Source organism: Trachurus japonicus, chromosome 9, assembly GCF_045865225.1.
Source record: "Trachurus japonicus isolate A0001 chromosome 9, Traja_1.0".
Lineage (NCBI taxonomy): Eukaryota > Metazoa > Chordata > Actinopteri > Carangiformes > Carangidae > Trachurus > Trachurus japonicus.
The window spans coordinates 32,342,165-32,414,253 of NC_140915.1; the positions used below are offsets into that span (position 1 = coordinate 32,342,165).

Sequence of the window (72,089 nt, forward strand, 5' to 3'; positions counted from 1 at the left end):
GTCTCACCTGCAGCTGGCTGAATAACCGAACTAACAAAATGATCCCCATGACTGATAGAAAGCACTGTCTCCACTGACTCTTGTATCAAGAGAACTCTTTTAAAAATGAGAAACATCTCAAAGTGGATTTGATGTCTATATAGGCCAGAAATAACTAAGGCTTAATCTACAGGTCCCATGCAAAACTTAATTATCGTCACCATCATTGCAGACGTAGAGATAAAGAGACTGTTCTTGTAGCTGTTAGTTTTCTGTGTTAAACACCTGGGGAAGCAACACAACAAGTTAAACTCATGCTTTATTGTTGAACATACTGTAGTGCTCCCTCTGTTAGAAGCTTGATGGGGTTGCTGGACTGTAAAAAATGTCCCCAAAACCAAAAGAGGGGCAGGGCAGAGCTGCTAACATTATCCTACACTGATGTATGGATTTAGCTGTGAACGGTGCAGTAGGGAAATATCTCACAATGATTGCACTGATTATGAGGGAGGGATTTTTTGTCTAATGTAATGTAACCTATAAAATGTGGTTAAGTAATGAAATGTTCCTTGGCTTTGGGAGTTAGCTACATGCTTCTTTTTTTTAAAGTAACAATCTACAGGAAAAACAACTGGCACCCACACACCTACAATGCATTAGTGAGCAATCATGTACTAGGCAGGTGCAGGAAGCAGCTTGTCTTTCTGCAGTTGATTTGTTGCAGAAAATACCGTGAGTGAAGAACAGCAAAGAGCTGCAGTGGCAACAATGCAGAATTTAACTGGACAACAGCAGCTAGCAAAGACAACAACATCAGTAGAACTTTTATTTGTGTGATGTTTTCACCAATGACATTTGAGAACCAGACGACATTGCTCTCCCTTAAGTTTTGAAACAGGGTCAGCAGTGTTTTGCAAAATGTTCCACTTTCAAAGCTGTAGCGTAGATGGGAGGCCAAAATGTAGCAAAAGAGATGCATGAGTTACTGATGTACATTCAGCTAGTTAGCCTGGCATGCTAACATTTGCAGATTACTCAGACAAACATTGTTTCATTAATCTTTCACAGTTTTGTTCTTGTTTTATGATTTTAGACAGGCTAAATCAAGGACATTGGCCTCCTACCGCTACATCAAGAATAACTGTCACAGCTCCTTGCACATGTTTCAATATGTGGCTTGAGAAGCCTGATGTCGGTTTATAGCTGTCAGACATTGACTGGACAATTGCTATTCAGGGGACTTGTTTAACCAACAGTGAGTTGGTCAGCTGACAGTTCCAATTATGTCTCATTTACTTTCATAATTTCCATTCACTGTATTTGTGTGTTAATGGCACAGAACTCCTGTTAATCAATAATCAGGTCCTGTACTGTTTTGGGCACAATTTTGATTTCCTGGAATGAAGGCCATGAGCAGAGAATAATTATGTCAGATAACAGTCACACACAGTCACAGGAAGAGAGAAAGCAAGTGAAATTTACCATGAGGGTGCTGATCAATATAGGGCAAAAGATCTGACGCATATCATTATTATACAGTCTTGCCTCCAGCGCTGTGCTCTTAAGTCTCTTCAGCCACCTACACAGCTGTCTAAATACAGCAGACAGTTGTTTGGGTTGATACCTCTGATCTTGATGAATGATACTGTTATCGGTCATTTACCACAGTTTATTTACCATATACTATAATATAACATCTTGTAAAAAGCACACACATGTAAATATATGAGTGTACATTCAGATAATTGGTCGCAGAACACATTTGAAAAACAAAAACCATTAACTACAAGGGTGATGTAGATGGCTGATGAAAAGTAAATATCCAAAAGGTTCCAGTGCATGATCTGTACTTTATGTTCATTTTTCATCTTTTCATTTCTCAGCTTGATTAAATTAATTATAACGTGATCCACATCACAAATCATTAAAGAAATTAAAAGTCACCATGTAAATTATACATACTGCCGGCAAGATGTGTAGGCTGTACATTTTATTTGACAATTACTGTCCGTTATTTTCTGTCTCGTGTCTCTCGTCTTGGGTAATTTTATTTGAGTGGCTCGACATGAAAAATGCTACAGGGACTTGAGTTAGGGAGAGACTTCTGACTGACAGAGTGAGCAGAAAAAGCAGCAGAAAACGTTTTAGCTCGGCTGATCTTCCATTTGTTCTGCTCCTCATTTGCTTATCATGCTGTTTTCCCTGCTCTGTTTATAGCATTTTTGCATTTGATTACTTTACCTGACACAGCTGGGGGGTGCACAGATTAGGGGAAGTTGAGGAAAAATGTTTAATAAGATTAATAAATCATTAAATTATTATCCATAATGCTTCTCAAAAGGCAGAGCAGAACGTGGAAAGTCATGCTGCTGTTCAGCCTCCTTCCTAATTGAGGACATTGAGGGTCAGGTGGGTCAGAAGCTCACTAATCAATACTGCTGCACCCCTTTATTTCCACTGAGAAATATTTTCATTTTCATTACCCTGGTTCCAGGGTGCTCTGCAGTAGATTAATTGTCTCCTTTGCTTCTTTACCAGTCCCAGCTCCCTCCCACACAGCCTTGCGTTTCATTTGAGTGGTCCACTGATTCTGTGCAGTGGACATACAGTATTTTGGACACAGAGCCTCACAGTGTGCACAGCTCACTGGTGGAAGGAGTGGGTCTGAGGGCAAGGCAGCACAGGCTTGGAGGAAAGGGCAGCCACTTGGTACCCGGCTGGCCTCCGACCCCCCAGCGCCTGAGCCTGGGGCTCCGTGCCCACGTCGAGGTGCAGTGACAGGTGGGCATGACAGTAATCCAGAACCGACTGCTCACACCTGTACAACGTCAGAGCGCTCAGCTGCCGTGGTACCTTGACAGAGACAGAGAGCAGAAAAGGGAAGAGGAGAGAAAGGGGGAGCCAGATGTAAGTCTTGTGAGTCTACCAGAGAACCCTCCATTTCAACATTGCATCTGCTCTCAGAGTATTTGGAATTGGCTTAATTTACTTCATGCAGTTGTGGCACAGCACTGTCATTAATGCAGCCTTGGCCGGTGATACAGTGCGCGCCCTAAGACCTGAAATCTGTGGTGCTCAAACACCCACTTTCAGCTGGAGTGATTTATATGCAAGATGAAAGCCTTAAGCAAGAGTGCACACATATTTTCTGCCCTCTTTTAAATGGAGTCAAGGCTCCATTTAGAAGAGAGTGCTTATTACATTACAAGCACTTTGCTGATTCGAAGACCCCTCTTAGTTTTACGTGCTAGTGTGGTCTGAATTATGTCAATTAAATGGGATAAAGCTGCATCACTGCCCCCATGATATTGATATTAATATCCTAATGTCTATTAATGCTTTCACACAAAATATGAATGCACTCATGCATCTTGAAATGCAGAGAGCAACGTAACGCAGTGCACAGAAACATTCATATACATCAGATTGCAACACAGGACACATGCAGCGCGCATGCAGTTGGCAACAGTCGACTTTCTCTAAGCTCAAACTCAGTTCCACATAGAGGTACAGTGCTGTTGTATTTATCTATTGTAAAATATGTTGTGTGGATTATTTTATTGGATCACAAAAGGATTTGCTTAAAGCTGATTTGATGCAGAAACGGCCTTCAGATGGGTTTTTCCCTTCATCTGCTTAGGTCAAGTTTCACAGCGCTGTCACCATTCAGACCCTTAAATTTAAAAATCGCACATTTCAAAAGGTTATGTTTTCTTTGCGGAAACAACCCAGATGTGTTTGTTCCCAGCTTCAACAAGAACATTAGTTGAAGACACTCTACTGTATATTGTTACTATTGTCTAATTCAACAGCTGAACTTTGCACACACACTTCAGACGACCTAATAAAAAATTCATGAACAACAATGCTCAGAATGCACAATGAGATAAATAGGAGGATGGTCGGGGGTGTCTGGATCTGGGAGTTCTCTGTTCAAAGTATCAAGGGGAAAGGCTACGCTGTGGACTTGTTTTCTCCAATTATTGCAATAGAGAAGTCAAACATGCAAATGGGGAAGTCAATATAAATTTGGTTGGTTGACTAGTTGAACCAATAGCTCTCCCTGCCTCTTTGTATGGCAGCGGTTCATTGTCTCCTCAGCATCTCTTGCCTCCTCTAACAACCACATGGCCAGTTTGTACCAGCTGTAATACTGTACAAAGGTGCCATAAAATAACCTGAGCTACAGTTACTGAAAAAATAAAAGCCTTTTTTGCCTGATGGTGTTATAAAAGTTAGTGGTTCTCTGCAGATCTTTATACAAAAATAAATGCACCTGTAGAGAGGTGTAGTGCTATTATTGTATAGGTCTTCTCACAATAAACAGTATGAATAGTTTAGATGGCATAGAAAGAGTCAAAATAGAACAACTCTTATGGCCTCTTGAATGGTTATGAGTTATCATAACTGTTATGGTTTTTGTTTTAAAAATGTAAGTGCAAAGCCTTGAGAATGATTGCTTGTTTTTCGTGTCAGGTTGTATCTGTAATGCTTCAAACATACACTGTATCCTGCTTACCATCACTGCAGATTGATTTAACCTTCTCAAAGAACCTGACAAAAGTCAGTCACATCAAACACATCAGCATCAAGGTTTCTGCCTCTGTTTGCACTTTACTGGAATAGGCCTTTTCTAGACTGAGAGAGGGAAAAGATACTTTATGCAAAACACATTAACCACAACATTCACCAGTGTCATGGCAGAGGTTTCAAATGGTGCCAGTGTTCAACTCATTTCTCTTCTGGCCCAGGAGGTACAGTGTGATGCAATGTGTGTTGTAATGCCTTGGCTTGGACTGAGTGCTGTAACATTGTGACATCTCCAACCAAGAAGGGAATGCGCTGAAAACCCGTTTCCAAAATAGCATGCATGCAAATGTTTTTGGTTCATTTGACACAGATTTGTATGCTACCATAAAGATACACACAAATATACACATATCATTGCCCCCAGCGAGTTCTGTGGGGAAGTCAGTTGAAAAAACAACTACACTGTAGCCTATCCCTTTTCTGTTTTTATTGCCTCCTCCTCAAACACTTAAATCAGTTGCAGCCTTTTCCTGCATTTTGCTTAACTGTCACCTACTGTAGCTCACATAAAACCAGTGTGCGAAATACCCATCAATATTCGGGGGGGTCCCTAACTCGCGATTGTTGCGCAATACCGTTATTTTTTTTTCTTTTTATAAAGTAGGACTATAACATTACAATAAGCCAAGAAAACTAGCCTAAAAAAGGAGAGGCAAAGTTGTGCATTACAATGCAGAAAGTAATTGACGATAAATAGACGATAATTCAAATAAATAAAAGACAATAATTGGCACCACACTGGCGCACTTGAACAATGAATAAAGGTATAGGAGACTGGCGCGCGATCAGGGCAATGCAGAAACGAATAGACAATAAATAAAATACAACAATTAAAATGAATGAAAGACACCAAACTCGTGCACTCGAATAACAACCAACTGTATAAATCTGGAGATCGGAGACTGACGTGCAATTATGTGCACGACGAGATCCTCAGCCTGCAACTATGACCGATCATGTACCTTATCTAACCATCCATCTAGCAAATATGTTTAAACACAGCATTGAACACATCCCCAAATCACATTCGTATAACGGGCCATCATAAAAATTGAAAAAGCACAGACAAATAGCTCACAACAGGCGCCTGGCTAAACAACACCACTGGGGGTTCAGGCCATAGTATGCTGAAGCAGGCTAGCCTCTTACCTTAAAGCAGAAGTAAGTGATATATTTGTGTTAATATAAGTCTTAAATAGTTATATCTTCCGACAGCAATCACTTACATAGAGTGTTTGGACTGAAACACGGGTCTGTCAGTCCCTCTGCTCTGCTCTGAGCCGAAGAGAAAACATTTATCGTATCCTACAGTTTTTATCCAATGAGGATAGAGAACGGCATGCAGGGCTGTGTGTGCAGCCAAGGAACGCCTTGAATGTGGCGACGTAGGGACGAGGACTGTTATGGTGCGTTCAAGGAAACTCGTATTTTTCCGACCGTGAAGTGGTACCAGTTCGATCTGGTACGAGTTCACCGGTCGGAAGTTACGAGTGGCCGTTATAGTGACTTTCACCGGTAAAACAGGTCGGAAAAACATGAGTGGGTTGCCTGAAACGCTACAAAGTCGACCACAATAAAATTATTGTATTATATTATATTATTTATTTTTTTGACAAGATTGAGACCCCCCTTAGATTTTGCTTTTGAGTCTTTCAGGGGGTCTCAAGGGGTTAATCGGGGGGGTCCGACCCCCCCGTATTTCGCACTATGCATAAAATGCACTCTCAGCCTGCAGTTCACTAAGTTACACTCACATTTTTTATTCACATAGAGCCGCTTACCATGAAATAAACTATAATTTCTATTTCACAGGGTCTTTAATTTTTGCAAGGGCCTCACTGGTATTTTTTTTCACTGACAGCTACAGAGTGCTGTATCTGTAGCTCTCAAAATGTTGTAAAGTAGAACTGAAACAGAAACACTTGAGCCCAGATGACTTGCTCCAGATCAGCCCTCTAAAGCCACACTTCACAAATACTATACAATTCATTGTATGAATTCATGGTGTGGTTGCTCCACAGACACCATGGAGTTAAACAGAGACAAAAAGATCGGTGAATGTGTAACTGTTGAGCACTTGTTGAGAATGGGCTTCAGTAAAGCAGTGAGCAAAGTGGGATGTGAAACAGCAGGTGATGGTCACACTTAAGGAAAGGACTGGTAAATGCTAAATGGACTGCATTTATAGCACTTTCCCAGTCTTATAGAGCACTCAAAGTGCTTTACATTGCAAACCCCATTCACCCATTCACCCACCCATTCATATAGCACTTATTCTATACTGTACTTACACACACTCATAATACACTGGGGCAATATGGGGCTCAATATCTCACCCAAGGACTGGTTGACATTTGGACCCAATCTTAGAGTCTGTGTGACTGTAGAACTGAGCTTTGAGCTAAATGCTGACATAAGCAAGGAAATCTGCTCACAGTGAAAATGTTTGGCAGAATATAAAATATATTTCCTATTTCTCCACCTTGGTGCAACTCTTTGTTAATTAGCATGTACTACAGTCGGGGCTTCCACCACTACTTTGCCACAGCTTTCATGACTGAGGAGTGGGGGTGACTAAAGGTATGGCTGTCCAGTATCAATGATTGTCTTGTATAAGGTGATATAATTACATCTAGAATTCAGTCATATATTAACAGTCTCATCTAGTGTAGTCATTATAAAAACAGCTGTCCTGTAAAGGTCACATTTGAAATTCCTACAACATCCTAATGTCTTTTAATTAGCCCAATGATTAAACTCCTCCAATGTTTTGTGCAAGATGTCAGCCAGTGTTTCTCACTCCCTCTCAGCAGGATAAGAGCATCCGCACGTTTATTAAAACAGGAAGTGTCAAAACAAGATACATTAACTTAATGTTAGATGTTGTTTTACCTTTTTACAGTCACATCACAGGTCAATAAATAACTGTGCTGCCATTTAAGCATGTAAGCATTTTTAAATGGCACTTACTCACGCTGAGCATGTAAAATAGAAGGGGAAAAAATCAGCAATTGTGAAGCAGTAAAGTTAAACAGGATCCGTTTCATGTCTTAGCATAGAAGAAGAGAATAAAAGCCTTTTTGGCCACCCAGAAAGAGAGAGCATTCAGGTTTAATCAGGAATATTGGGGAAACGCTGGCTGTTATGATTGGAGCTCTTAGAGAGGTGAGTCATTGGCTAGCATAGCTTGGATGGCCGCCAACAGAGCTGCTTAAGGCTGAACGCTGCATACAGTTGGATTTTGCCCGAGGCATGATCACCATCTTTCCTCAAGTGTAATGGCTCAGGAAGTCCTTTCCAATCTAGTTGTGCACTACATACCCAGATAAATGTAAAATGAATTCAAATGTCTTGATTACAATAGCTATCTAAGAATAGTCTTGTTTCCTCTTGACAAGTGTAAGTCGTTATTCAGTGAGTCTCTGGCCACTGGCCAAGGTAATAAAACAAGCATCTGGCATCAACCCGATCTTGTCTTCACTTTATATATTAACTGTTTAAATTATTGCCCAAACTATTTACCCTGAGGTGAAATCAAAGGGATGAAATCACAGACATTTACTGGTGGATACTACACCACTATTTCATCGGTTATTCTCTGTTGTATGTTAATGTTGTGCAATACATCCATATTCTGGTTAATACGTCCTATTTCAGATTCATGAGGTTCTTTTTTCCCTCTGCATCTTCCTCTAAGCTGAAATGACACAGTGTTTATCACTAAAAACATATGGAGTATAATGTGTTAAGAGATGATTTTTCTCACTTGGTCCGGAAACAGTTTGGGCTTCAAGTGGCTTGATTTTTATTATTTCTCTTGAGTTATTTTATTTCATTTCAGTTTAGTTGTTTGTGTGTTGATAACACAGAAATTGAAGTGGCTATCACTGTGATAAAAAAAAAAAAAAGACGAAAAGGAAAATAAAAAGTATAAATGACAAAAACATAAAACACAGGGGGAAACTGCATAAAATACGAGCAGTGGAAACCAGATTAGAGTGGGCCTGGTGCAGAGACGGAGATCGCAGTGATCTTGTGGTTTTCATACTTTTCACTTTCCAGTCTCCCTCCTGCAAAACATCATCACTGAAATCCTCACCTCAGGGTATACGACCAATTATTCTCTACCAGTTCTAGTGAAGATTTCAAGACCACAGTGTGTGGTGTAAACTGTGTCTGTCATTATGTGATACCAATATTTCACAGAATTCACAAATCCTGGCAACTGCTCAGATAGTCACAGAAAAAAAACAACAGTAAATAGACTGTTTTGTTTCCTTTTTTTAACTATCTTCTATCAACAAACAAAATTTATTGTGTGAATGAAAAGTGTTTTAGAGGTGGCAGATTTTGCTCCCTTGTTAGACAGAGTCAGGCTAGCTGTTTCCAGTGTTAAGTTACAAGCTAACTGGCTGCTGGCTGTAGGTCACTATTTATAATGTCATCCATTCAATTAAAAAAAAAAGTTTTGAGTTTGAGAGTGAACGCTTGGTTCTATGTGATGCTTTAATATCAGAAATGTTCACTGTTACAAAACCACTTTTCGTGCAAATGCAGCATTTTATAACAAAAAGGCAGTTGTTCAATAAAGCACTCCACTAACCCACTCTAAAGCACTACTACTGCAGATACAGAGAGGAGGACAATGATATAAACTCCTGTGACACAGCACACAGCAATTAATTCTAATTCCCAAGCTATTAGCTTTGGATTGCTAATAAAAACATTCACATAGGTGGCCCCCCTTTTGCACTGCTCTGAATGTAGGTCAAGCTGCAGCTAAATGATTCCCAATTAGGTGATAGGCAGCTGCACCATGCCAGCATGCCTTAGACTGGCACGGGAGGCATGAGCTCTCATTGGCATATTAACAACATCCTCGGCCCGAGCCGTGCTGCTGCTCTCTGTCAGCTGGATAATTCACTCAGTGGTCAACGCTGCGGCGGGAGAGCACAGACAAGCCTCTATTATCATCGCTGTCTATTAGGCTACACACCCATGGATGCTGAATGGCATGCTAATGGCCACAAGACCCCCTTCCCTGATTGTTGCTTAGCATGGATAAATTGAAAAATGATTTCAGGGTGAGTGACATAGACATGAAGCTGATAATAAGTGGTCGGTAAAGTTAATTAAGCAACACATACTGTGGGTGCCCATACACATTAAGACTGTGTATTGTACATGTTCATTGTTATTGTTATAAATGTGCTCGAAAAGCTGGAGGATGGATTTTCTCTCGCACAATGAAACACAATATTTAATAAATCAGACAACAAATATTGTAGACAGTGGACCATTAGCACCCTCCCAGTGAGGATTAAGAAGTAATCAGGAGAGAAAAAAACTGACATTCATTTTGAAAGGCATAGGAAAGTTTTACATTGTAATATTGCATGTGCTAGAATTCCAGAAAGATCATCTTTTGCTGACTTTAATATTCACCATGTAATTACATTTCTATTTGAAAAGCGTTTCGCATTTGTCAAAATAACCATAATCCTTCAGATGTGGGGATTTATCTCCTCCTAATGCTGCTCATCCTATTTTCTGCTCATCAATGTTGGCAGCGCATGCTGAGATTTACTGTTATTTCCTGGATGGACAATTTATGAGTCACTATATAGTCCTTTCTGATGTATGTTGATATAAGTAACCTGAATATAGAAGGCAAGAAATATAGATTTATAGATTAATCCATATTGAATGAGAGGCATACAGTAAAAAGACGTGTGTGCTACAGTATTTCGTTCAGTCTTGCTAACCAACTGTTTTTCTCTGTCGTTGTGCACTCCCACACACATTCCTGAGTGCACACACACACACATACAGTACATGCCGCTTGTCAAAACAACCATTATATACCTCAGTCCAGGAAAAAAAAAAGTGCTGCTTCCGAGGTTGGAACCCTGATGGTCTCATTCAGTAGTCTAATGGTCTTTCATTTTTATTTAAACGCCACAGGTAATTCATGTAACAAACATTTTTTTAGTCTATAACTTCCGTCGCACTGGTGACTAAATATAGCCTGCCTTAGTGCAATCCCACTAATCATTATAACAGGAAAAACACATCTACAGCATGGGCTTTTTGCATTCAGACAGGGAAGAAATCAAATTCAGATGTTGGACTAACTAAACATGGATTTTTTTTATTTATGTATGTATGACAGCTACAACATTCTAATTTTAACTCTGGTCTCATAGACCAGAAAATATAAGTTTCTTATTATGGCCTTGGACTGTCTATACGAAAGTATTTTTGAGCTTCCAAAAAAAAAAAAATCCAGAGCAACCAAGACTGCACTGTAGACATTACCATAATATTCTGGTGCTGTCCACAGGTGACACTCATAAAATGTCACAGCTAGTCAGGCTGAACAAACTCCTGACTGTCAACTCAACAGACAGCAATGAGCTACCTCTGGGCAGTTAAAATAAAACTTAAAACTTACCTTGCCTTAAAACTGATATAATAAATATTTGTTATATTCACTGTGAACCCACAGATTATAATATAATAATTAATGCTCTCTGTTTTCAGCATCTTTCAGTTAGCTGTTTTGTGCCTTGTGAAGTTATAGGTACACTCTCACAGCTCCCGTCACATAATTTGCCATCACAACAGGCAGCTGTGAAAAAAAAGGAAAAAAAAAAAAAAAGCAGAGGTCAGATATTTGCCACAGGAGCTGTTAGCACAGTGAGTGTTACACTTACATTTGCCAGGTGGGCAGGAAAACAACTCCAAATAATTGCTAATGTTGCTCTGTGTCTGCTTGATGTGTAAATCAGCAACCGTTTGCTAACAAGTCAAGGTTGTATCAATGTTGTGTTCAGAGCTTGTATCTACTTGTTTCACTACTAAACCCAAGTGGCTAAAAAAACACCTCTAGTAGGTTTGATAAAAATACATTCTCTTAACCTGTTACGTAATTACCTTTTGGGTCACAGAGGGATGCATTCTATCCCGGCATGCTGTAAGGCCGGGATAGGTAAACCATCCATCAAACTACAAGCATGCTTTAGAGAAATAACAAAGATATTTCAAAAGAAAGACAGATCACTATCCATACACAGTTTACAGATATTTTTCAGACTCAGCAAAAGAAAAAGGTCTTGTCAAGATCAGCATAGTCACTTACACTAAGAGAAAGACTTAAAGGAATTCAGTGCACCAAGGCCAAAGCCATTTCATTCTCTAATGGATGTCTGGAGTTTATCAGCCCTGCTTTGTCCAGATGAGATACCGGACTAATGTTGCAAATCACGGATAATTTAGTAAGTTCAAAAAAGATATGAAACACTAGACTGACAGGCATGTATTTAATGGATAAGGGAATAATGTAATCACCTTGGTTCAGATTGAATGCTCATTGACTATGCAGATGATTGCTTCAGAAAAGGGAGCAATATTTTGTGTGGTAGGAGGATTTTATACACACAGTCTCTGGAGTTGGGGTTCTCCTCTGTGAAACATCTTAAATCTATATGAATATGTTAAAAAGCATGTACTCCAGAAATTTACTCACAGCTTATACGGGCAGTCTAATTAAGTGATTGAATTCATAAATAAGCAGATCACAGCTTAAACTGAGAGTTACATGAAAAGGATGAGTGAAAGTTTGGGGCAGGGGTTAATTTGGGGATTACAGGGTTGTGTACGCAGAGATAGGGTTAAAGTTTAGGATTAAAAATTGATGGGATAAACCTAAACTCAGTTTTGAGGGTTACGTCAATCAGATTCAAGACAGACACTGCTGTAATCTACTGGCTGTGACTGTCACATTCTGTTTGTCTCCAGTCGTGTCTTTCAGTCTCAGTTTTAATTGTGAGAAATACAAACACAAGCAGTCAAGCTAACAAGCTACCTGCTAATTAAAGAAAACTGACAAAAACCTGAACTGTGCATACAGCAGGTAATTAGTCGTGAGTAAACTGTTCCTCAGCTACAGCTCCAGTGTGCTCGTTTTAGAGAAAGAGGAGCATACAAACAATTCTTGTTTTATGAAATCCTAGATATGCTAGACATCAGAGGACAGGTGTCTTCCACATTTGGGTTTACCATATGCCTGCCTTAGTGCAGTGTTCACACTGTGCTCTTGGGCAGCGGCTGATTGCTTGTCCTATGTTAATCCACCTTGCAGCTTTTTGAGTGAATCATTGAAACAACACCTTGCAGTGTGTATGGAGGTAGCTACACCACTTTGCTCCAGTAGTGTCTGGGTGATGAAACTGCCATCGCAGTCGTGCTCTGCGTTCCACAAACGGACCGAACACACTGTGTTGTGTGTGTGTGGCAGTTGTGTGGCTGAACTGGCTTGTATGCATGCATGCATGCTTTCACACTGACCGCACGTCTGCTGCATCACTGCAGCCAGCTCTATCTTTCTACACATGTGTGCCTCAATATTAACAGTCCGCAGTCATTATTGACACATTCAGTTTCACATGTAAAAGATGGTAGGCTACCTTCCAGCAGAACATCATGTTGACTCCCAGATAGTTTCTGATTTACAGTTATATCTCTTGAATCATTTATTCAACCTCTCCAGAGATATCTGGTCACTTTTGTGACCTTCAGAGCTAAACATTGTTAATTTATCAGTATCTTCTGGCACTGCCCCAGTGCTAAATTGGCTGTGTAAAACCTTCACAGCTTGATCCAGGATCTCTGAATAACACTGGAGCCTGTTGTTCCACTGAAACAGGACTCACAGTAAATGGTCTTGTGAACTCTGTGTATTCAGACTCCACCATTGTGCCCCTCTTGCTTTTATTCAGTTCAGCTTTTGACACCACACATCGCTGTATACTAAACTCAGTCTTGGCACTCATCTACTTAACATCTGACTGATCTCACAGATCACAGGATGTCCCCAGAAATAAAACTATATTGCTATACCATGATATGAAACATAAGGTACCCCAGGGCTCTGTTCTTGGTCCTCTCCTTTTCTCTCTTCATATTTCACCTCTTGGTCAAATTATTCACACTCATGGAATTAATTTCCACTCTTCTTTTGACTGATACTCAGTATGTGCCTCTAAGGGCTGACAGTTTCTCAGATTGTGAATTTAGAGGTCTGTCAGATTGTCTGAGGTCTGTTTGTGAAAAACTGTCTTGAAATGTACTGCTCCTAAATTCAGTTAAAACTGAGATGCTGGTCACGGACTCAGCTTGACACAGACACCATTTTGTTCAATAACAGTAACTCTCTACAAGTGTGTGATAGCTCATAGTCTGACAGCCAGCTGTCACCTAAATAACACAACTGAAATTTAGTCTTTCCTGTCCATGACAAGTGATATTTGAAATTGTACCTCATGCAATCGTTTAATTAAGAAGTTTTCAATTGGTTGAGAGTGCTGCAGCTAGACCTTTAATAACTGACTTGCTCCTTCATACCCGTCCTTAAACCTTATTTTGCATCTTTTATTCTCACTCCCCAGAATTAAAGCCCCCTGTCTCCTTCCCCTTTCCCTGGACCAACCTGCCTGCTGACATCACACTGTCTGACTCGGTTAAACTAATCACACCTTAACCTTCAGTTAGCTCCCCGTTCTTTCACAACTTCAGGATTTGTACCTGTTGCAATTCTACTCCCATTGGCTCAGCCCCAGTCTCAATAAATCAGTTAAACCCAGTGTACATAGTATAGTCCATGTTGTCCTGCCAATGAGATTACTGTGAACTTTCTAAAACCACTGCATCATTCCAACTGTTTCTTTACTCCCACAAGAACACACGCGCCCAGGCTGTGTACGTCTCTCCCTCTCTCTCGTAGTATTTTGCTTTCTCTCCCCTCTCTCCTCCTGTTGCTCTCTGCAGGTCTTTCAGTTGTAGAATTTGGATCTGTGGCTCTAAAACCACCCACCATCCTCACAGTCCTGCTCAACACCCACTGTTGCAATTATTATTAGTACTAGTGGTATTATTTCTATCTTTATTATCATTATCATCACTACATCTTTGCATTGTAGTCCTTCACCTGACTATCACTCTCTCTTAACCCAAACCAGTCAAGGCAGACCACCATCCATTCTATCTGTTCTGCTCAAAGTTTCAGACTCTTGGAAGAAAGTTTATTTGTTTAATGTCTGTAATCAGTTTCACAAAGACTATAGTCTGTGACTTGTTGTGATTTGGCTTTACTATATTATACGTAAAAACTCACTTGACTATAACTAAACAGCGATAAGGAGCAACAGCAGACATTCATTAGAGGAAAAACCTGCACTAACTGCATTAATTGATTTTTCTGGCCACTTGGGGAGCTAACTGCTCTGCTGTGTTCACTTGATACTTTCCCACTTTGTCTATTTGCTGGATAATGCTATGCACGTAGCACGTAGCACGTAGCGTATCAGAGCTTTTGTGCTGAAGAATGCCTACAGGATCTATTAACAATCTCATATGTCCATTGTCAGCGAAGCAAAACCACAACACTGAGGTGAAAGATGCTATAAATAGTAGAGGGGAGCAGCAGGATATGGTGATAATTATCTGCTCATGCATCAATATGAGTGATCACACTACTACAGTAGTAGCCATTGATTCATGTATAAATATTAACCTTTTACAGCTTTAAATTAGATACAATTTGCAATATAATATGTATAAAGTTATTCTAAGGTACTCTTGCAATGTGAAATTAAGTCTTCATATAGCGTTAAATAGGCAAGACACCTGATTAGATACTGTTTGTCAGATTATGGTTACTTTAGTAATAACTGTAGCGAAAGGGTAACAACTTTTGGGACACACTTGATAAACCATAAAGACTGAAGTTCTCAAGCATGAAAGATCTTGGGTCTAATCCAAAGCAACCACCTGAAAGGACCTCAGAGTGAATTCAACACAATATTAGCCACAGAACTAACTAACTAACTATTGTTGTCACTGTCACATTTGTTCTTGACAGAAAAGAAAGTGAAGCATTCAGACAGAGCTGCATTTTAGTATTAAAAGTGAAAAAAACAAAAACATTCTGCATTACAGAGGAGTTAACAGATAAAGTTTATACACTGTGTTAAACCATCTCATATAAATGTCACAGATTAGAAACCAGGATGTTGATGTGCCATTGCTCCATCCACCGTAGTACAGGCTTTTCACTCCTGTCCAGTTTCCATGGTGATAACTGTGGAGAATGGGCTGTACGTCCAACTCTTGACGCTGTGGAAGATTGCGTGTGTGCATCCGTGTATGCTGCATGATATTTTATGTGCTCTGTCATTATGTGAATATATTAAATCTTTAAGGAGACTGACCAGAGAGCAAATAGAAACAAAGACACACACACACACACATTTTGCTCTAGATATGATTTCTGTCCTCACAATAGGCTTAAGAACCAACATATCTAATAGCACGCAATTGATTGCACAAAATATTCATGACAATGAACTACATGAAAATACTAGCAGATTTAGTTCATCCCTGTTCTGTTTGTCTGTTTCCCTCAAAAGAGGCCTGGAGAACAGCCATCTGATTAAGTGCTACAGTCTGAATAAGCCTCTGAACTTGAACAGACTTGCCCAATATTGATGTGGCTGAAAATGTGAGAGGACAAGAGATGAACTGCAGCCAGCTGTTGGCCTCTTGTGATATTTCCACAGAGGAATCATGTGCACAAGGAGGATTGGGGTGATATTAAGAGCCAAAGCTCGGCAAAGCTTCATCTGTGGTGATGAGATGTGAATATTGCAGAAGGCTAATATACAACTTGAGGGAAATGGCGTGAGGCCAGTGCTGTGGTACAATAGCTGCTGCATGGAACCATACATTATCTTGCCATTCGTCTCCCTGTCAAACAAGGGGGATGATGTTGATGAAACTGTTGCCCCACTTTTTGTAGTCTCAAACTGTCATGTCCATGGAACTGATCTGCAAGATTAATAGTTTTTGTTATAACTTGGTTTCTCTGGTGGTTCTTATGCTGCTTCCCTGCAGGCCCAGTAAACCGAAGGACGCTTCAGCCCCGCTGTCCTTGAGTGTAGTTGCGCCCCTATAGCGATGACTAACTTTGCTTCACCATTGTATTGTGAGCAGGACCATCACATACTGTGTCTAGACTCTCATTAAACTGTCTTCCCCTGCTCAATGTGTGAGGTCATGTGCAATGGGCTAGAGAGACAAAAACATTTTTCAAAAGCTGCCTGCGTTGAGCTTTGACTTGCTCTATGCCATCAGAAACACTTTGTGCAATTTTGTTCAACTCATGCATTTCTGGTCTGACTTTTATCTTACAGGTACTGTAGCAGTTGTGCTGTTTTCAGAACTGCTCATCATTATCTATGATACACACAGTACCAACCAACAACATCTGTTGTTGTTCACAGCAGCATATGAAAATGAACCTCCATGCAGGTTTCTGCAGAGCAGGTTTAAATGCTTCCTCCGCTGTCACTACTGTATCTTGGCAGTGCTAGACTCCACCTAACTACAAATATACATTTACATACATTACTGTACAGTAAATATACATTTAAATGGCTGAGCTCACACAGTTGCCACAAAGGGGCAACATAACTATAACTATATATACCAAAAGGTTTTTTGTACTTGCCTGTTTATAATCTGCTGGAAAGTTTTCCATCTTAACATGGGAGTCTTTGAGTATTGACTTCATTTTGTAGGGAGCTCACTGCCTAGTGCCCATTCAAGGAAATGTAATATTTGGCACTTTTCTGTTGGCTTCCTTTTCGCTTTTTTTGCTTGGCCCTAGTGCAAGATTTTTTTATGGCCCCCTCTAACCTTGACAAGCGTGAATGATCATGTAAATACAGAGATGCACACCCACACAGACCAACTGAATTCTGGAGGTCACACTTGTCTTCTCCACAGACATCAAATCCAGGGACATCAAATTAGATAAACTTAGAAGAACTACAGACAAAATCCAGAAATGTAACAAACACCTAAACACAAATTGGATGAGCAGCAACATTACAGACCTAGACCTAACCCTTTATTAACATTCAATATTTGCTCAGACAAGAAACTAACCATTTATATTTCGAACAAACTGTCAGTTTATCTAGATAATGTCTGTTTGGACATTTGCTCTGGTGTTTACAGAGATGTCAGGACCCCCTGCTGGTTGAGACCAGAGGTCAGCTGAGCAGCTCGCGCTCTGATTCCTGAGATGAGCGGCTGGTCAGTGTCGTCCCAGGGGAGCGGTCTTATCTCTGCCAGCCCTGAGGTAATTCACAACTGGCTCTTACTTTGAGAAATATAATTCCCTTTGAGGGATGAAATTCAGTCTTAAAGTTGAATTATAATATCTGTTAAAGCCTCTTTTTCTGAAGCTGAGTATGTAATAGATACATGCTTTTGTGACAGTTAAATATGAGCACTGCCTCTGTGGACTTCTTCTGGGGTACTTTTATATGTAGATGTTTGTATGATTTGATTAAAATACAGAAAGAGCGTCCTGGAGCATTCCTGGTGTGGAATTTTTTTGTTGCACGTCTTTCTAATTTGTTGCATTTCTGTATTTGGAGCCTGTTTCCCTTATGTTTGTGCTTTGTGCCCTCTCACACAGGTCTCCCACACTGTTAGCATTCAGGTGATTACTTGTCAATCAAACAGATGCACCTTTTCCCCTCTATAAAGTTAAAGTTGATGGAATTGTAGGTTCTGTGGGTGGTTATGTTTTCCTTGTTTGTTTGCAGCTTGTCTTAACTACTGAACATTTATTAGAAACAAACTGCTGGCAACATAAAATGCATCATTCCCTGTATGCCAGAAGATATCTTATGGGAAAGACCTCACAGGCCGTGGGTGTTTAAAGCAGGAGTATATCTGCCTTCCTGCAGTAACAACACTTTGAATCACTGCTGTGCTACAATGTGTCAGCCAGTGATGTGCAGTGGCAAAACACATTTATTCATAAGAAATTGTGACTGATTTTTTACTTAAAAGAATAATGGTGCTGCCAAGCAACAAGGAGTCAAATTAAAATGTGCAGTTCTGCAAAAATGAGCTTTTGTGGCAGGATGTTGCCAACAGGTCGACAGGTACTGTTCCATTCAGAGAACCGGGGCTGGAAGAACAACATCACACTCCAGCTGAGACGGCCTGTCTGCTTCATGCCTCTCCTCTCTTTCCTCTGTCTAACTAGCACCTCTGCAGCCACATCAGTTTGATGGTCCACTTTATTAAGATGAATGAATCTTATCCGCGTGACGCCTTCCTTCATTTGGCTGCATTACATTCCCCGTGTGCGCGGCGTGCTGTAGGTGCTCAGCTGTCACCTTGGTAGCCTGACAGGAACTCCCTGGAGGTCACCTTGGGGATCGAAGTTCACAGTCCCAGTGCAAACGTTTTGTTGCCCTGACAAAACTGCTGCAGCATGACTCAGTTACATTGTCTGTCTGCTGAACATGGTGCAATGTACCCGACAGAATGTACTGTAATAAATCACATGAAGAAAAAAAAAAAAGCGTGAGAGAATGAAGGGACCAGGGGAGTGGAGGTCAGCAACCTTAATGTTTTCTGAGCCACATAGATTTAAATTCACTGATATGGTGAAGGGTAAGAAGGCATGAAAGATGTTTGTCTGTCTGTATCCTGCAGTGATAGAAGACAAGTCCCTGGTTTGGGGGCAAAAGCACAACCCTGCATCTGTTCTTTCTGTCCTGCAGGACTGGAGACAGTAAATGTAATTGATGATAAGATCTAGTGGTTCAGTTTGGTCTCAGTTTTGATTATTTAGCACAGCTCACAAGGGGAAGTAAACAACAAGCAGATTAAGGGTTGACTATTAATCTACTACGCTCGGCAATCACATTAACTCAGAAACTTACAGCACTGTTCTGGTATGAAATCCTTATTTTTAGTCATGCTAGTGTTCGTGACGGGAGGGAGTTGGTCCAACCTTAAGCCTAACCGAGCCTTTAGGTCCAAAGCTGAGTTAAAGCTGCTCTGATCTTGGCAGTGGGTCAACACTAACAGTGGACAAATTAAAAGGATTTTCTCACAGTGATGAATCTGAAGAGAAATATCATTAAATCCCAGAGTTCCCCTCGGACCTTTTCAGCTCACTGATGTGGTTTTACAGTCTGAAACCTTAGGCCACACTCACACGGTTACATTTTCAGAATAAAAACCCCCCATCTCTCTCCATTTTAGCTCTCTATCAAAAATAATCTTTGTCCATACAGCCACGTCTAAAAAATAACCTAAATATGTCTGCCGTGTAAACAAGAGCCAGATTGTCTGCTCTGCAATTGGTCGTTACAAGACACTATAATGAAGTGAAGATAGGTGTAGAATTTAATAAGGCCATATTTTCCATGTTCATCGTGTCTTTTTTTTTTTTTTTTTTTGCACAGCCCTAAAATGTTCATGCTAAAACAGGTTCAGCAGCTTTTCCAAAACTCTCATTCTCTGGGACTCAAGAACTAAATGGTAACAAAGAAAATTGGAGACTGGCTATTATCAGAAACATAACTCCAAGTGAATTCTGTTTCATGTCTGATTGATGTGTCACATTATTTTAACTCCATTATGATGATAATGTGAATGTTGTTTCTTCTTCTGCTGCCCATAGTGGCCACAAAAATCTATTCATGCAGCTTTAAACTCTGAAATGAATTATACTGTATCTGTTTCCCAACAATGTTTTTGCTGAGCCCATGTTGAGAAACCCTTTTTTTTTTTTTGTATTTTTATATTCAAATGCCCTCAAGTTTTTAATGACTGATATCGAGGCAGAGCTGAATTCATAAACTTATCCAACCAGCTCATGGCTCATAGTTTGCAGAGGGACGTCTATGATGTAGAAAGTGTGATCTCAGTTGTTAAAATGTATGTTTCCTAAGACCATGGTTGAGCTCTGATTTATTCTTTCTCCCCTGTCCTCTCCCTCCGGCTCTACTAAAGTGGATGAGGGAGGTGTGGGTGGAGGCCTCAGTCCTCAGTCTACATCTACCCACCCATTTGGTGTTGGAAAACATACGACTGTCCTAACGTCTGTTTCTTTGTGAACTTTACAGATCACGTCGTCCTTGTGGTCTAAGAGGGACAAAATATTTGCATGTGTCATCCAATGCTTTTGTTTCTGGGTGTGTAACAAGCATTAACCTCCCACAGGGCCACTAGTGTGACTAAAGACTTTGATAAGCCACGGTCTGAATTCTGTGTGCATACTCTATTAATTACAGGATTACAACGCCTGCTCCAGTCTGTGGTAGCAAAGATCATGGAGTGCTGAAAGGAACATAACATCGACGAGAGGCTGTAATCTAAAGGAATACAACTGAACAATACAACCAGCTGTTTATTGTAGCTATAAATAACTATAAGGTGTTCTTTTAAATAGCAATTAAAACATCACTGTGCTATCTTTCAAGCAACAAGAGACCCAACAGCCTAATAACTCAGATCATGGAGCAGAGTATAGATCCTGCTTAAAAATAACTGTCTGTTTTTCCTTTGCCAAACTTGGTGCTGTCTTTCTTTCCCTGTCTTTACCCACTGTCAAACACAGCTGACATTAGTATTCTGATAAAGCCTTCTTCAAGCAGTGTTCAGTGCCAGCCACTTAATTTGTCATTTATTGCTCCATGACAACTGAAGTAATTGAACCTCTTGCCCATGGATGAGATCTGCCAGCCTTTTGGCCATTTTCTCTCATTGTGGGAGAGATGGAGCTACAGGGCCTTGGTGCAAATAAGGGCACAGATCTCATTTTTTGGGGCAATGAGATGGTTAGTATGTACCCAGGCCACAAGGGCCTGCAGGATGTTTATTGCTACACCTCAGAACTCCAGCAAAGACTAACTGGACTACGGATAAAAAGAGGAAATTAGAGAGTATAAATAGCTTTGAAAAAGGAGGAGCAATGACACAAAAGATGAAAAAAGACCTCGTGATTTTTTGTCATAAAATGTTTTGTTGATACGAATTATTCTAGAAAATCATATAAGAGAAAATTAGTATCCAAAGTGATTATGTTGCTACGGGGTCATTTGTGTGTTTCATCATCCAGCCGGAAATGAAAGCAATTGTGTATCAGATTAAGTCACAAAGAAGATAAAGGAGAAATGAATCAGCTGATTTATCTGCAAAGGAGTGATCATTTTGGTCCTTCTTTTTGTTTTGTGTGTTTTGTGTGTTCGTTCTCTAGAAACACTGACTACTCTGAAATGTTATGAAAATTCAAAGAGAGAGAGAGACACCTATTGATTTCAGTGACCCCCGCCTTTCGTTACAGCGCTTCCATTGAGACAAACCCTGCACCCTTAATTATTCTGTCATCTTCCCTTCGCACTGTTGACTGTGACAGTAACTATATTAACTATAGTGTACACTGTTGACTCCATTTATGTTGCCATGCACCTTGAGCAATCAAATTATATCTGGATAGGGATTAACACTGAAGAAAGCAGATGGAGAAACACTCAAGACACATTAGGAACAGATTGAAATCCAATTGACTAAATTAGTAGAGGAGGTGGTTTGAGACACTCTTAAACCAGATGTTTTACTGTGCAAGTTCAAATTCATGTCTCACAGTCACACATGCTAATCAAAAAACTCCCTACAGGCCTCAGAAGAGGCCCTGAGCCCACTGCTGTCTCAGTGATCAAATAAAATTACAGCAGATTTCAGGAAACATTCAGAAAAACTAAACCCTCCAGGTGGATGGGGCTTAAAACGTCAATCAGTGATTGTTGTGTTGTGACATCACAAAGTCACAGAATTCCTGACAGCTTGTTTTAAGACTGTGTTTCTTATCATAAGCTATAAGCATCAGTTCAGCTTTCAGTTTTCTTTATTTTCTGTAACTGCATGCAGCCATGAAACCTTAAAGGGACTTGGGGCAGGATCAAGAAATAAGACTAATTTTTATTTATTTATTTTTATTTAACCATTATTTACCCAGGCGAGCAAATTAAGAACAAATTCTTATTTTCAAGTGCAGCCTGAAGGGGAAGGGGGAGGGGAGTGCTAAAAGTGAAAACAAGGTTATATAAAATACACTTCATGACGGCCATTGTGGCCGTTAGGGTAACTGCAGCCATCAGCCAAGCCAGTGCAGGAGCACGCATTAACTCTTCACAGCAGTGCAGCTGATGCTGTGACACTGTGGCTGTATTCAAAACGGCATAGCCTACTATGCTGCTAGTACTTAGCCTACTGATTTGGCCAAAATGTAGTATGTAGTTTACGGTATGCAAATAAAGGCACAAGTATGCAAAAAATTCCAGGATGTCGTACTGATTCAGAAAATATATCCAGTGTACATCTAACCCATGGATGTATTGGATCCATGATCTGACCAGTCTATAGTGTATCCCACAATGCAATGCACCCCTGACCTCCAACCCTTACCAAAGACGGTTTAGAGTAGTGAAGTAGCCTATCTTTGCCCTGTACCGTAACCATGTTATGCAACTAAGTAAAATAAAATAAAATTTAATGTACTGTAGACTGATCGGTTCATTGTAAAACATTAATTCATTGATGTAAATGTGGTGATTTCTGTAGTAGGCCTACAGAGCCCCGAGGCAGCTAACACACACATGAAGTTTCACTTTTCATTCAAACAAACTAATGCGACTGCCACAATTGTTGGATTTCATCAATGAGACCAGTATTTATCTCCCAAAAATAATTTAAACGGCTGGCGGTCAACCTCTAAAAACCTGCGGATAAGTTACTCTGCTGGTTTTTGCCCCTGGGTTGATCGGCCTATCAGCTCAGGAGAACGGCTGCTGCCTCCGGGATGAGCTGCTGCACCCGCTCGAGGACGTGCATTCGGCATCATTTGACGACACGTCCACAGGACTCATTTGCAGCACATTATGCAGCACACAGCCTGTTCAAGGCAATGGAGAGATACATGGGTGGGCTCATTCTTTTTGGTTTTGAACACTTCATCACCCATTAGCATTAAAAACTTAAAGAGGAACTAAGCAGGATTTCTCCCGTGGCTATGCTACATTTTTACTTTCATTAAAAAGCTCCGGAATAATTGTGATAGTTAACTACATGACTTGTGACTTGTTACAACCTTGTAACATCAGTGTAGTTACTCAGCCGCCGCCCCGGTGTCCCAGCTCTCGTCTCTGCACACCATGACACACAACGCGCTCCGTAACCCGTAATCTTAAAACTACACTAATCTAAGAGGGAACTAAAACTATGCCATAATTTCCTTGCTTTCACCTGTAATTTTTACCCCCCCCCCCCCTCAGTCAGTCAGAGAAATATTTCCAATGCTGAAATGTAATGGTGAGAAAGTATAATTTCCCAAAAGGTTTGGATCAGTGGAGCTATTAGCACATACAGTATATGAGAGAACAAATAATGTACATTGCTGTAGGATGCACCATCAGCGATGAGATGCATTCTTCCTTACACTAACAAGTAATCGGATGTCCATCAAGTGCTCAGAGAGCAGGGCTGTGAAGGGGGTCCAATAATTTCCCCTGTTAGCCATTGCTTTCATCATTGATGATGTGCTGTGTGGAAAACTGCTGTATGAATAAAGTTAGTCTGTGTTTGACTGTGTCCTTTTTCAAACCAAAAGTGGTGTTTGGGAAAAGGTCATGGGGTCAACAAAGTGAATTTGTATCCTCCTGGTGGGAGCATGTGGGTGTGAATACAGTAAGAGGTGATGTGTGTTTGTGTGGGCTTTTGGAGTCTGTATCATCAAAAATGTTGTAGTGTGTCATTTTTAAATACCACTCAAAGCCAGTCAGCATGAGTCTGAGAGTGCCAACAACACTGTGGTGTTTAACTCACTTAAATCATATCCTGAATGTAAAGTGTGTGTCAGCGATTAAATGAATAACAGAACAGAATTGGTTGTATAATGGGGTTAGCTCATATTGACAAGATACAGTGTATGCTGAGAACTGTGAATACGTTTCTTTTAAAATAGAATAGAATCAAAAATAGATCACCCTCAGATCCCTCTACTTACATTCATATTTCAGATTTCTACGTGTTATTTTTCTCACAATGTGCCATCATAGTGACTGTCAAGGACTATAAAAATTCAAATATTTTCCTCCAGTCTGATATTTTTTCCTTAACAAATAATGCAAGAAACTTCAAAACTTCAATCCAGAGTCGGCATGAGTCATCACAGGCTTTATTCATTTGGCATATATCTACATCCTTGATATCAATCATTTCAGAAAGACTAATTAGCCCTCTGGTCTTGGCTCTCACAGAGCTAATGTATAAATCACCAAAGGTGAAAATGACAAAAGATGTGAACTGACTCATCTTTTGTCAAGTCACAAGAGCAAAGTTTAAGATCTGTCTCATCATGTCTGGTCAAGTTTTGAAAGCATGGGATGCACAGGGACACAAGGACACAAAGTGTAGCTTGTTATCTTAGAAACATAAAGCACAGATGCTAATTTGCTTTTTTGTCTTGCTATTTGTTCTGGGTCTAAAGAGGGGCAGTAAAGTTCAGTCAGTCAGGTCACCACTTGGGTTCCCACTGAAATGTCTCAACAGAAATGGGATGAACGGCTGGTCATGGTCCCCAGAGGATAGAGTCAGATGATTTTACTGATACCCTGAGTTTTCATCCAGCTTCATACTTTGGTTTATTGCCATATACTGTACCTGCAAAACTAATGATATCACCATCAACCTTATGTTTTACAGTACTATATCCCTCCTGACTGCATGTGCCAGAAGTAGAAGTCACAATGCCATAGAATAACCTTTATGTAGAGTACGTAAAGATGAGCTCAACCTGTGTGGGGTCACATCAACAAATCTGTATACTGTAAATGTCCAGTTAATTACATCCACAAGGAAAAACCATCTCTTGAAGGTGTTGCCCGTCTCAGCTGTTGTTTCTTTGTGTAGGAGGATGTACACATGTGGGTTCAGACCAACCAAGACACGACAACAACAAGATATCACCGCTAGCTAGGAACCAGGCTCAGAAAAATCATGTTTTTTCCTCTATTTTTCATACTGCTGTCTGGATGTGTGTTACATCACTTTTCTGACCAAACTGTGTGACAAAGTGTAGGCACAACAGGAGGTGATGGACACAGTTAGTACATGGCTTCTTTCATCTTAGCCTTGTTAGAGAGACCAGATATTTTGCTTCTGTTTCTTTTTCTCTATTGCAACAATCAACACTATAATACAATATACTATTGTTATAGAACAGAGGGCTGCAAAAATATGTAGAGTTGTACATTATAATATTCCTCTACATGTTAACCCATTTAATCCCAAATTTTTCCCAGACATGAAAATATCCAAACCATGTGCCATTAGCAACTCTTTGAAATAATCAATCATTATTTTTTTTAATTTTCATGGAAAAATAGGAGAAAAAGTGTGTTTTATAGTCGGTCACAATTGTGACCGGTGGGATAATATGTATACTAATTTTACATATCCATCATAGCTATCAAATTGCTTATATTCCAGCCCAATTTTAACTGGGCTGTACTACAGAACTCTTTTTTTACTGTTACCAGTGCCAGCATACATAACAGATGCTTGTGTGCTTTATCACATGTTAGTGTGGCTATTTTACATATCAAAAACATGTAGAACGACTAAAAGCAAAAACGAAAAGACGCCTATCAACATTGCCATTGTCACTTTTGTGAAAAATTTAAGACATGCATATTGTAACTTTGTTATTGGATTTACAGTGTGTTACAGTTAGTGCAATATTGCTTTAGTGTACTTTTCATTTTACCATTGTAAATGTACATTTTTAGTGCAATATTGACTTATTGACCTAGGGGTCACTCAGAATAACCTGCATAACCTCAGTCTTACTTTTGTTCAGGTTCAAATGTAATTTCAAAAGACATAAAACCAACATGACTACAAAATACACATTTTAACAAATTTGATGCAAGCTTTTAAAATAGTTTTTTAAGAAAATCCATGAATTGCTCATCTTGCCAACCCTTATATTTGTCACTGACCCATGTATGAGACCTCCTTCCTACAACATCTCTGTAGAAGAGGTGGCTGCTTATGAGTGCATTGAGGGACCATGTAAAGGTGGGCCCCACCACTTCTTGGACCTGATTAAGATATGACACCTTATGAAGGTTGTTTGAATGTTTAGATTTTATTTTTGACCACCTGCAACCTGCACCTGCTGCTTGGTTGGAACAGAAACCTGCAGCCGCGCGGCCCTTTGTGGGAAGGTTTGCCCATAGCTGCTCATGTGGGTATAGGGATTTGCCTCTTCACCAACAGTGGGTGGAAGTGGGGTGGTGAGAGGGAAGTTATCATCCCTAATAACATTGTTTCTTACATAATCTTTTTGCCTAACTTTCATTCAACAGCCTGGCTGGCAATTGGCCAGTCTCGCCCTTATAGTCCATATCACAGTCACTGGGGACAACATCTATTTCACTTTGAGAGATAGGTTAACTGAAATGCTTTAGGGTCTGTAAGGTCCAACATATACTGTGTTTGATTCAAATTTAAATAATAATAATAAAAAAAGAAAGTTTTTAAAAAGTAGAAAGTTAGCTACTTACACTGTGTTATCCCACCGGTCACTATTGTTGCCGTCAACAATTTTACTCATGCTGTGACCACACTAAACACAGTTGAGTGATTGTAGATGCATATATCAATACTAGACACCTTAAAGATGATGTGTGCCAAAAATCTTTCTCTTATCTTTATGTCAACCTTCTTTACTGACCTTCTTTGTTGAGGCTTTGATGCAGCCATCTTCCTCGGATGGTGCAACCAGGAAGTAATCAGCTCTGATCATGTGACAATTTACACTAAACATGTGAAACTGCACATATGTGATCAGAAGGGTTTCTTGCTTCAGTATTTTTTGGAAATATGTTAATACTCCATTTACTAACATTTTTAGGGCCTTTCAACTGGAAATATTTTTTACGGTCACTTTTGTGACCGATGGGATTAAATGGGTTAAGTACTTTATGATGCTCATAAAATCATTCCTTTTGTCTGTACCCATTTGACTGGACAATGCCACACTCGAGATAATATTCTGATGCAATTTGCCCACATCACATTTATATTTGTTACTACAAATGCATTATCATTGCACTCACCTTCCTTTACTTTATGTAAATGTGCTCGACTCAGACAGTAATACCTTGCCACAATGACAGCAAACACCTGTTTTCATTGCGCTGGATTGTAAATCCTCCCCATGTCTAATGGTTGGAGCTAGTCCCAGTGTGCACTGGGCTGAAAGGAGGAAACACTGTGGACAGGCCTCTAGTCAACTGCAAACACACAAGGTGTACACACAAGTTTGTGCAGCTATCCTTGTTAGGACATTGCACTGACTTCTATTCATTGACAGTCTGACCCAAAGCTTGACCCTATAACCAATTCATGCCAGATCCAAACCTCAATCCACACCCAACCCCTTACTCCCAACCTTAACCTGGACCTCAGAAGATGTTTTGCCTCATTAGGACTGGGCTTTGGTCCACATGAGGACTACTCGACCTGACAAGGTCATGTTTATACCAGATAAGGTCCCAAAGAGGTAACAACACCCCCCACACACACGCACACCACACACACACACGGATGATTCACCTACAGTATGAGCAATTTGGAGTCATCAGTGTACCTGGCTTGGTTTCAGTGTTGGTGTGGGTGTGTTGTGTATGAGATTCATGTACACTGTGTGTAGTGTAGGTATAGTGTCTAATATCGGCCAGACATTCCCATATGTGTGTAGGCAGGTGTGTCCTGACAAGTTCATCACTGAAAACAAGAAACACTATTTGTTAATATTCATTATGACAGCTATTTACATAATGAGGAACACCACTTGTACTGTACTGCTGTTAAAGAGCTGAACGTTAAAGGTTCAGAGAGAGAGTGAGTTGTTTATTTTACTGCAATGTTGTTATGTGGACAGATGAGACGCTGAGTCAAATGCAGGTACGGACACAGTAATCCCCTCAAACACAAATGCTTTTAATGCCTATAAGCTGATGAGAAGCCTTTAGCACCAAAGTGGAAATACAACAACATTAACATTCAAATATCACAGTGTAAATACATGTTGATATGATTACATGTGTTGCAACTGTATTGAGAACATTATAAAATGAAAATGACATTTTTCTACCATCTGTCATTGATGATGCAAAAATAATGAGGGGTCATATAAGTTTATGAAATCTGTTCAATACAGAGTAAACTACTGAGTGTGTATTATATGAGTAGACAGACAAAGAGATAAGTCTGTCCAACTGTGCCCGTTTGCTGCTGAGACTTGGTGTAGGACACAATTTTAAAGAGGGTTTAAAGCAGGATGTCCACACTGGATTATAGCTCTCTTTTTTATTAAACTATAGGCAAAGTTGAATCCTATCACATCTGTATGAGACAAACGTGACCAATCACAATAATAAAGAGCAAGATATACATTATACCGTATGGAAAACAAAACAATTACATTTTCCTTAGATAAATATCTATGTACAATTCCCTAGAACTATATTTGTAATCAATTCAAAATACATGATCAGTGTTGTCCCACAAGATATACTGTATAAAAAAACTTTTTTTAATGATCTGTTGTACAAAACATTGTCCTGAAAAAGTGAAGTGCAGCATGACAATAAATAAAAAATGAGTCAACAAGGGTTCATTTCACAGCCATTGATTATTTCTGTGAGTTTGACAGTTTCAAATACCAAAAAAACTATTTTCAAAAGATTTAAAAATCCATATTTTTGCTGATTCATCCCTGTCTATAAAAATGATCACTGGATTGAATACCAAAAGTAAGATCATGGAGCATAAAATGAAAAAAGAAAATCTTTGCACGGTTTTATTTTTAACTTAGTTTTGTTGTGGACAAGTAAGAGGTGTAGACATGTTTGGGGCAGCTAAAGGAAAACTGTTTGTTGAGTTGATGCAGACCTAAAGGAAAAACTGTGCTGCAAAGCCCCAGTTTCACTGACTGATCAGCTGTGAGAGCCTAAAACGCCATCATTACCCACACAAACAGCCAAATGAGATTCCTTCACAGAGCGGGCAGGCTCACTTTGCATAATAGGGTGAGAAGTTCAATGATGTGAGTGGCGCTCAGTGTCCTGCCACCGTGTTGAGAGGACCAGCTGAGGCTTTTTAGGAACTTGATAACCTGCACCACTGATTTCTGTAAATAGAGTCCATGGTCGTTGGCCTCCATAAAAGCAATGATTAATGGAAGTAATTTTGAGATGTCAGGAAGTTCAACTTGAGAATTTTCTTTCCTCCAGTTTCTCAGTCAGTCTATAGTCAGTTTTTTCTTGTTTCTATGTTTGCTCAAAAGCCCAGGACTCGACTAGGTCCTGTAAGTTATGCAAAATTGGAATAATTGTCCCCAAGTGCTGGAGAGCTAAAGTCTCCAAAACAACAAAAAGACTGACAAATAATTGGTGGGGAAAAGATAGTTCAGTTTTTATCTTGTTTTGAAAATTCACCAGTGTACAGGCTGGCTGCACTGCAGTCCTGCTGGAGTTATCATAAATGTATGAGAAACACTTTTACTGTATAAGGAAAAGTGTGTAACCGGTAGTAAAATGATTATTTAACCAAGAGAGAAATGCATCTTTCAACTACATTAACAGGAACATGATGGGATGTCAGCTGGTCCTTTTTGCCAACACACACACACTTTGGGATCTGCTTTAGGGCCCTTGTCATGGGTTTCCACTATCTGTTGCATTAATTGTCACTGAATTGGAAAACGACCAGCCGCCTGACTCAGAAATTGCTGACAAACAGAACATGATGAAGGATTTAGTCTTAATTTACACAATGAAACCACCTCGTCTGCATCACACAACTGCTTTATTCATTAATGTTACAGTGTGACTGTGTGTGTGTGGGAGTGGGGTGTGTGTAACACTAAGCTGAAGATAGAAGTCAAAGCACGCGTGACTCGAGCAGCATGTGCGAGTGTGAATCTGTGTGACTTGTGGTTTGAGGTGATGCAGACTGTGCTAAATAATGATTCGTATCAGCAGCCTTGTTTTCTGCTCACTTGAGACATCTAAATGTATGAAGTTCCTTTCTTGATTACTTCAAGTGTGCCGTGGCACCGAAATGTCAAGTCAGAGCAAGAAGAGACAAGTGCTGTGTCCCTGTAACAGATGAAATGTGGTTGGAAAAAGTTTACCACTAAAAATGTGTTGGAGGCAATATAATGCTCTGCAGAGAAAATAGCCTCCATCATTAATTCCATAAAGCCAAGACATTTCAGTCTGCATTATGCTGCTGTAATGCAAAGGACTACATTTGATATTTAAATGTGGTCAATTTCGTTTGATTAGCTTCGACAGTAGACCAGAAAATCAGTCTGGATGAAAAGGAGAACAAAAAACCAAAGACTAAAAGGATGAAAATCCACAGCATTTGACGACAGTGTCTGTGAAACACAGTTAGACGATTATATATACATATAGAAAAGAGAAGACCAGCTTGACAGGTGGGTGTAAAAAAGGAGGATAAACTACCTTTGGAGCAACAGAAGCACATGACCTCACAGTACTGCCACTGCAGCGAGCTCACACCTCGGTGCTCTATGGAAATGGGGATTGACTGAGATCCAAGAGTCACCAAAAACAGCCAGGTTTCAGCGATGTCAAACATGCATGGGCTGAAAGATCAATACAAAGTCCTGATCTCCAATTGATGAAATGCCTCTCTCGCTGGCTTCAGGGATAATCTCACCCACTGATTTATCTGTGGGAGAAACGCTCGGCACAACATGTGGTATGTCCCTTTTTTTCAACCTATATGCTGCCTCAGAAAGACGTCAAATTAAACATGAAAAGCACACACGGCATATGTCGGATCAGTTGTTAAAATGAACGACAAGGACCCTGTCAAGGTAACAAGTGGTGTTATTTCATCTGTAGCGGTGCAGCTCTCCTCAGCTTCTCACACAGCACCTGTTACTGGATGAGACCTCACAGTACATGTTGCCATGAATACACTGGAGCATTTGTTTAGGTACAACCACCTGGTGTGGTGGCTTTGAACTCGCCCAGTTTAAGGAGTGACCCCACACGGCCGGGAGCTCAGTATAATATTTTCATGCTGTCTTCACTGACACAAATGAATGTTTGGTTTTCATAACACTGACTGGGATTTGTGTTAGTTTTAAAAGAAATTATGTTATGCATAAAGAGGAGATGTATGTGGGTCATGTTGAAAAACTTTAGTTTTGACAACTGAAGTGAGTAATTTGAAGTGAGTAATAGTGTTAAAAAAAAAGTGTGTTGCTGCACACATTGTTTGGGTCATGTGGACCAGACACAGGGAAAACATTAGACATTTCTGTTCTGGCACAGTTCATGTTCAAACTCGCTTTTTCTAAACAAAGAGCTTTACAGATGAAGTGATGCAGACTGACAAGTTATTCATTGATCAGACAGTTGCGGTGACTGTCATCCTGCATCATTTGAGCAGCATGGATCCAAGTAGAGAAATCAGATTCCAGTGACTGACAGCTGCACTTAAATCCTTTTTTCATGTATATTTATGTTTCTGCCGTCACACCGAGCTCACAGAGAAATAACTGATTGAGTGTTTTTAGTGCTATTAGAGTGCAAATCGACCATGTTATAAATATTGACAAATGAGGCATCATGTACAGCAATATTACACAGGAATCACTGCTGGTTGGTGCTCTCGCACATTTTAATGAACTCAGTGATGAGGGATAAAAATGTAACATCAGAATAATAATATTGGAAATGCTGTTGCACATACAGTACAGCATGGTGATTTGTCTAAATATACAGCATATACAACATGCTAATACCGACTTTTGTAGTTTAGCTACTGAGAAGTCACAACTTATATCATAAAATCCTGTGCTTGGCCCATTTGCTTTCTCACCACAAGCACCAGAGTCCACCTTGAAACAACCAGACCGAGACCGCTGAGAGTTTGAGTGCCAGCTTTCACACCAGCTCATATGAACTGCACTAAGACGGCAAACATGCCAGAGTTCAGTAGAGCCGAACCAAATGGGTTAGGTGTGACAGCAACCCTAAAGCTGCTAACTGGTGGTATGGCATCAATTCTCTAGGCTCAATTCTAGAAATGTGACATTTTCAAAATGGATGTACATGATAAGAACTTTCAGCACGTTTGAAGAGTGGTTCACAAAAACTGATAAGGGTCTCCATTGCATCTGACTGATGAAAAGTGGATGACATGCTTTAATGATGGCTTCACCTCTCAACCAACTTACCTTTAGAGGGCATAATGGCAGAAAAAATAATTTATCTTCATCGGAAGTGTCTAATTCTGCTGTAATCTTTTATGTTTCTCTTGTTATGAATTCATGCACAAAGCACTATAAGACCACACAGATTCCTCCTCTCTGACCACACAGATTCCTCCTCTCTGACCGAGACAATGTGCTGTGCTCTATTTGAAATTCTGCTGGTGGCATCTTTCTGTCTTCTCTACTCCTTCTGTCTGTCTACCTATTGCAGGTTACCTGATTTGTTGGCTTGTTTATTTTTCCACTGGATGTGGAAACAAGGTTGGAGGAGGATGTTGGGGATTAAACGTGGCACCAAAACATGGGGTAAGGTGGCTGGGGAGTGGAGAATTGAGGGGAAAGAAAGTCTGAAATCAGCTGAGGTCTGTTTAAATTCTGCTCAGTCAGAGCACATATAATCCTAACAGGATGATCTGCCCCACATACTGTATTGTGTAGAGATAGTAGGCTACTGTTTTTTCTTTCCTGTGAATGACCAAATTTGCTCACATTTTTCCCCGCATGCAGTGAAATTTTAGGTTAATATTTGCCTGATGTCGGCTAACTCAAATCTAAAAAGCGTTTTAATTTTGGAGTGCTGAAACACCCCACTGATCAGAGTGTATTACATGCCTTTTTAGATAGGGCAAGTAAAAATATTCTGCTGGAACAAAGGGCTGACCCATTTGTTTGATTTGAAAAGGATGTATTGGCACCCAGACTGAAAATGCAGAGATGAATCCCTCTTCTCCTTCCACCTGTGCACAATACATGTCGCAACAAATTATACGGCAGAAAATACTCAAACATCTCGACAGCGCTTATTGTCATTTGCACACAGAAATGATGCGTGACGCTGGCAACATTTCATTGCTTTAGTAAATAGGCTCAGATTGCTAGGAAGGCTGTAGGGTTATTCAAAAATTACAATAAGATTGAGATTAAAAGTGTGATTGATTCGGGGATTGAAGCTCTTGCCACTTGTGCTCTATAGTCACAGTAAACCCACACTATCAGCTTGGCTCAAGAGAAGGCAGTCTGTCACTCCTCCACTCTGGTCCAGAGTAAACTTTCTTTACAATTATTAGATGGATGACTGTGAGAAACAGCTATTAATGGACTTTTATGACCTTTGGATGGATTACCATGATATTTGGTGCCGACATTCCCCTCAGGATGAATTACCAATAACTGGCACTCTGCCGGTAAAAGACGATTCTTGCCGTGGTCACTGTGGCTTGACAAGAGCTTTGGCCGTCGTTGTGTTTACAAGAAACAGCGCTACATCTTCTGGGCAGATTGGAGACTGCAGTGAGTCATTATATTGGAAAGTGACGAGCTTGTCTGGGGCTAGCTGGTTAGCATGCTAACTTCAGTAGAGGAAAAGATATGACAGGGACAACAATAGCATTAATTTGCATTGCTAGAGACGTCTTTTGGTGAGTAATTAAGTTTTGTTGCTGAGCTCACAACATTTCTTCTAGACTGGTCTAAGTAAGACTTGAAGTAAAACAGGTCCTTTAATCTAGCACCATCATCAGGTTCATGTTTAAATTTACTGTAGCCTAGTTCATCATTGAATGCCTGAAATTAGTGACAAACAAATACACAAGCTGAAGCTAATTATTTTATTTGAAGTTTGCGTGTGTGTTCTTGTACTTAGCCTACTATGTTGTGAGAACCGGCAAGAGTTTTTATAGTGAGAACATTTTTGGAAAGTGAGGAAATCTTGGCCGGTCCTCACTTTTTCTAAGGGCTGTTGGTTTAAATTAGGTTTAGAGTAATGGTTAAAGTTAGGCATTTGTTTTGGATGGTTAAGGTTAGGGTAAGGGGCTAGGGAATGCATTATGTCAATGAGTGTCCTCACAAAGATAGCGTTACAAGGATGTGTGTGTCTGTGGGTTTGCATGCTAATGTGCTACACATTGAACATGGCTAACCTTTTGAAACAGAAGCTGCAGCATTTAAAACACACATCCCTTGTCCAAAGTGTTTCACACGGAGGCAGCTCACTCTCTTTCTCCTGTGTCTCCCTGTTCTCTCTGGTCATGTGACACCATTCTGTACATCAAGGCAAACTTGTCTGACAGTAAAAGGAGACAATCGCCACTGGGACATAACAAACCCATGTTGCTGCCATCCATGTGTCAGACAGTAACACAGCAACCACTTATTATAGTGATATTGAAAATCTAAATGTAATACAAATGGTGCCATTTATGATATAAAACCACCATGTCTATGCTTACACACGGAAGTTAGTATTCAGCTTGGAGTACCACTCTCTCAAAATACACTTGGCGGCTGTTGTAGACTCTTGAACCCGTCTTGTAGCAAATATTTGTTTCAATTTTACACATATCTATGAAGCTTATATAAAAGGAAGAAGTGGAGGGAGAACATTTTCAGTAATCGGTACGAGAAAAATCTTGGCTTGTGCTTATTTTGGGGAGACCCCCCCCCCACACATACACTGCCTGACAGGCAAGTTGGCAGAGATACTGCATCATTCTCAGTTTGTGCTGACTGACTCACCATTTTGTCCCATCAGACAGGCTGAGATGTTGTAGCAACATGATGAAGGGGTTTTAGTTTCTGGGGAAATCACAATACTATTCTTGAGGACTTCAACAAAACATCAAAATCCTTCCCACTGGAAAAAGATAAAATGTGACTGCACTGTCTTCATACAGATAACGGTGGAGAGACAAATTGCAGTCCACCAACTTCCTTGGACATGTGGTAATGTGTCAAGTCAACACTTCGCTCTCTTAAAAGTATCACTTTCATGTTCTTGTGCAGTGAATGAATGCAGTAGGCAGAAGTACAGCGTCTCAGTCAAATGGACTTAATTACCCTTATTAAATGGTGGGCTAAATAGACAGTTAACGTGGCTGCTGTGGCTGCTGTGACCATAAAACAGCATAAAATGTTATGTGTAATATTTTCATGTTCTATTATTCATTCTCTCTGCTGTGCCCGACTTTACATAAAGTGCTAGATAAGCTGTCAAATCCCATTAAAGCAAAATTGCCGCTGATTGAGTGAACAGAAGCTTAAACTGAGGGAATCCAGGGCATGTGATTACTGATTGATAGATATGCCATGATAATAGGACACTCGATATGGGATTCAGATTCTTGAGGAGTATTTACAGATTTCTGCAAATACTTTTTTTCAAGGGAAAAATCTGTCTATATTCCCAGAGAACTGAGATAGTTCTTTTGTTCCTCAGCTCCAACAGGCTGAAGACTTAAAGGAAAAATCCACCCTTGGATACACTTACACTGTTATGTATCATCAAACTATGATGCTCAGTGCATGCCGCGAGTAATTTAGCACTGGGCTGACATAAATTATTTTTGGGGGGTTTCCAACTTCCATCAACTCATCACATCTTCTTCAGCCTGAGTTAGTGTTTTCCTGCATTTCTCTAAATGCCCTTCGATAGCTGTCAGAGAATGAGGGCAAGCTTGTTGCATTCAGGCTGTATATTTTGGCAGACACATTACAGCAACAGCGATAGCATACAGTAAGAGTATGATAGGCAAAAAATAGTCACACCCCTCACTCAGACCACAGCATATCATGAAGCTGCAATGCATTGTGGTCTATTGAAGTTGCTGTCAGAGGAGAAATTGGTTTCTGTGCCTCTTCTACAATGCAATTCACTTTTATGATGGGCTGTTGAATGCCAGTGTAAAATTGTGAGCCAATCTTTGAGAGTGTCTGACACCAAAACTAGATGTTTACGCCTGAAGTTATGGCCAACTGGAAATGTTGCAGTGGATGAGGCATTACATCTTCAAACAGCTAGGCATGTCCCCTGATGGCAGAATGTTAAAACTGCTTGATGAAGAGGTTTCCATGATATTTGTATTAATTGCTCTGAGAGGGCTGAAAGAATTAAGACTTGCAGGTTTTTCGACTGCGCTCCTATTAAAAAAAACAATAGCATCGTCAGTGGTTTCAACAAAAGCCCCCAAGCGAGGTATGTAATTTAAGAGTGGCTGTAGGAATTATTACTATTGTCAGGGGCAAACATTAAGATCCATTAATCTGCTTAATTAGAAATTTGATACAAATGATAAAATGAGTAATGGAAACAATGGGATTTTAAAAAAAATGTCACAAAAATAGTTTGCCACGTCTTTACATGCCTCACATGTCCTTATACTGTACCTTTGATTGTGTACATCAGCTATACATCCATATGTATACATGGAATGATATCATGAAAGAAGGAATACACTGCTTTATTCATAGCATAATGCTCAGTGGACACACAGACCATGCTTTGTCAGCCTGCCTTAAAAAAACAAATATTTCTATTAAGATTTACTGTAGCATACAGTAGTACCGTAAATTCAAAAAATTTGCAAGATACTAACAGTTACATTGTCCTGCCAGTTTAGGGTATTTTGTTGTTTGATCAGGAGAAGTCTGGTTCCTCAGCCATACTAATGACATGACACTAGATTACAAGATGTCTTTTTTATTTGTCATCACATAAAATATGAATGACTGTTCCCCCAACTAGTACAGTACCAGTAGGCTACTACACATGGCACTCTTGGTTTGTTGGTCTGATCCAGGCTAAAATATCTAACCATGTGCTGTATAGACTGCAAGTACACACATTCCTGGTCACCAGTGGATGAATCAGGTCAAATTTCTGACTTTTCCAATGAAATATTTGCCTGGCCAGCTGGATTAGCACAAAATGTGGTTCAAAGATTCCTTTCAAAGTGGTGAAGCCAAATGACCCTTGACTTTCATCTTGGTGCCACCAATCAGTTGATAAGTTTGTTCTATCATGAAATAGCTCAACAATAATTGGATGAATTGGCAGAAAGCAGGGTCCAGATATATATCCTATGGCAAGGCAAGGCAAGGCAAGGCAAGGCAATTTTTGCTGCCTCCTTTTAACATTGGTAATCCATTAACTTTTTATGAAACTCAACTACAAGGTCACAGTGTCGGTTAAAGCAGAAGTAAGCGGAATGTTTGTGTTAAAGGGGACATATTATGCTCATTTCTGCTTCTTGACATGGTACCTTGATGTCTAAAAGTAATGTTAGTAACGTGCTTTGGTCAGGAAAACCAAAAGATTGAGCACAGCTGGGTTCTCTACACACCAGTTTCACAGCCCTGCTCTAAACAGTCGGTTTAGAATCTTCGCTCTGGTAGCTGAGGTAACCATGGTAACCATGGGAGCGAGGGCTTGAATATTCAAATCACCCGGCTTGTGATGTAATAAACCGGGTGAAATTAAAACGGCTAGTTAAGAGACACATTTTCTGACTATGGCAGTTTACAAAATGTTGACGTAGTTGTCAAAACTTACGTTTAAGGGGTGAGGAGGCACTCTGGATATGCAAATACACATACTAAAGCAATGAAAAAGTGAGTTTTGCATAATATGTACCCTTTAATATAAGTCTTAATTAGGGACTGTTCGTTATTTATCATCAGTGCCACCGGAGGGATTCACGGGACTTTTTTTTTTTTTTACATGACCCCCCTGTCGGAGTCAGTAAATTTTAACATGACCCTGCATTAAGCCTTATCAAAAGATACATGACCCCCCCCCATCAAGTACGTGACATCGCATCACGTAGCGCGTGACACTACATTATTTCATTTTGACAACCATGTGTGCAACACCTTCTCATCAATCCATGCCATTTATCAGCTGTTATTAAAACCCAACTCATCAATAACAGAATCGCGATTTTGGACCAGCTCACATTACACAACAAGCCATTAACAATTAATCCACACTTAAACCGAAGCAACAATAATGTGAACTGCACTCAACAACGTATTACAAGGTTTACGACATATGACGGACAACTCTGTGTGTGTGTGTGTGTGTGTGTGTGTGTGTGTGTGTGTGTGTGTGTGTGTGTGTGTAAGAAAGAGAGGGAAAGAGAGAGAGAAGTAGATAAAACCAGCTAGCTGTTAGCTACCGTAGCTCAGGCGTCGGTCTCCCGTCAGGTAAAAACTGCTGTTTATTCCTCAGATGAAGCTCATTAAGTTGTTGAGCCTCTCCGGTACAGTTATCCATCACTGCTGTTGAATTAGCCGCTAAACTGCTGGACGCTAAAACCGAGGGGGGTGTCTGTGTGTTTACAATTCACGAAAGCAACGTGAACGTACGTGCTGCTCAGACTATGTAGAGTTACGCAATGAGGCAGGCAGGCAGGCAGCGCATCCTCTGTACGGTACTGAAGTTAAACTCACTCGCCCATAAAAGACGTGCTAAGCCGCGGGCAAAATCCTTATTGACTTCTTGGCGAAGCGGTTAGCATCGTCGCCTGCCGTGCGGGAGACTCGGGTTCGAACCCCACTCAGGGCAGACCAGAGCAATATAAAATAACGTTGTGATTTGGGCCGTTGATCTCGTTGTCATCAGCGTTTGCAGCTTAGAAATGTCCCGTTTTTGTTTTGTTTTTATTTTTTGCGGGCATTGCAGTGTCCTCCAGACAAAATGTTGAATGACCCCCCCTTGCTGACCTTTTTTTTTTAGTGGACCCACCCCTCAACAAAGAATATTATGACATGACCCCCCCCCATTTTCCTCCGGTGGCCCATTCCATAAATAACGAACGGTCCCTTAGTTCTATCTTCCGACAGCAGCAGTTCTATCTTCCGACAGCAATCACTTATATACTATACTATATATACTATATATATATATACCTTTATCCAATGAGGAGAGAGAACAGCATAAAGGGGCGGTCCTCTCTGTGTGTGCAGCCAAGGGATGCGCGTGAATGTGGTGACGTAGGGACGAGGGCGGGGACTGCTAACTCCATCGGCTGACAGGAAGTTAGCCAAAACCACCGGATCGCTTACTTCTGCTTTAATTGAGCTCTTCAGTTTATGACTAAATATTTCCCAAACTAATGTTAACCACTTAAGTATCCACTTGGAGTTTAGAGCTAAGTTTAGTAATGGTACAACTGTGACTCTCCCTTTTGTTTTTGCTCAACACTGGCTTTGAGTACAGTCAGCTGTTCCCACTGTCTGGGATGTGAGATTTTCACTGTCAGAGAAGATTTCCATCACATTTCTGTAATTAAAACAAAACAGTTTTTTGGCAGATCCTCTGTTTCCTGAGCAAAATGGCCTTGAACACAACTGAGAAGTTTAATATCACATTAAATATTCATCATCGTTTGTGTGTGGCTGCAGGAGGGAAGGGCCACTGGAGATTGTGTGATGGGAAAGGATGAATTAGTTTGATTTATCTCTGTGGTCTTTTTCATTTATATCCAAATTAGTTTGGGTAAAAATAGGCCTTCTGTTTCATAATTTCCATACTTCTCTGTTTATACATTAAATCATACAGTACAGTCATAACATGTACTGACTCGCCTGATTTGTTTATAACAGACAAGTCAATTTGATGCTGGGCTTAAGTGAAGGACTAGGTTATCGTTTTATATCGAGTGCATATCAGAGTTAATGATGTTGTCAATCAATGCTGACCTCAATTTAAAACAGAGTTTTGGAGGTCGGCAAAGCCGTGACTTTCATTTCTTCGTTCTCAGCTGCAGAATGTTTTCTCAGTGATCTACCTACGACTATCACTCGTCTGGCTTTAGGCTTCTGCAAGAGTCTGTAATGAGTCAGTCACAGACACAAACAGCAGCTCATCGTATATGTTCGGTAAATAAGTACATCTAACCCAGAGTGAAATTCAATATTGTCTGTGTTGAAGCGTGGAGGAAGAACATCATATTTTCTGCCTGTGCCAAATAAAGCTATTAGTAGGCAGAGACATGAGCTATTAGTACAAAATAATATGAACAATACAATCATGAAAACATCAATTGGGTGAAGGAAGAGATGATACTATTAATTATTATGAAAAAAAATGAATTTGCCATATTCACTGTAACAAGCCACTTTAGATTACAGGCCATTATTGCACTGCTCTTGTGTTTGCTAAAGGCAATCCACCTCCTCAGCAGCGCAGACGTCACACCTCCAAGAGGAACATCTGTCAAAAGTCTGAATCATAAGCATAGCCAATTATGTTTACTTGGGGGAGATCTCACCTCAAACAGACCACAGCAGTCTGAGAGGTGCTTAACACCAGAGACTGGTCCAAGGTGTGGTTATGTCCATTTGTGCTGCTGAATCCCACTATAGATTTTAACACCACCAGACATAAAAGTCCTTAAACGTCACTGAAATCCCTGGGTAGGTCTTAGATGTGTGTGTGGAAGACAGACAAAACATCTCAGAACTGATCCACAGGAAAAGTATAAACATTAATAAATTTGTATTTCAGACAGGCTACTTTTTTTCCAAATCAGTTTTGATTTTAATGTCATGCTATGTTCAGAGTAGTTAGTATATGGTCTAGTAAATGCTAAACGAATTGATACCACAGAGGATAATGAAATATCAATTGCTGAACTTAAGAAATGGGTTGACATTTGGGGAAAATTGCTGAGAGACTCATAGGACGCTCCTGGCAGCAGCCAGTTATCTTAGCTTAGCATAAATATTGGAAACGTGGGGATGTGTCCTTCCTTATCATGACTGTGAGGATGCCAGGCCTCAAGAGTTGGCATATAACGCCCTGTACCACCATGACACATCGCTGTTGCAAATGAGATCAAACATGTTGGTGAGCTTCAGTAGTGCCATGCTTGACATTTTTCCTCCAGTTTGTTCTAAGCTAAGCTAACTAGCTGCTTCCTGTACCTACACATTTATTGTATACATGAAAGTGGTGTCAACCTCAGAAAGAGAGCAAATAAGTGTATTTCCCAAAATGTCAAACGTTTCCTTTAAACAGCTTAAATATGAATAGTAGCATTAAGTCTGGTGCTGTCAAGGGTAATTTATTTGGCTTGTATACCTCAAAAATATGAATTTCAAACTGAAGAATTTCCATAATTACATACATATCCTCAGTGCATCAAAGCACCTTGAATCAGTCTGATGTGCTTGATCATACACAGATCTATTACATGGGCTTTTTTCATGCCACAACTTACAAAATGTGAATCATGGCACTGAAATAATGATGTTGTGTAACAGCCATTTCAGCCAATTCACTTAAAAGGCTGTTTCTTCCTGCATTTTGCTGCAGTTGGTTTGAATCTTGTTGACCAGAGCTCATTTTTCACAAAATCATCAGGTATGATAAAAGCTAAGTAGTCTACTTCTGTGGGCCCATGGATCATTGCCATCCAGTCTCCCAGTTACAGTAATTTTCAATTTCACCAAACAAGAGGACAACCAAGCAAAAATGAGAATTAATGGCAAAAGACATAGCTTCTCTAAGGAATAATCAAAAACCTAAATGATGAGCCATTTGTCATACAGTATATGTGCTGCTTCTCATTGCTGTCGTGTGTTGTCCTGTACTGTCATTAAAATGTGTTTAAGTTGCTCCAGTCTGTGCTGTGCTGCAGCTCACAAAATAATGTATTCAAATGTGACACATCCTTTTAGGCGCTATCAGGCGCTCATGCAGCTATCCTTTATTTGGCAAGTGAATGACAAATACTGAAAGCTGTCAAACTCCCTTCACATGATAGAAACCTGCCTTCTGTGCATTTACGCACAGATGAAGTGCAAGCTGCCACCTCGCCGAGTGGAGGCAGTGTGTTTTGATCACTCATCATCTTTGTCTCTTATTGCTGACATTTTAAAGACAGAGCTCATACTTGAGCGCCTAAAATTTAAAACAAATATTTGTTGAATAGAATGTACCCACAGCTGCAGGATCTGTCCTCAGCAAACACTAATTAGATCCATAGGGGCCATTAGTTTTTAATGTGACCAGGAGGGGGACACTGGGTGCCACATTTCTGAGTGCAATTGCAGAGAAAAATGAAAACAACATAATGATTAAGGCTTGTGCTAAATTGTTATATTTTAAAAACTGTACTTCTCTCTGTTGTTCGCATTACACTGTATCTAATCCCGTTATTTTTCAAAATTAGTTAAGTTGAACACTGTAATTATTAGTCTAATCTTTCAGGCTTTTTTCTATCAGTCAGTTCAGTGCACCATCAGGGCCAAGTCTTCCTTTCTCTTCCCTTCATCTGCCCCCTCACAGCCTCCTTTAATTATGTGTGAGCAGGATCCCCTCACCTTGTTAATGCTTGAAGATTCTGCCCAAGCGCAAGGATCGCCTTTGGCTGAGATGGGGGGATTTTCACCTTAATATTTTCTGAACTAACTTTGCCGGGGATGATCTGTGGGTGGACGGCAACCACTGCAGCTGCTCTGTGAGCACAGTGGATGGCATACAAGACAGAGAGTTTTTTTTTCTCCTTTTTTTGAATAATGTGTCACAGGAAGACCGTGGAACTGCACAGTTCAAAGTGTTCATCAAAATTCACACTCAGTTTGCAGCACTGAAGTCAACCTGCTGTGTTGTGCTGGAGGAAATCTATAGAAACAAATTAACTCCAAGTCTGTTGGTCTGGGCATGTGCAGAAGATAACGGGCTTCAATTACAAAGCTCTTTCTTCTAATTGAAAATGCAGCTAATAGCTTGAGTGCTTGCTATCTGGGAAAGCTTGCTAAAATGTGGCAGGGGCTCACTGGGTTTTGGGCATTTACAATATGCCGCTGACTGTGGGTTTGAACCCTGGAGCAGTCTTTTTCTGGATGCACCCTCACTCTCACTTTCATCTTCCTTGACTCTCTCCACAGTGAGCCATTCAATAAAACAGAAAACCCTCTCATATGTCAGAAGATGTTGTGCTGCCTGCATTTCCTCTATTGTGATGAAAATAGACCTCAACACTATCACTAGCACATCATGCACATCTTGTATTGCAAACTCCACTGGATACTGGTGTGAGGCTAATAAACATGATACCTTATTAGACTGAGAATCAAAACAGTTTGAGTCTAAACATGCATTAAAACCTGAAAGTAGTTTTAAAACTCCCCTGTTGTACTGTCAGTTCTTGCTTTACATTACAGTGTTTGATACAAACATACACAAACACACACGCACACATACACATGTTAAAAATCCCATTACATTTTTAACAACTCAGGCTGCTCCCTTGAGCTGTAGAGGGCAAGGAATAACAAAGCAGAGAGAAGTCTCGGCTCCTTACCTCTGATGGGCTATTAGTTATTCTAGCTAGCAGAAGCCCCATTAGGTCTGCCATTTAATGCTCCCACGCCACATTCTCACATGAAAGCTACAAGATTGATAAGCCGGCCATCTCACCTCAAGCTTCCCTTGTGTTTGAGAAATGCTCTGCCACAGATAATCTGACAAAGAGCTGATTTAGCAACCGGTGTTCCTCGTGGTGTGTGACATTACTGAAAACAATGGAACATATTGACTCTCCAGTGACTTCAGGAAAGGACACAACAAGAATATAAGTGGTGCTAAGGTACAATCCTCCGACTTAAAACACACTCTACAGTGATTTATAGAGTCCATGTGGGATGTGGGAAATGAGCTGCGTGGCAGCATGAGATAAAACTTTGTCTCTGAGCTGCGCTGACGGATATAATGGAGAGGAGAGATGTCTCCTGTAGCCCACAGCATGTCTGTTGAGCCTGACAAAAGGTGCAGCAAAGATTCCAGTGACACAACATCTTTCCCAACACAACATGTCCTGTTAATCACACTTAACCATACCTCCAAATGAAAAAAAAAAAGCTGTCGCACAAAGGAAGACAGATGCAGCACTAGGGGAAAAAAAGAGTACACAGGCAAAAAGTGCCTAATTAACCATGAGCAAATTGATTAGTCTTTCTGTCTCAATCGCTGTGCCGCACACTGGTCTGGAGTCAGTCATGTGGGGGTGTCCGGTGTTAGGATGAGAATTTCAATTTGGACCCCTTGGACAGAAACTTTCAGGTGTAGCTGAATAGTTTCTCCATACTTCTGAGATTACATACAATTAGTCTAATGGTGTTTGTTGCTGCAGTAGTGCACAAAAGCCACACACAGAAATTGAGATTAAATGCATAATTTATCCACTATTTGGCTTCAGGCTTTTTTGAGTGTTCTCCAGGCTACAGTGACTTTTGAACTTTGTAAATTAAACTAAAGTGTAAAATCTTAGGTACATAACTGCTAGAGGCAGAAAAACAGAATGGGATATATGGGCAGCAGGTGTGACTGTACAGTAAATATCCATATACTGTATTTAACACACAGAAAAATATCAAACTCAAACGGCGTGTGTATTTGCTACTACAGCTGTTGTAGCAAACACACAGGATAGGAGAGGACCACCTGCACAGTGACTTGATCTAATAAATTGTCATTGCTCCGTTCAGGTCTGCAAGTCATTTGTGAATAAATAAATAACAGGCTGGCTGATAATACATAGATTCATCAATGAGCTCTTCTGTGTCAGGAATGAAAGATGAACCTACTTTGTGTATAATGCATCTTGTTGTATGTAAGTGATGCAGGGAGAGGAGCTGCCACTGCAGTTTCAGCTGATGGGAATCATATTTTAGCAATAAAACTGCATGATTCAGAACAACTGCTGGGTAATCATATGGAACTGAACAGACCCAGCATATTGCAAAACAAGTCACCATGCACTGACCTTTACTTCCTTATCCCGAAAAAACAGACAAGAGCAGAGCAGAGGGGAAAAAACAATAGTTTTCTCCACAGATTGTTAGAAAATTTACCTCTCATGCCTCGCAGTGGAAATGGATTTTTGGAGGGCAACGGTCATACCTCGCATTCCCTGGAGCCTGAGATGGTGTATGTGTAAGGTCCTGTCCCATTAACCAGCACATCCATAGTCTCTGAGTGTGAGGGCTTGTAGTCCACATAGTACTCTTGCAGCGGGGAATTAAAGGAGCGCTCTGTCTCCCGTGCCTTTTTCTGGCGTTTTTTAACCGCTGAGCGCTGCTGAAGTTGTTTGATACTACTGGGATAGCGCTTCCATGAGACATAGATAACCAGTAGAATTATAGCCACAGATAAGAGAAGGGCCACGCTACCAGCAATGATCTTGTGGAAGGACACGTACTCTGGCACGGCGATGGTGGGGGAGGCCTCAGAAGGAGTCGGCGACACTGTCACGTTCCAGATCCGCTTCTTATCCACCACAGACTGTGTGGGGAGAGGCAGCAGCTCTGGACGAAATGCAGGAGTGATGGCCGATGTTGTTGAGGGGACGGGAGCCGGTGTTGCTGTACAGATGTTGTACGTCTCCACCACATCTGTCACTTTCTCACCTTGTGCCTCCTTAGGGCCAGCACAAATCATAGTGGTCTCCTTGTTCCCCTTAAAGGCACTGAGCCAGGCCACCAGGGGACATATGTTTGGGTTACAGTACCACAAATTACCAGCCAGACTGATGGTGGTGAGCGAGATCCAAGCCTGCACCGTCTGCTGAGACACATTGCTGAGTTTGTTGGAGTCCAGATTAAGAGTCTGGAGATTAGGCAGGCATTGAAATGTACTCGGGTCCAGCATTTGCAGCTCATTTCCTGAGAGGTCCAGCTTTTGCAAGGAAGTCCACATCCACGGCAGGCCCTGGGTTAGCACTTTGATACGGTTCCACTGTAAATAGAGCGCCCTCAGGTTGGTCAGGCGGGGGAAATGAGCAAAGTTTATCTTTGAGAACTGGTTGTGCTCCAAATGAAGCTCGATGAGCTTCAGGAGTCCTGCGAAGGCGTTCCGTGTGAGGCTCCGTAGCCGGTTGTAGCCAATGTCAAGAAACTCCAGGTTGCGACAGTCGAGGAAAACTCGCATTGGGACAGTTTTTAAGGAATTTGACCTCAAGTGTAAACTCAATAGCTTCCGTAGACCCAGGAACTGATTAGGCTGGAGAACCTGCAGTTTATTGTAGGAAAGGTCAAGGTTGCGTAAATTAGGAACGTCATGGAAAGTGTTGTTTTTTAACTGTGTGATCTTGTTTGAGCTGAGGATCAGTTCTTTGAGCCTCCGTATCCCGTGAAACGCTTGGCCATCCACGGCGTTGATGTAATTATGATCGAGATAGAGCCAGACCAGTTGACTCAGCCCGGCAAACTGGTGGGCTCTGAGGTTCACCAGGCTGTTGTAACGCAGGGACAGGCCCTGTGTGCCTACTGACACATTGCTTGGCACGTCACGGAAGGCATTAGATTCACAGTATATTATTTTCCCATCACATCTACAGCTCTGGGGGCAGGGACGCTCACGGATGGAGCTCGGAGCAGCAAGCAACCAGGCCGGCACCACCACTGTGAACACAAGCCATCTGAAAAGCACGGGAAGTCCTGCAGACACAGAAAAGTGACAGATGTCAGACCCCAAAACATGGACCAACCACAACCGGTCTACACAGACTAAAACGAAGCACAGCTGGATAAAACAGAAATGAATTAAGGGGGGGAAAAATCCTTATCACCCATACTGTGCTGTCAGGCATTTGATTACAGAGTGGGATATTTGCAGCCTTCTTCATATGCATCCCTGTGTTCATGGCAAATCTACACACACACACACACACACACACACACACACACACACACACACACACACACACACACACACACACACACACACACTTACATCCATTATCACAGTCAAAGTCATGTTCTTGAGACATGGAAAAGGTGATTGAGAAGCACATGTATCAGGCTTAATCTGTCAAATAGTTAGTAAGAGGAAAGGCTCCCTTAGATCCCACAGCCTGCAGTCATCATTCATGAACCACAGGAGGGCAAAGACGCCCGGAACGTTATAGCTGTAAGTCAAGTGTAATTGGCAAACGACTAAAGACTTTGCACAGAAAGAAGGCTTTAAGTCCCTAACAGAACAGACTACATACCCATATTTGCGCGGTGTCGGCTCCTCCTCATGTTTCAGGGCTCTGTGTTGCAGGCGGTCCGCGTCCACATGTTAGACGCACTCGGCGTTTTGTCCAGATAGTTGGACAAGCACCCAGGACGCCTGTCTGCACGGAAAACACACGCACTTTGCGCCGCAGCCAGATCCGCTTTGCGCACAGCCGCCGCACACCTGTCGGAGATGAGAGTGGCTCCAGATAGTGAGCATCAGCCGCTGCCTGTAGTTTCTCACGTTACCGCACAACACGAGCTGGATAAGGCATAGTACTGACTGCCACCTCACAGAGCCCCTGGATGGACGCACTCAAGCGTGTATCCTCACGAGAACGACACTGTTGAACGCGTTTTTCAGGATGTAACATACCCCACACTGTAACACCCAAGCCGCCAATTGTTGAGTGTGGGTGAAGTGGTAGAAGAGAGGAGAGGCAGGGAAAAAACCCACCAAGTGAAGAAATTTTTGAGAAATACACTGTGGTCCGCACCCGACAAGTTGGATGTGTCTCAATTCAGATGTGGACAGTGGGAGGAAAAAGGCGCAGTCTGCTGTGGATTAGACCCGATGACCGTGGCATCAAGAATAAATCAGTTGTATAGCAACAGGAATGATGTTGGGGTTGGATTTGACTGAGCTCAATGATGCTGGTTCCAGGACTTGAGATGCCCTCTCCTGGTCACTGAGTGACTCTCCGCAGCCTTCACTAAAGTAGACTTCATTGTCCTCAGGTACAGAGGCTGCATATCAATTAAAGCAGAGGACTGGGGAGACTGTTTGCTCTGCACTTAAATATTTGTGAAGATACACAGTCGTATGCTCCTGAACAGCCCATTAGGACATTTTCAGATGAATGTCATTGCAGGAATGAACACCACAAAAATAAAATTTACTAAAGAGCTGTGAATGACTTTTATTACCTAAATTTAAATAAATGCAATTTACACACGACTAACCATAGTTAATGTTATACATCGTGTATTTTGTTGGAATATTATTTCTGACACAGTAACATCCATGATTATTGCAGTGACACAGCAGTTGGCAAATCTGATATTTCTTTAATGTACGTGTAGCCTATACAGTTGTACAGTTGCAGTTTCATCTGAAAAGTCAAATCATATTTTAAAAGTTCATTATCGGTTTTATACAGATAAGCTTTAACTTTAAACATATCTTCTTACTAGGTATTGCAGCATACAATTGAAATACAATGAGTACCTATAACTGGTTATTTCCTTCACAGATAATTAAGTATATTTGTCATTGTGGTGCAGACTTCTTATAGTTTAATGCATTAATTGATAATTTATAGCAAATGGCACTACATCAGCAGCATAACCAATTACCAGTGCCTGTCTTCTAAGTGTGAGTTGTAACTACTAGTGCCCCCCCACAAACACCAGAGGATCCCCAGTGCTTTCACTGCATCTGCGCCTACATGTAAGAACCTGTTGGCAAAATCTCTGATATGATCCTAAATTAGTGCTTCATAGGCAGGTGGGCCTGTCATGAAAAGGTCAGCTTGTTAACTCTCCTGGTTTGTGGTACAATAAAGTACAGTACAAGCAACAAAAAATATCTTCTACAGGATCCAGATGTGGGCATATTGTCCTTTTTTTATTTTCTAACATTGGAAATTAACCTGAAACGATAAAGATTGTATTCAGAAACTTTTGACAGGTGGTGTAAATTCAGCATGGACAGGACAACAACAGATGGGTTTAAAAGCGTGTATATGTTTATATGCCATTCATCTGGTTTGAAATGTCATATTTAATACTTCCAAAAAAAAGTTCAGAAAGTTTTTTCTTCTTCAGTACTGGATATATACTGACACTGCTATGTGTCATGCGTAACCTCATAATGGGACTTTGAGTCAGGGTCAAAATCATCACTTCTAATGGGTCCCTCTGCCTCTGTACTTAATGAGTAGTGTAATTACTGGTAATGGATGTTAATGAACATTTCAGATCAAATTGCAAGTAGTTTGTGAGAAAGAAATCGGTGGAAACAAAAATAAAACTGATGCATCCAGCACTCCAGTGGCATTCACTGATTTAATTCCCATTGTTAGATCAATCGGCTAACTGGAGTTGAAGGACAGGGCAGGAAGCTAGCTATCCTCTCCCTCTGCCACTCTCTATTTAATTCTCTCTCTCTCTCTCTCTCTCTCTCTCTCTGCCACACACACACACACACACACACACACACACACACACACACACACACACACACACACACACACACACACACGCTCACCAAGGTGACTGGAAGAATGACAAATACTACTCCTCAGTACACTGTACAAGCTTTCAATGTAGCATATCCTTGAGTGTGCTTTACACAGTCTGTGCCAGTATAAGTGTCTGTGACTCCAATCCAAGCATCGTTGAACATGATTTATAGTTTAATTTGTTTATTTGTTTCTTTTATCTTTTCTCAAGTGTGGCATCATGGTAAACAGCAGATAGGCCTAAACATTTTCAAAAAATTAAAAGAAAAACAAAATATATCGATTTGACTAAAATTGTTACACCTTTGCAGATGTCAGAGACAAGTTTGGTGCAGCAGATTTTCATCGGTTTGTCAGAGGCTGCACAGTACTCTTATACTATAGGTGCATATGAGACTTGTTTGCATGTAGTGTGTTCTGTTGTCAGTAGCATTGGATGATGAAGTAGACAGAGCAATAGCCCCAGAATAGAGCCTCTAGGTATACCCTATGGGGTTGTACCTCTGCCAGAACACCTGTGCTTTTGAACAGTAGCATGGAGTGTATGGATGAATGTCAAATAATCTGAATACAGTTGTAATTCATACACAAATAATTCATCAAACACTATGTGATCCCCATTTGATGAAGTCTAGTAAAAGCATTTATGAGATCAACAATCACATGTCAATTAAGAGTGTGAATAATCTCAGGCTGTTACAGTATATTGCCTAATAGCACAGCATTTAGCTGTGTCATCCATTAAATACCCACGATGGGCCTGCACACGCATATTTATGTATTTATGGTTGAAATCTGCTTAACATTTATGAGAATATACTGCACAGTTATAGTCTGTTTGGTATGAGTTTTATTCTCTTAGTCTTGTTTCTGCTAATCCACAAACAAACCACTGGTCATTTTGATTTGCATATTGTTAAATCTATGATGATATATGGTAATAAATACCCGTAGATTTGTAGATGAACAAAAAATATTGTTATCTCCCATTGTAATCCCACGGTTAAAAATCACAGCACGTAGCTGCTGTGCAATCATCCCATGCTGAGTTCTTGTAAATTCCCTATGGTCTGTTTATATTGTCGAACAAATCTGACATGACCCACTTTCACATTTCATTCAGCTTTTTGGGGTATCTGGTATAAGTGGCATATGCAAGCAATGCAGAACTGCCATGGATCAATAATTGAGTTTCACACCATATTTATACTCAACTCAACAGAGAAAGAATTTCACTGTACTAGCTGTATATGTGACAAATAAAGTACCTTTACCTTTTACCTTTACCTCTCAACACTGAAAGGAGTATCACTACTTCAACTTCTTTCAACTTCACTACCTTGAATGTTTCCTCGCTTTTTTTTACTTACTAACAACAGTGATTTGACAGCTTGTCGAAACATTTGCCAAATAAAGGGACTTGTGTTTTAGATTTTGTGATGTGCTGACTCTTTAATGATTGTCTGTGGTGCTTGATAATGCTCCCTCAGGTGTCATCGAGTAAAAATTAACCCCACAAGAGAGCAGAATGGCACTCTGTTGTCATGAAAAGCAGAGAAAACCAGGCCATAAACAACAAAGGTATAGTACCACCATATGCACTCACCTCACTTTGCAAATAACTCAGGCACCAAATTGCTTCCTATGAAACTTTAATGACTGTCTGTGACTGACTGAGGCCTGAATAATAGAGCAAGGGAAGGACCTGCTTTTTTGCAGCATAATGAATCCCACTGAAACGGGGTGTAGAAATGCATAAATAGTAAAATAATTAGGACAAAGGGAGACTTAAAAAGTGCTGAGGCAGGTTGTATTTACTCTGACCCTGATTTCTCAGTGTGTAATTTATATTACCCCTGGAATTACTCATGCAAATATCAAAACGGCAGGTAAATATTTCCGAGACTGAGGGCTGGCCTCACAGACTGTATATAAAAAGGCTTGTTCCAAAACATCTGGAACTCTATCCCCATTGCTACTACGACCCAGAGAAGAAAAGGACAAGAAAGAGAGAAAAGGCTGCATTCATTTTTCTTGTCTTTTGATACAGCAACAGCTATACATTGACTATAAAATTATATCCTTAAAATTTACCTTGATCTTAAGACAAAATTCATATTTAAATAACGTCTTAATGATGTGCATCTGCTTAGAAACCACAGCTGGACAGAAGCCAGAGCCCAGGAGGTTCTTGGCGATGATGATTCGTATTCTGTTTCATTTTCAGGCAACAGTTTTTTTTAGGATGTGTTACACACATCTCATCTCAGTCTCTGGGCCATTTCATATTCTGAAACCCAGCAGCAGAGGTGTTACAACATTCAGGATGTTAATGAGAGAAAGGTGGTTGAAAACACCATTAAACCACCATTAAGACACCATTGTTCCAAAGGTTAAACCAGTTCTCCTCAGAGTGTTTTCTTCAGTGAAAGTCGAAGACGATGATACAGTACCTAGTCTTTATATTGCTTGTCCCTTTCAAATACCACCTTCACGCATATGAAAAAAACACTTCTGCCAATAGGCCTACAGTATAGGTTTCTATTGCATTATAGAGATGATGATAATGGTCTCTAGATTTAAATCCGGACTCAAACAACCATAATACCTGATCAGTTCCTGCAAAATGAGCAGTTTCCTGAATCATATGTAAAATCTCATCTTGTGCAACTGTGTTTGTTATATTTTGCATTAGTATATTTCCTCATGCATAATGTATGGTGAGCATACCACCGTACACAGCCTGCTGGGCCAAGAGGGGTTGTTTTTCTTGTGCCTATATGTTTCAACAGCAATGGGGGAGAGGAAAGTAGCAACATGCCATGTAACATTTATTCAGCATCAGTTAAGTACAAATGATACACAGCATTTTATGGAAGTTTTGAATTTGAGATGGAAATGTGAGAAAGTAAATTGAGCCAACGGTAAGACAAGGTTCTGTACTATTGATCCTATCTTTTGTTTAACCTGGGCAGGAGAGGCTAAGAGGTAGTGTGTATCTGAAGAACTTAAACACACGTTGACTGCAGGACATGAATTTACTGCCTGTGCACATCTGAAAAAAAAAAATCGAACTAAAACCAAACTTGATGCAACCTTTTACTGATACTGCATCAGAAAATCATCAAACCTTAAGTGACGTCTGACCTTAATAGAAAGTTATCAAGCTCACATCGTATAAGATTTAGCTTCAGTGGTGCATTTATTTGCCAGGCTGTTCTGTGTAGACTTCTTGTCATTAAAATATTCAATTACTTTGGTTCCTGGACAAGATTCCTTCTACTTAACAGAGGAAGTGTAGCTGCAAAATAATAAGAAACAATAAGAGATGTAATTATTACACTGTTCGGGTTATCAAATCTAAGCCAAGAACATTAAATTCATCAGGTTTTGCAGAACATATATGTCTGCTAAGTTAACACTCCAACCTGCTTTGGTTGTGACATTTAATTTACATAAACAATCTTCCAAATGGCTTGTCTGTCAGTGTGACACAAATATTCTGTGTAAAAATTTCCCTCTTGAATTAGCAATGACATGTTTTCTCCCTCTCTTTTTTATAATTGTAATTTATTTCAGGTACACCATCACATCAAATAAACAACAAGCATGTAATATTTTTTTTTATTACTCATTCAGCTTCCTGGATGTTTATTTTTCTGTTATATGCTTTCATTTTACTGTTGATTATATTCAGAGTGCTGGCTGCTTGTTCCCATGCTGTTTGTTCTTTATGTGCAAAATAAAATTTTAATGAAGCACCTGAGATCAAGTGAGTGAAAGTCATGTATTTGCATGAGCGACGTAACACTTTGAAACCCCAGCACAAACTGGCAGTCTTACAATGTGTACTGTGAGACTGTGGGGGGAAAAAACAAACACTTTAAACTCATTTACATTATCACAGTCAGCACATAAAATACATATAACAGGAAAAAGGTTTTTGTTGATTACCTTGACACCACCCACCCCTCTTAAATCACTATCCAAAGATTACCTTACCCAGTTATAGATACTTCAAATATCCTGAAAGGCCATTCTGAGAAGAGAAGCATGGATGATAATCTGCTGTTTGCTTACCACAGTGGTTTTAGTCGGGTGACATGCCGCCACTGCACAACGGCACACACTTTGTGGAAGGTAGGAACTGCTGAGAAGGTCAGTAAAGATAGACAGTATAAATCTATCTGTCCATCTGTATGGATATAGTGATAGCAATGACAAGAGTACTGTAGGCTACAGTGCATATCTATAACACTACACAATCCAACTGTCCATAGGCTCCTGCTGTAACTTCACCAAAGGTCATTTTTTGATTTCTCCTAATGGAACAGGTTATTTGTGCAGCCTATCAAGACGTGATGTATTATCCACTCTCACTGCTCGATATTCCTTGTGTCATTGGCAGTTAGAAGATAGTAGCTGTCACCAGTCTGAGATTGATTACATTGTCATTGTCAAGTGGCAGTTTCAAGATATATCTGGCACATACAGTCATTTTCTTTATTTTCATATACAAGATAAGATCCTGCTGATAAACTGATTGCAGAGAGACACGTGATCACTGGCAGTGATCAGTGCAGCACCGAGAGCTACAGGCTTCATGTTCTGTGCTGAAACCACCACACAGTGTTCTTCTGCTTAAATGTTGCAAAGTGGCCTCTCCTGGCAGTGTCACTGTAGAACAGCACGTTTTCCCGTCCTTTAGGTGCACATTTCTTGACTAATGTGATCTCCCAAGACACGTGTGAGGCAGCACATCCTTTAAAGAGCAGATTCTGTTTGACACTCAATTGCAAAATGTGCTACTATAAGTCTGAGAGGTATTATCTTACAGTAACAGAACAGCTCATTTTCACACCTCAGATTCACCCCTTGCTGTGGTGCTCATGGAGCGGATTTCATGAATACATTTCTTCTTAATGCAATCCACAGGCATGAGAGGAAATCTGGTCTGACCTACAACATCAACACATTCCTGGCTAAATATTGACATGAATTCATTAGCGCACCTTGTCATAACCATGTGTAATCTGCAGGCCGACTTCTCTCTCATCTTTGCTGAAGTCTTGATCAAAGTCAGCAGCCCATAACGCCGAGCACTTCTCTATGCATGCACAAGAGGTTGCTGTTACCGCACGTTACAACTCAGACTCCTCAGTGCTGTGCAGTCAGATGTGCTGTTCCCCACACTGTGGTGTTCAGCGTGGCCAGCGTCTGTTGGAGGCAGAGTGTGCAAAGGGTGAAAAATGAGCATGAAATAGCCACAGAATCACAGCTTTCCCTTTCTACACCCCCCACCCCCATCCTCCTGCTGTCTGTTGACTGCTCACTTCATAAACGCCACTCATTTGACCACCAATAATCCCATTGTTTGCCAGTTCCTCAGCAGCATCCCTAGACACTGAGAGGTGTTAACTGTTTATCTACATTAACTCCCCCTGCTGCCACAGAGCTGGATGGATGCTGCATGTCAACATCACCTTCAAGCTGTTACCATAATGATCCCCTAAAACAGGCTACTGAGACACGCACCAAAAATCCTGATTACTTCCTGTTGTTTATGAGTGAATGACTGAAAGTATTAATGAATTAATTCATTAATGAGCGGATTGGGATCATGCCAACGTCTATAAAACATTCAATTTTAATAAGGGAAATATTCATCATGGCCAACAGTGTGTATCATTATGCTGTGCTTGATACCATCTTTATACATTGGCTCCTGGCGTCTCACTGGAATTTAGAGTATGAGCAAATAAACTGAAATCTTACAAAATAAAATACAAATAAATTAACAGTCAGGGCCAACACACACACACACACACACACACACACACACACACACACACACACACACACAGTAGTGCAAAAACAACCATATTCCAGACCAAATTTGTCAGCTTTTAAAATTAATAATACAGGCCTCTGAAAAAAAAAAAAAAAAACACTGAATGAATTAATGAAATATGGTCCGGATTGACATGGTCGATATATATAGTATATTTATAAGCTCTTATGTGTGCTTACAGACGCCTACGCCTCTGAGAGAGCAGAAAGGGGTGAGGGAGGGGAGGGGAGTTGGGGAGAGAGAGAGAGAGAGAGAGAGAGAGAGAGAGAGAGAGAGAGAGAGAGAGAGAGAGAGAGGCTGCGTGGACAGGAGGATTGTGCATCAGTCTATTGGCGCTCAAATGGCTTATTGTGCACAGAGCGGGCTGAACTACAGCGGCGTCTCCAACTACGACCCAAGTGTGAAGGCGTCCTGTTTGTGAGCGTCAGACGGAGATCAGGGCTGTTGGACCGCTGCGGAAAACTTGCTTTTATTTGATTTTCTCCTCAAATTGAAGACATAAGTGATGCTCAATATGCGGACCGACTCCGAGGCTGCATGAACTGCGATTTTCCTCATCTGCGAGCAGTTTAATGTGCTCTCTATCCATTTGTTTTAGAGGATTACTCCTTCCCTCAGTAAAGACGGGTAAGTCGCTTCTTCTTCACTATTTTGTGGCACAGTTTCCCCGTCTTGATGCTCTTCACAGCACATTAGACAGCAACGATCAGTTTTCCCTCTCACACATGTATTAGTTCCCAAACTGAATTTTTGCATGTCAGAAATCTGCTGTTTTATTTGGGCATTTATTTAAATTATTCCTCCACCTGACATGTTTTCATATACATCACCTTAAAAGTGGCAAACGTCAGACTGTGTCATCAAATCTTCATGAGGCAGGTCTGGTGTCTCAGACATCAGAGCTCAAACTGCTCCTCACTACATGATCTCCTGTTTGAAGAAGACATTTCTCACCTTTACTTATTTAAACATCTCTCAGCTCACATTTTTCTAAAGCCAAGTCATCTCTTTGATTGCCTGTGCCCCCACTGTACCCCCAACAGGTTCGGTGATGTTGGACTGGAGGATATCATGTCTTCTTCTGCAGGCAGCTGTTTTGCTGCTGCTCAGCAAGGGGGAGCGGATGTGCCCTGCCAGTTGCCGATGCGAAGGAAAGATTGTTTATTGCGAGTCTGGCATCTTCCAAGACATCCCAGAAAACATCACCACTGGATGCCAGGGTCTGTCTATGCGTTACAACAACTTGCTGGTTCTGTTGCCCTACCAGTTTGCTCATCTCAATCAGCTCATTTGGCTTTACTTGGACCACAACTCCATCAATGCAGTTGATGCTTTAGCCTTCCATGGTGTGCGCAGGCTGAAGGAACTGATCCTCAGCTCTAACAAGATCAACCATCTGCACAATAACACATTCAGTGCCATACCAAACCTACGGAATCTGGACTTATCCTACAATCAACTGCAATATCTGCAACCAGGACATTTTTATGGTCTGCGCAAGCTTCAAAATCTCCACCTTCGCTCTAATGGACTGAGACAAATCTTCATTCGCACCTTTCTAGAATGCCGCAGCCTGGAGTTTCTGGACCTGGGTTATAATCGTTTGCGGAGCCTCACTCGTACAACGTTCTTAGGCCTGTTCAAGTTGAAAGAGCTTCATTTAGAGCACAATCAATTTTCCAGGATTAACTTCTTTATTTTTCCGCGCCTTAACGACCTCCAAGCTCTTTATTTACAGTGGAACCGCATTCGATCCATCAGTCAAGGCGTGCCCTGGACCTGGCACAAACTGCAGAAGTTGGATCTGTCAGGGAATGAAATCCAAATGTTGGACCCAGCTGTTTTCCAGTGCATGCCAAACTTACAAATACTCAACCTTGAATCCAACAAGCTGAGTAGTGTACCTGTGGAAGCGGTGGCAGCGTGGACCTCCCTGACCACCATCAGCCTGGCCGGTAACGCCTGGGACTGCAGCCCCAGCATCTGCCCTCTCATGACGTGGCTCCGAACCTTCAGAGACTCCAAAGACATCAGCATGATATGCAGCAACCCCAAGTCTGTGCAGGGAGAACGAGTGGTGGACGTAGTGAGAAATCACTCTACATGTGTGGCCATGTCGAATGTGTTCACGACCACAGCTCTGATCCTTCTGACACCAGCCGAAGTTGTGAATGTCTCACCTCACCCCTCTCCCTCTTGGTTTACAGACCTGACTCGGAGTGAGTCCCCTGTGCAGAGATTAACCCCATCGTCAGTCCATCCTAGTTGGACAGACCGAAAGACAACAGAGTCCACAACCATGAGCTCTACAACACCCATCTCCTCTGAACCCCCAACATCATTTATCCCTGAGCCTCAGTTTGAACATATGGCTTTCCATAAAATCATTGCAGGCAGCGTAGCCCTGTTCCTGTCAGTGTCATTGATCCTCCTGGTTATTTATGTCTCGTGGAGGCACTACCCCAACACCATGAGGCAGCTGCAGCAGCACTCAGTCAACCATAAGCGCAGGAAAAAGGCCCGCAAGCAGGAGCAGGATCTTAACTCCCAGTTGCAAGAGTACTACCTGAGCTACCACTCAAACTCAGAGACTATGGACTCCTTGGTGAACGAGACCAGGCCGTGCACATGCACCATATCAGGATCCATAGAATGTGAGGTCTGAGCTGCTCACTCCACCTTTAAGAGACTAAAAGTGCAATTTTCCACGGGATTACGTGGCTTTATCTCTAATGTGATATGATGGATTCTGCAGCAGTGAAGAAAATACTTGGGGGCATAGTACAATATAATTATGTGCACAGAAAATAAGACTGGAAAGGAGGGATATATTTGGAGAGAGCTAATTATCACCCTGACTGACATGAGAACAGTGGCAGGGTCAGCCAGGTTAGCCGTGTACGACTTGACGTAACACTGGGACCTCGGCCACAGTAGAAGTCAGCTCTGTAGAGACTGACCATATTCTTAGACAACCTAGATCGCCATCAAATACAAACCAACAAAGCCACTTTTTACTTGCTAGTTGTTGTTTTTTTAAAATTATTGTTATGTAGCTTGTAAAGCGTTTAGTATATTGTATGTGTGCATCTTTGAGTGTATGTGTATGTTTGAGTGCGTTATGGCAATGACCTGATCATTTACTGACTTCTGACTGGAAGAGTTCAAGAGCTACAGAGTTGCAGATGCTGTTTGTCCAGTTAACCTGATTTGCATTTGGTACACCACTGTAGTGCAGTGATGCGAAGAAGCACTACCACAAAAAAAAGGCAAACAATCATGAAGAGAGAATCTTGTCCTGAGGCCCATTGCATGAATTCCTCTCTCTTCTTACCTAGGATTCTTCTCTCGCCCATAAAACAATTGTTTCCAATTGACAGAAAAAAAATATGCATTTTGGTTCACTGTGCTACGAACCACACAAACTAACTGTATTCAAAACTCATGAGTCTAATCTCAGGACTGATATTTTCTGAGTTGTACAAATCTGTCAGGTCCAGCAGAAGTGATGAAGTCAATTTTCATAATGAATTTTGTATTGATTATTCCTATCATTATGATTATGCATTGTTTGTGTAAAGACATAATATGGGTACTAGGCATTCTGTGTGATAATGACTGTATAATTAAAAGAAACAATTGACAATTGATGAAAAATGGTGTGTGTGATGAGAAAATCAATGACTGCTGCATCACGTGCAGAACAAGAAATCTCTCTCACTCTATGCATTGTGCTCAAGATGTTAATACATTTCATTTGATTTGCAGCTGCATGCGAGCCGGGCTGACATGTTTCCCATTATGTGTCTTGTTTTCTGGCTCTCTTCCCTTCTATCCTCTCCTGGCACTCCGGTATTGACACCAGTATTGATTGCATGTGTGTTACACACCTCAAACTCAGGGTAGGGGGCCTTGTGTCTGCTTTGAGTGGAGCCCATGTGGCCGATGCCATTCTTCACGCGTCCACTGGACAAAAAGACACTCCAGTCCTTGAAACCGAAAACAGATTAGGAATCTCTGCTTTTATATCACCATGAATTCTCTGTCATATTGGAAATATTGCTCATGTGCAGCGAAAGAAAAGCGAGAACAGAAGCAGGGACAGTGGGTGTTTCGGGTCAAGGCATATATATGCTATTAAGAAGATATCACCCACCTTGCTCTGTCTTCTCCCCTTCCCATCTCTCTTTTCTCTATGCCTCCTCTTCTTTTCTTTTTTCTCCACTCTCCTGCTGTGTTGAGAGAAAACTAACCTGTGCCAGGGGACATATGTGAATCTGTTAAGCCAGGCAGGATTAGACAGTGCTGGTGCTAGCACCTAAGAGCTTTGAAAAAGGTGTTTTTCCCTGTGCGAGACTTGTTGAAAACAATAATCCACTGCTTAGTTCACTCTTTCGCCCACCACACGTTTATAACACAGCTGTCAGTCGTCCTCTAAGGCCTCTGGCAAAGTAAATAGAGGTTACCTTCCTTCTCCTCGTTACCAGCCATAGGCATGAACATGTGAACAGATCTCGTCCGTAGTATGTCTGAAGTTTCTGTCTGGTCAAAGGTCGTTGTGATATGGATTTATGATCCCCCACAACTCATTTTTTTCAAAATGACTCAGGCTTTCTTCATCCTCCAGGCAGGCATGGAGGCATACTGCCAAAAGAATTTATATCCATATATTTAGTTTCCAGCACTCTCATGTATGATGAATTTCTTCTCAGGGCTGATAAAAAAATCTGCAAGGCCGCCCGAAAAATGTAATATGAACACAACAAATGATTTGTTGATCTGATTTTGTCAGATATTGTAATTAGTGTTTGATTTGTCATATTGTGACTGATGAAAAGCAATTTCCCATGTTTGAAATATTTTGGCGTTATGTAGCATTGAAGAGAATGCTGATTAGAGAGCTGGAGTCTGCATCTTGCAGATCATTATTTAGGATAGTTGTTAGGATGAAAAATGACGGCTTTGCACAGTATTGACTTAGAACAACAATGCACAAATAGGAGCAGAGTTCACTGGAAAGAAAACACACAAAACGCACTCACTCTCTCTCTCTCTCTCTCTCTCTCTCTCTCTCTCTCTCTCTCTCTCTCTCACACACACACACACACACACACACACACACACACACACACACACACACAGATGTTCCAAGAAATGAAAAACGCCTTTTTGAGCTAATCGGCACTTGAAGCAGATGAAAGGAAGAGATTTGGTGAAATCATGCCTGGAAACATCTAGAGGTACTGTATGCTTTCTCTGTAAACTCACTGTGTGGGGTAACTCGCTCAGCCCTCACTAGAAGGCATGAAATTTTGATTTACATCTCTCACTGGGGATCTTTTCTGGGGTAACGCGTGCAACGCTCTGCTCATCTTTGCCAAAGGTTATGCTGGCATTTTGAAAGGTAGGCATATTAAAAGCAGTGATGGCAGGAGATTTATTGTCAATGCATCAAATACATGTTTTCTTTTTTACCTCTTGGCCTGATTTCCACTTATTAGATAAGTAATCTAAAGCAAAAAGCCATAATGTTGGGGATGGTTTTCATATTTCCTGTCCTGACTGATTGATTATCTCACATAACCTGGATATATCATGTTAATTAGCTAGCTTGTGATGTGTTGGTAGGTGAATTTGGTTGCCTTTGCACAGAGCATGCTAGCTCTTTCTCTGTTTGCTGTCTTTTTGCTCAGCTAAGTTAACCAGCTCCTGGCTGTAGCTTCATATTGAATGTGGCCCACAGATAGGAGAGTGGTATTGAGCTCTTCATCTCACTCCTGGCAACAAACTTAATTTCCCAAAACGTTGAACAATTCCTTTGACCAGAGATTTCTTTTGAAATAATTATGAGCAAATCAGTTATGCTAATGCTTTCACAGTTGTCTGAATGCCTTTAGCTCCTTTCTATGTTATGAGTATATTTCATTTCACTCCCTCTTGCTTTTGTTCTTATCAGCCTACCATGCACTGGAAGGGTTTCTTCAAGGATGATCAAGCCTGAGATCTTAAAATTGGAAAAAAAATTAGCTTGACAGTTTCTTTCTTTCTTTCTTTCTTTCTTTCTTTCTTTCTTTCTTTCTTTCTTTCTTTCTTTCCCTTTTTAACAGCTACAGGAATCACATCTACTCCTGTATGAATTAAAGAATCCAACATGTAGTACCTTTAAGCTTGTCAAAATAATGAGTTCCAGGCTGTTAAATTTAAATGATTAACGTCAGCCGCAAATAGAGTCAGTGAAGTATGAAAGCATTCAAAGACAGTTGTCACAGTTTGAGTAAAAAGAAAAAAAAAGGAAAAAGAAGTTGTCCTGATCCTGTGCTCCAAAATAGGATTTCTTTGTTACTCCACCTTTTGTGCACTGTATGTCACCTGTAAAATTCATTTGAATACTAATGCTTTACAGCTTTTGTTGCGTGGCCCAGTAAGTCCTCAGAGGAGAGAGGAAAAAAATGAGTCATGTAGTGGTAGTGTTGGTCAGAAAGGCCTCTGAGTGGTGTAAAAGCAATCTGTTCTCTGAGTAACACCACTGCTCCAAAAAGAGGACACTTTAGAGTACAGAGTAGCTTGAGTGTCGCCACAAAGAGTTCTGAAATCACCTCCAAGAAAATGATTTTGTATGATAATATATTCTCTCCCTTTCATCTTTCCAATTCATTACTCACCTGAAACTTGAACATATACAGGGTGCTTAATGAGAAAGAAAAAATTTAGATTGCTCTGCACTTCGTGTAAAAGCAGTAGGGGGTAGAAATTTAAATCCGTCAGCAAATTAAGTCATTGTGGTCCTGTCCTGTCAGTACTGTATGTGTATCTCTTTGTCCATGTAAAGATTCCAGTACTCACAATAAAATTGCCTCTTTTTACTGTCAAACCTTTCAGCAGTGTTGTATGGCACAAGCAGAGCCAGAAACATCTTGTATGACAAATTACTTTTTATGACTTACGTAGTTTCTCATGCATGATAAGAGACCTCAGAGCAGCTTTGGTTTACTTAACGTCAGGAAATCATCCAAAGCATAAACCCACCAGCTTGACCTTTGAAGCTGCAGTTTTACTTCCTTTTGACAAAATGTCTGTTACATTAAGAGCCTGAAGTAATATTTATAGAACTTGTAGGGACACACTGAGAGCTGGGATGAAGTTGTCTTGTACCTAATAAATGTCCGTGTAGACTGTATGATGTAACATTAATATAGCGATTGTAGATTGTACAACAGTGTTTCATTGTTTCTTTGATTTATTTCCCCTGATTCTTCAACAGCTCTGCCTTCCACACCAGGGAAATCAACGAAAAGTCAACAACAATTAAATGTATAAGATTTATAAGAAGTGCACCTTGACATATTGTGCTTTCCTTAGTAATAAAACATCACCATAGTACCTATAATAAAGACACCGTGGTGGTATCCACTGAGGATCCACTTTGGAGGTAAAAAGGGAAAGTCGCTCAGTTGTGCGAAAAAACATTTTCACTCTGCAGTAGCCTCACACACATAATAAAACACAAACACACACACACACACACACACACACACACAAACAATATACCGCTCACTCTCCTCTCAAAGACAGTCTTCTGATTTGACAGGAGCCTGTGTGACTGACAGGCAAGCTGACTCGACACCAAAAAATAACAGTATTAAATAAAATATGTTGGATGAACACATCCAGTTTAGATTTCAAACCTAAGAGTAAATAAAACAGTAGATAAAATGATCATTTGGAAGTAGATCAAGTACTAAACTTGACTCAGAAACAACACATTTCAGGTTACAGTTTTTCTCGATTGTTTACACACATTTTCTGAAAGCATGCCTCATACTCTCAGAACTCTACACACAAATCCAAAAACACACACACAATGGGCAAAACCTCTCACTTCTCCTGCAAAATGAAACTTTACATTCAAAACAATGTTATTTCTTCTCAAAATGCTATTTTAGTCTCAAATGACACACACAAACCATCATATGACTAGACATTTATGAGAACCAGTTGAACACTGATGTGCTCAGTGTAAAACACTATGATGAATGGAAAACACTTCTACTCCATTCATCATAATGACTTAGGCTTTTTTTTTTACTGTAACTACAGACAGTACATAAATGTGTTGTAAAATTTTAGAATATTGTTTTGATACTCAGAACACTCAAATACACCTTAACAAATGAAATGCGTGAAGACGAGGTGGTCGTGTGACGATGCAGCCATGCTGATCTGACCACAAAAGAAAAAGAAAAAGAGTTGCTTGGGGTCAGCTGGTTTACAGCCGAACAATTTTGAAAGACTGAACACATAATTTTGACAAGAGCAACTACTGTAACATGTGGCTCACCTAGTAGAGCAGCACCGTTTGTAGTCAAAGACTTTGTTCTAGTCTAGGTTTGAATCCCTCTATCAACATGCAATTTTGGTGATCAATGCATTTTCTTTTGTCATCATCATTATGATCACTGCTATATATATGTGTGTGTGTGTGTGTGTGTGTTTGTGTTGTGTGGCCTCTCTGTTTGGTTTCTCTCTTTTTGGTGTCAGTCCATCATTGCCTGTTATGCTGCCCTTTTACGTATGCTAAAGCTCTGATTGCTAATTGTAAAACTGTGTGACAGGTGTTTACCCATGTGATGAGTCAGTGTGCATAGTAGGGAAACTAACTTTAGAATTTTGAATAACAGTGTGTTACTCATGAAAACAAGAGATTTTCTTCATGAAAATTGTGCCAAATGCAGAGAATTGTGTGTAGTGTTTTGAAAAAAGTGTGTTATAGAACTGCAAATTGAGTGTAAAGCAGGAATTGTGCTTGTAGTTTAGCAGATTTGGTCAAGGGAGTTGGTGCATGAGTTAGATGTTGAGGCCATTGTGTCTCAAGTACCAAAAATTGTGTATAAACAATCGAGCAAAACTGTAAAATAGATTTGCCTCAAAGTGTTGTATTTAGGGCCACGGGCAATCGCACCGGGCACTACTGTTATTGTGTGGATTTTTTCCTAGTATTGTTCTTCTGTTCGGCCATTTTCTTTATACTTTTGACACTTAACTAGTCCTTCATACTTTGTGCTATTTCAACAATTCTCACATCAAAATGTTCAGCCTTTTCGGGACAGGTGTGCTATGTCTTTTCTCTTTTCAACTATTCATACTTTTTGCAATATTCAACTTTTTTTTTTTCCCCATAGAGAATGCATTGGAACAGTCTTGAAACTCTTCAAATCTTCTTACTTCTTTCAGCCTTTAAAGCGTCCACATACTTTCAGCAAGAGACTTCATTCAAATTCTGAGCTGTAGACAAACTTCTAATGTATTCATCCTGTATGTACAACTTTTTCATAGCTTGTACCGTTTTTGAGATAAATCCTTTAAAAGCACATGAGGATTTCTGACAAATTTCACACTTTTCAATGAGTGTGTATGGGGTTGGGTCAGAGTGGGTGACGTCATCGTAGAGTGCAGGAGATCCAAAAAAGCGACTGGAAATTTTTCTTCTGAAACTGCCAGCAAAGCTACAAATGACACTCTACACTCATGATTTTGGAAACAGTTTGTAGCCACACTTGTCTTCTGTCTCACAATGCCGTCAAAAATGCACAGAGACTCAGAGAATAATTTAACATATTTTTTAAATGCAGCCAGGGAGCTCTCTGCTCTCATTCAGCCCAATGCATTTTTTTCACAGCAGCAGGAGAAGGAGCTCAACTTTGTAACTTGCTGTTAAGTGCTTTTTAATTCATTTTAATTCACCAAAAAATAGTCACAGGTCACAAAAAAGTCCTCTTCTTGCTTGGTGTGGCTAATTTCTGCACTTTCCTTACTTTTTTTTTAAGCATCATTGAAAAATCTCACATTCATCAAAGTCTCAACCTCTCCTCTCCACAACTCCACTGTAGTGTAGGGGGTAGGGTGGCCACTTGCCAACCCCAAGGTCACTGCTTCGAATCCAAGGGAAGAACTCTTGTTATGTTATGTTGAATTCTGCTCCCCTCCCCCGCCTTCAATTGGTTACAGGTGTTTGTAATCTCCTTGATTACTCATACCAGTTTGCAGCACATCATCACATTACAATGAATGACAACAGTCTTGAAAGCAGTGTGCTCTCTGTAGCCGAGTGGCAGAGTTAAGGCTTAATGATCATAAGGTCATGGGTTTGATTCCTGCCTCAGTCATTTCACATCATTGCTTGACTTTTGATTCCAATTATTCAGCTGTCATTGGACAGTCTTTGATTCCTCATAGTATAAAGCTCATTGTAACTCAGGTTCTCTGTGGCCATATGGTTAGTGTGTTAGGTTACCACTCATGAAGTTGTGGGTTCAATTCCTTCCATGGACATGTTTCTTGTATGCCATTCCGCATGTCTTTGTCAATTTATTCTGCTAATTCAGCATGGTTCAGCATTGGGTTTCAGCATTCACACGCATGTTCCGTTAGGAAATGCTGTTTCTAGTTAGTTGTTATTCGGTTCGGCCATTTTCTGCCTTTCTTCGTCATGTAACTAGTCCTTCATACTTTGTGCTATTTCAACAATTCAAATATCAAAATGTTCAACCTTTTCGGGACAGGTGTGCTATGTCTTTTCTCTTTTCAACTATTCATACTTTTTGCAATATTCAACTATTTCTGATTTTTTTTTCCCCATAGAGAATGCATTGGAACAGTCTTGAAACTCTTCAAATCTTCTTACTTCTTTCAGCCTTTAAAGCGTCCACATACTTTCAGCTAGAGACTTCATTCAAATTCTGAGCTGTAGACAAACTTCTAATGTATTCATCCTGTATGTACAACTTTTTCATAGCTTGTACCGTTTTTGAGATAAATCCTTTAAAAGCACATGAGGATTTCTGACAAATTTCACACTTTTCAATGAGTGTGTATGGGGTTGGGTCAGAGTGAGTGACATCATCGTTAGAGTGAGAGGGATCGAAAAAACATTCAGGATTTTTTCTGGATAAATTGCCAGCACGGCCACAAATTAAACTCTAGACACATGATTTCCTCACCGGTTTGTAGCCACACTTGTCGTGTCTCATTTAATGTGCTCAAAACAGCAGACAGACTTACAGAATTGTCTCAGTGAGCCTAATTGTGCAGCTAGACCCGCTCCAGTGGCTCATCCACTTCAATAGAAAAGTAGGAGCTGATTTTTTTAGAAAAACAGAAATGCCCCCCTTTTCTACCTTGCGACGGCAAGAAAAGTATTTGTCCTACAAACATTTAATGCACATCAATGTGCTCAGGAAGGTCTTCTTGCCCAGATAGTCTCTACCACATTCTGATAAGAGGTACGGTTCTCTGTTTTTTGGCTGTCATTAGGAGAGCTGCGCCAAGCTCAAAACTGACTGTTCTGCTCCTGCTCTGTTGTGCAGGTGGCCATCAAGTCACACACACACACACACACACACACACACACACACACACACACACACACACACACACACACACACACACACACACACACACACACACAGTTAACCTACCCACAGTGCCACCCAGTAAAAGGTAAGCAGTTAGTCACCATGGTGCAGGCTGCCACACAGGTGTATTCAATCAGATCATTAGCACATGGAGGGGTTTTGTGGTGATCAACTATTGTACTTGTATTGTGCTGGCTATGTGCTGGTCCATAGAGTCAGAGGTCCTCCTCTATTTTTTAGAGGCCAGATGAACATCAACATATTTTTTAGAAAGAGTAACTGGTTGAATTAAACCATTACCACATCATTTCATGTCTCCACCAAGTTCACTTTACGCCTCCTCCTCTTTTTCTCCCTCCTTCCTCCCTCCTCCTCTCCCTCCTCTTCTTCTCCATCCTTCTGCCTTCTTTCTCTCCCTCTTCCTCCTCCTCTTCCTCCTTCTCCTCTTCTTCTCCCTCCTTCCGCCTTCTTTCTCTCCCTCTCCCTCCTCTTCTTCTCCCTCCTCTCTCCTCCTCCTCCTCTTCTTCTCCCTCCTCCTCTCCCTCTCCCTCTTCCTCCTCCTCTCCCTCCTCCTCTTCTTCTCCCTCCTTCCTCCCTCTTCCTCCTCCTCTTCTTCTCCCCCTTCCTCCCTCGTTCTCCTCCTCTCCCTCCTCCTCCTCTTCTTCTCCCTCCTTCCGCCTTCTTTCTCTCCCTCTTCCTCCTCTTCTTCTCCTTCCTTCCTACCTCCTCCTCCTCTCCCTCCTCTTCTTCTCCTTCCTCCCTCCTCCTCTTCTCCCTCCTCCCCCTCTTCTTCTCCCTCCTCCTCTCTCTCTGCCATTCAGCCCAATGCAATTTATTTCACAGCAGAGTAGCAGGAGCTCAACTTTTTAATTAGCTGGAATGGGCATTATACTTTGTTTGATTTCATCAAAAAATAGTCACAAGTCACAAAAAAGGTCCTCTACTTACTTGTTGTGGCTCATTTCTTTTTTTTTTTTAAGTATCATTGAAAAATCTCACATTTATCAAAGTCTCAACCTCCCTTCTCCACAGCTCTGTCTGTAGTCCAATGGGTAAGGTGGCTGCTTGCCAACCTCAAGGTCACTGGTTCAAATCCAAGAGGGGCACTCTTGTTATGTTATGTTGAATTCTGCTCTCCTCCCCCACCTTCAATTGGTTACAGCTGTTCGTTAAGCGCCACAGTTTGCAGCACATCATCACAATCAATGACAACATGTTTAGGTGTGTGCTCTATGTGGTGAAATGGCAGAGTAAAGGTTTATTGATCATGAGGCCATGGGTTTGATTCCTGCCTCATTCATGTGGTACTTTCTGATAGAGACTTCATTCAAATTCTCATCTGTAGACAAACTTCTAATGGCTCATTTATACTCTTTTCTTTCTTTCTTTTAAGCATCATTGAAAAATCTCACATTCATCAAAGTCTCAACCTCTCTTCAGAAGTCAGTGACCTCTTATACATGGATTTCTTTTACTCTTCTCTAATTGGATCTAACTATGGTGAAGTGGTTAGGTCAGTGGGCTGATGTACTGAAGGTTGTGGGTTCAATTCCCTCCTTGGACATGTTTCTTGTATGCCATTCCGCATGTCTTTGTCAATTTATTCTGCTAATTCAGCATGGTTCAGCAATGGCTTTCAGCATTCACACCATTTCCATTTTTGGAAATGCTTTTTCTAGTTAGTTCTTCTGTTCGGCCATTTTCTTTATACTTTTGACACTTAACTAGTCCTTCATACTTTGTGCTATTTCAACAATTCTCACATCAAAATGTTCAGCCTTTTCGGGTTAGTCATTAGTAAGTCATTCAAGCTTGACTCTCAAGCTTTCTTGGTGTTGACAGTGTGTTTCCAACAGGTGCAGCTTTGGGCTCGTTAACTTCAGAGTGAGACAGAGTGCAGCTCATCAACAGACAACAGTCTCTGTAACTGTGTGTATACTGTGGCTTTGAGGCAGAGTGAAAGTCTACTGACCATGAGGTTGTGGGTTCGATTCCTACCTCGGTCAAACATTTGTATGGTGATCACTGCTTGCACTGTTTGCTAATTCTGCAACAGCATTCACACCATTTCCATTCTTGGAAATGCTTTTTCTAGTTAGTGTGAATGCTGGAAGCATTCACACTATTGTTATTCGGTTCGGCCATTTTCTGCCTTTCTTCGTCATGTAACTAGTCCTTCATACTTTGTGCTATTTCAACAATTCAAATATCAAAATGTTCAGCCTTTTCGGGACAGGTGTGCTATGTCTTTTCTCTTTTCAACTATTCATACTTTTTGCAATATTCAACTATTTCTGATTTTTTTTCCCCATAGAGAATGCATTGGAACAGTCTTGAAACTCTTCAAATCTTCTTACTTCTTTCAGCCTTTAAAGCGTCCACATACTTTCAGCTAGAGACTTCATTCAAATTCTGAGCTGTAGACAAACGTCTAATGTATTCATCCTGTATGTACAACTTTTTCATAGCTTGTACCGTTTTTGAGATAAATCCTTTAAAAGCACATGAGGATTTCTGACAAATTTCACACTTTTCAATGAGTGTGTATGGGGTTGGGTCAGAGTGAGTGACATCATCGTTAGAGTGAGAGGGATAGAAAAAACATTCAGGATTTTTTCTGGATAAACTGTCAGCACGGCCACAAATTAAACTCTAGACAAATTATTTTCTCCAGTTTTGTAGCCACACTTGTCTTCTGGCTAAAATTCTGGTCAAAAATGCAAAGAGACTTAGATAATAATTTAAAATATTTTTTAAATGCAGCCAGGGAGCTCTCTGCTCTCATTCAGCCCAATGCATTTTTTTCATAGCAGCAGGAGAAGGAGCTCAACTTTGTAACTTGCTGTTAAGTGCTTTTTAATTCATTTTAATTCACCAAAAAATAGTCACAGGTCACAAAAAAGTCCTCTTCTTACTTGGTGTGGCTAATTTATACTCATTTCTTTTTATTTTAAGCATCATTGAAAAATCTCACATTCATCACAGTCTCAACCTCTCTTCTCCACAACTCCACTGTAGTGTAGGGGGTAGGGTGGCCGCTTGCCAACCCTAAGGTCACTGGTTCGGATCTAAGGGAAGAACTCTTGTTATGTTATGTTGAATTCTGCTCTCCTCCCCCGCCTTCAATTGGTTACAGGTGTTTGTTATCTCCTTGATTACTTGTACCAGTTTGCAGCACATCATCACATTACAATGAATGACAACAGTCTTGAAAGCAGTGTGCTCTCTGTAGCCGAGTGGCAGAGTAAAGGCTTAGTGATCACATGGTCATGGGTTTGATTCCTGCCTCAGTCATTTCACCTCATTGCTTGACTTTTGATTCCAATTATTCAGCTGTCATTGGACAGTCTTTGATTCCTCATAGTATAAAGCTCATTGTAACTCAGGTTCTCTGTGGCCATATGGTTAGTGTGTTAGGTGTTGTGCTATTTCAACAATTCTATAGTGAATTATTTTCCCAGTCGTCCTCTGTTGACTTCTGATAACTTGCTTCATGTTGAAACTGCTGCTCTCAGCCTGAAATTCACAGAAATTTTCATTCTAAGTCATTCAAGCTTGACTCTCAAGCTTTCTTGATGTTGACAGTGTTTCCAACAGGTGCAGCTTTGGGCTCGTTAACTTCAGAGTGAGACAGAGTGCAGATCATTAACAGACAACAGTCTCTGCAACTGTGTGTGCACTGTGGCCTAGAGGCAGAGTGAAAGTCTACTGACCATGAGGTTGTGGGTTCGATTCCGACCTTGGTCAAACATTTGTATGGTGATCACTGCTAGCACTATTTGCTAATTCTGCAACAGCGTTCAGCTGCTTTCAGCAGTCACACCATTTCCATTCTTGGAAATGCTTTTTCTAGTTAGTGTGAATGCTGGAAGCATTCACACTATTGTTATTCGGTTTGGCCATTTTCTGCCTTTCTTCGTCATGTAACTAGTCCTTCATACTTTGTGCTATTTCAACAATTCAAATATCAAAATGTTCAGCCTTTTCGGGACAGGTGTGCTATGTCTTTTCTCTTTTCAACTATTCATACTTTTTGCAATATTCAACTATTTCTGATTTTTTTTTCCCCATAGAGAATGCATTGGAACAGTCTTGAAACTCTTCAAATCTTCTTACTTCTTTCAGCCTTTAAAGCGTCCACATACTTTCAGCTAGAGACTTCATTCAAATTCTGAGCTGTAGACAAACTTCTAATGTATTCATCCTGTATTTACAACTTTTTCATAGCTTGTACCGTTTTTGAGATAAATCCTTTAAAAGCACATGAGGATTTCTGACAAATTTCACACTTTTCAATGAGTGTGTATGGGGTTGGGTCAGAGTGAGTGACATCATCGTTAGAGTGAGAGGGATCGAAAAAACATTCAGGATTTTTTCTGGATAAATTGCCAGCACGGCCACAAATTAAACTCTAGACACATGATTTCCTCACCGGTTTGTAGCCACACTTGTCGTGTCTCATTTAATGTGCTCAAAACAGCAGACAGACTTACAGAATTGTCTCAGTGAGCCTAATTGTGCAGCTAGACCCGCTCCAGTGGCTCATCCACTTCAATATAAAAGTAGGAGCTGATTTTTTTAGAAAAGCAGAAATGCCCCCCTTTTCTACCTTGCGACCCTGAGAAAAGTTTTTGCCCTACAAACATTTAATGCACATCAATGTGCTCAGGAAGGTCTCCTTGCCCCAGTATGGCCACATTCTGATAAGAGGTACGGTTCTCTTTTTCTGGGCTGTTTTGGGAAGCTGCTCAGAGCTCAAATCTCTCTGCTCTGCTCTGCTCTGTGTGCAGTTGGTCCAGCTGTAGCGACCAGCTCGTTATCAAAGTCTATAAATAGAACAGTGCAGGTGCAGCCTGGCCGCTCGTTAAGATGTTTTTAAACACAGCCCCACACACACACATGATAAACCAGACTGACAGAGGATGTCCACGCACAAACACAGGCATCACACTCACACAGACAGACACACACAG

The 72,089-nt window shown here is 40.7% G+C and overlaps 2 protein-coding genes across 3 annotated transcripts; one reads left to right on the forward strand and one right to left on the reverse strand.

Annotated features, from left to right (window-relative positions):
* Nucleotides 1-933: 933 nt before the first annotated feature.
* Nucleotides 934-48,233, reverse strand: LOC146981874 (leucine-rich repeat transmembrane neuronal protein 4). 2 transcript variants are annotated; one of them, XM_085787446.1, is made up of 3 exons: nt 47,605-48,233; nt 45,467-47,050; nt 934-2,832 (listed from the first exon to the last, which is right to left on the reverse strand). In XM_085787446.1, exons 1-2 carry the CDS (start codon nt 47,633-47,635, stop codon nt 45,510-45,512), a joined length of 1,572 nt encoding a protein of 523 aa, XP_085643572.1. In that variant the 5' UTR covers nt 47,636-48,233; the 3' UTR covers nt 934-2,832; nt 45,467-45,509. The 2 variants fall into 2 exon arrangements, with proteins under 2 accessions (XP_085643572.1, XP_085643571.1); XM_085787445.1 differs by having other exon boundaries at nt 1,350-2,832; nt 45,516-47,050.
* Nucleotides 48,234-56,060: 7,827 nt separating this feature from the next.
* Nucleotides 56,061-59,343, forward strand: lrrtm4l2 (leucine rich repeat transmembrane neuronal 4 like 2). The gene is made up of 2 exons (XM_085787447.1): nt 56,061-56,332; nt 56,749-59,343. Exons 1-2 carry the CDS (start codon nt 56,278-56,280, stop codon nt 58,368-58,370), a joined length of 1,677 nt encoding a protein of 558 aa, XP_085643573.1. The 5' UTR covers nt 56,061-56,277; the 3' UTR covers nt 58,371-59,343.
* The last annotated feature ends 12,746 nt before the right edge of the window (nt 59,344-72,089 follow it).

Bases quoted from the DNA above. Each gene is read 5' to 3' on its own strand.
- LOC146981874 (XM_085787445.1), bottom strand. From the start codon at position 47,635: ATGAGGAGGAGCCGACACCGCGCAAATATGG. The intron at 47,051-47,604 runs GTATGTAGTCTG...CTGTGTCTGCAG, and splicing joins CCGACACCGCGCAAATATGG to GACTTCCCGTGCTTTTCAGA. The intron at 2,833-45,515 runs GTATGACCGTTG...GTCTCTGTCAAG, and splicing joins CAGGCTCCAGGGAATGCGAG to GTACCACGGCAGCTGAGCGC.
- lrrtm4l2 (XM_085787447.1), top strand. From the start codon at position 56,278: ATGTGCTCTCTATCCATTTGTTTTAGAGGATTACTCCTTCCCTCAGTA. The intron at 56,333-56,748 runs GTAAGTCGCTTC...TACCCCCAACAG, and splicing joins CCTTCCCTCAGTAAAGACGG to GTTCGGTGATGTTGGACTGG.